Here is a 72,089-nt window from a genome sequence, read left to right on the forward strand (position 1 = left end):
GGGGAAACAGGGTAGTTTAGCAGGGAAGAATATAGGCTCTGGAAGCAGACTGCCGGGGTTGAAATCCTAATACCCATTTCGCTTTGGGAAAGTTGCATAACCTGTCTCTGCCTCTGAGCCCTTTGTCTTCAAAATGGGAGAGAGCATTACTACCTACTTCTTAGGGTCCTTGTGAAGATAACATGAACTAACACTATGGAGTGCCTAGAACAGGTTTCTCCCTAGTAAAAGCTCAATAAATGTAAGGAGAGAAAAGTGGTGAGGAAAGGGATGCTGGAATAAGCCTTAGGGCTAAGCCAAGGCAGTGTGGGGTCAGTGCTGTTTAGCACACCTAACACTATTGGCTCAATCCTGGGAGGTCACCCCAGTGTTTTGCAGAGGTTGTAACCTTATGGCCTGCTGTCTCATCACACTTTCAGATGGGTTTTGTTCAACTGACATAGCATTAAAAAAATAAATTAGCTGCCATCATTTAAAACATGAATTATTTTCACATTAAAATTTGGAAAGTATGAGCAGGCTACCTGGGTGCATGTGTCACCCATCCCATGTAGCAACAATTCACTGGCTCCCGGCAGCTGCTGCTCCCTTTTAGGCAGGGCTGGGCATGTCTAATTAGCCAGTCGTTTATGTCGCCAAACTGGCCCCTGCAGGCTTTTGCATTTTTAATGGTTTTTAAAAGTGTTCTTCGTGTAGGTCCGGGTTTCTCAACCTTATTGTTAGAGGAGGAGGTGAGGAGACAGGGATAAGACCAGATGCATGGGCTTGAAAACTGGATACAGGTGTTAACGTCGAAAACCTTAAACAAAATGGGCTGAGAACTGGCTTGAATGGCTTGTCACCTATCTCCATGTCTTCTGTGAACTTTGGCTAATTACAATATAATTTACATGGTGTTTACAAAGATTTTCCACCTTTGAAATCACCATGACAGTTCTGAGACAACCGTATGAAGTATAAGCATTACAGGGAACCCAATTCCAGAAATTACTACCCAAATTCTTAGTAAAATCCACCCTTTGGCCATAAGCATTCCTCCCTCAATTAGTAAAACTACAGAGATCTAAGACCACTTCCTCCCAGTCCAGCTGCTCTCTTTCAAGCTCATCTGCTCTTCTCTTTCCTGAGAGTGTACCTCCGCCTTCAATAAAATCTGCCACTTGCCTGGTTTACACGATATGTCCTGAAATTCTTTTCTTGAGAAACACCAGAACTTGGGAAAACCTCCACTTGGACGGTAGTAACATTATCACTTTGACATTTTGTGCAAGCTCATCGTGTGTTGCGGGGGTGGTCCTGTGCCTGGTAGGATGCTTCGCCGCATCCCTGGCCTCTCCCCACTGGATACCAATAGCACCTTTCCACTCGTGTCAACAAAAAAGTGTCCCTAGACATTGCTAAATGTTCTCTGGAGGGACAAAATCCTCCCAGGTGAAAACCATCGGTTTAAACCAAAGAGATCTATACCTATTTATAAGCCAGCCATTGGGGCTAAAACAAAGAAATGAAACAAGATTCGTCTGTAAGTATGAAGAAATGTCTGGCATATGATAGGAAACCAGTATTTAATGATTGAATGAAAAATAACCATTCGCATGTTTCAGTCCTACTGTTCACTTGCAAGGTGATTTTGAGCAGATTGTTAAATCTCTCTGATCTTAGTGTTCTCAGCTGGAACATAGGGACAAACTGCTCAGTTAGGTTTGATATTTGAATTACCTGATATAAGCCTGCAGAAGGCCACTTGTAAAGCATAACAATAATAGCAACTTAATAAGAGGTGGAATTAGTGTTAAAAACAAAGGTAAATTATCAGCTAAATTTTCTTAATCAGCCCCCCCACTCCTCCCCCACTCCCCCGCATAGCCAAATAAACATGAGCTCTGTTCTAATATTTGTTGTTGAGTTGCAATGTCTAAAGAGCATTCCATCACCCATAGACTCAGGAAATGCTCATTGGAAAGTGTTTGATGGTCAAATTTGGAAATGAGAAGCAATGAATGATTGCCCCATTGAGAAAGGTACAATGTTGGTTAGAATATTGGTGATGTTAAAAGAAACCTGCTGTTTAACTCTGAGTTTTGTTGAATATTTTTGATTTTGTTCATTGAATACCTGTTAACCGTTACAGTCCTCCAGGTGAGTTGGGAAGCCCTGAATGGAGCAGCCCTGCCTGGCAAGTTTTGTGGGCATGTGCTCTCTTGAGGTCAAGAGTTGTCTGGCTCGCTGTTTATGACTGCAAAAGTAGGGAGTGGTACCTGGTGACATGTCTGTTCCTCTAACGGAGAGGCTGGTCCCGAGCTGCAGTTAATCTGCTTTATAGCCTGGGGGATTGGGATGGGGAAGAATGTGCTCTGGGAGGCAACAAGGAAGAGTCCAAGAAATAAACAGACCAAAAGGCAGGAGAGAGATGAAAGAGAAGGAAAACAGAAAGAGGGTAGAAAGAGGGAAAAAAGAGAGGTGTAAAATACTGAGGCGGCAAATAAAGGAATGAGAAGATACAGCTGTTCTCTGATGATCCCATTCAGACAAATTTCATTCCTACTAATTAAAAAACTAAATGTGGCTTAGGAAGGTAATATTTGACAAGCACTTGTTCTGTGCCTGGTACTTGTGAAGGGTTTCATCTTTCATCCCATTTAATTAAGAGTCCCAAGAATCTCCTGAAGTAATGCTGTTACCCTCATTTTGTAGACAAAGAAATGGAAGTTTGAAGAGCTTACGTCTGATCCAAGAGCCTACTTGCCCATCAAAAATGCATGCTTTCCCTTTACCAATATGGCCTGGGTTCTGAAAAAATGGCTGCTTACCTAGGGGAAGATGAGTCAATTAGGCTTTCTCAGCGGAGGCCATGAGGTGCCAGAGTATTTTGAGTAACCATGATTAAACCAGCAGGTGCTGTGTTATCTTAAATAACACTTGATTTAGAGCCACTGTTGTTCTGGCCACTAAGGCTCTGAGGCCTGTTCAGACTTCCTGGGGTGTAGATTTCCCAAGGCGGACTTCCTGTGGGGGAAATTTCCTATACTAGCTCCCTGTCCCCAAAACTGGATGAGAGCGATGACCCCGTGCTTGCTCATTGGCCTCCTCCGTAAAGTGAATAAAGGGCATGTGCAGCTATCTTCAGCTGCTGCTGCTTCTTCCCTCTGACTGAATCCTGGGCGAGCCTCCTTGGCCTCAGCCTCTGGCACTTCGCTAACCAAAGACATTTCCCAGGCTTCATTGTGCGGGGCTAGAGGACTAAGTGAATGGAAGGTGAACAGAAGTGACGTGTGTCAATTCTGGAGCTCAATTCTTTGAGAAACTAGAGTGAGCTCCCCATGCATCTTTCCCACCCACAAGTGGTAAGCAGAAGACTCTGAAGTCCTGGGGGTTGATAGAGCCACAACATGGAAGAAACCTGGGTCCTCAGGTCACCATGCGGAGAAAAGCCTAGTGCTGAACACAAACATTCTCCTCAGGCTTTTGTGTAAGTACCTTATAAGCTTTTCTTGGGTGAAGTCAGTAATATTTTGGAGTTTGACACAACAATTAGTAATTCTACTAACATATCGCCTCTCCTGGTTCTTCCCAAGGTTGTTACTAAGTCTCCAAACTCTCCCAGCCAGAAGATTCATAGATCAGGAATGTCCCTTGTAGGCCACACCACCCCTCTAGAGTTCTAGACCCCTGGGAATCTTGCCATTTCTTCTGGAGAGTTCCATGCCCTGGGAAACTCAGACATGTCCTGACTAGTCCACACTCCTTATCGAGAGGGCTCCTCCCTACATCGACAAGGGTACCTCCAACCACCTAGGAAAATGGGCCTCATTTTTGTCAAGGCAGGCCATAGTCTGACACCGTCTCGGAGTCTTCAATTTCCTTTTGTTATTTTTTTCCCCCAAAGGACCCGGCCAACTTATTTATCAATTTATCATTTATACAGCAGGAAGGAGTACTTAGTGAATAGCTATTGTGTGCTGAGCACTGATTTTAGGGTCAGGGTTATAGAGGTGAGCCAAGCAAACTCCATCTCTGTCCTTCCAGAGCACACATTCTGGTAATGAGTAGTTCTAGTGATAGGGATCAGGGTGGGCAAGGAGGAGACACCAACCCAGACTTGGGGAATCAATGGTGCTCCCCAGAGAAAGGACATTCTAGCTGAGTTTTTAAAGACAGACAGGTGTTATTCAGGTTAAGTGGGAAAGGGTAGATAAGAACATTTAAGAAAGCAGGCATGGCCTGTGTAAAGGCCTGGCCGTGGGCAAGGATGGGGCCCATCGTGGGGAACTGTCAGTCCGGAGGTACATGGCAGCGTACCTGGAGGTGAGGCTGAGTACACTGTAGTCAGCAGGGGCTGTAGGAGGAGCCTAGACTTCCTCCTGAGGAAGAAAGGGGTTCAGCAGGAGTAGGCCATGTTCAAAGACCTTGTGGAGATACTTTTGCCTCTGTAATTCCTTGGTTCCCGGACCCTCGTTTTGGCCATGATCTTGGGGATATTTTGGTGGTGCATTGGCTTGGTGCAAATCTCCCCAATCTTTAAGTTTCCAAACTTGGAATGGCCTACCATTGCTTTCCCAGTGTGGCTAGGTCTAAGTTTTTCTTTCTTTCCTTTTTTAAAGGCAGAGTCTCAGTCTGTCACCCAGGCTGGAGTGCAGTAGCATGATCACAGATCACTGTGACTTTGAACTTCCAGGCTCAAGCCATCCTCCTGGCTGGGCCTCTTGAGTTGCGTGAACCTCTGTGCCCAGCGGCTCTGTGACTTCTACATTGCACTCTTGCCCCTGGGCTGTCCTCGGCATACCATTCCTCCTCCCCACAATAGGGCTCACCTCCTGTTCCTTGCCTCAGGCTCTAGCCAAAGCTGCTCACAGCAGTGGTGACGCCCTCGGTACTGATACTAACTCTGTGCAATTTTCAGGGTTTATCTCATTTTTTTTATAATAAAATTTATCAAGTATAGAATGAACATCATCCCTATTTTACAGATGCGGAAGCAGAAATTAAGTCACTCACTTTATTCACATTTTTAATTATTGAATAACACACCATATCCATACCAAAACATAGTGGCTTAAAACAGTAACTACACAAGTTATGCTCATGTGTTTGCTCATGATTCTGTGGGTCAACAATTTGGGCTGGGTTCATGGGGACAGACAGGCCTGGCAGGTAGACCGGAGGCTGTTGACAATGGCCTTCCTCTCAAAGTCAACAGTTGATTTTGGTTGTTAGGTGGACCTTTCTCTTGACATGGTCTGTCATCTTTAGGGAGGCTAGCCTGTCCTCTTTCGCACTGTGGTATGACCTTCTTGGAAGGTGAGAATGAAAACTTCAAAGCTTTGTGAATCCCAGACTTGAAAGTTACACCATATCAATTCCTCTGCCTTTCATTAGCTAAATCAAGCCCAAGGACAGCCCATATTCAAAGAGGTGGAGAAAAAGACTTCACCTCTCAATGGGAGGAGTGACAAATTCACATTGCAAAGGGGCATCGATACAGGACGGGAGACGTCGCTGCAGTCATCTTTGCATGCATTCTCGTGCACTGGGCCAAGATTCCATTGTGTAAGTGCTACCCTGCCTCTCCTCCTCTAGGATATGCTTTTCCCACAAACCTTGGTGTAGAACAAAGAATTTGCAGTTAAGAAAATCTGGCTTCAAATTTTGCTTTTATTAGCTGTGTGTCCTTTTCCCAGTTACTTAACCTCTCTGAGCTTCAGTATTCTCGTCTGTAACATGAGGCTATTATAACATTATATGGTGATGGTAAGGATTGCTGATTATATAAGTAAAAGGTTTGACATGGTGTAGGCACTCAAACAGTAGTAGGGATGACGACAGTGGCCATTACTTGCATTGGGAAGGACTCAGCCACATTTCTATCACTGGCTTCCCATGACTCAGGAGACTCCCTGATTCAGCAAATTTTAGGGCACACCCTTCAAGGCACTGGAGGGGGCTCCTGAAGGTATTCATGAGGATCAGGCTGGAGAAACAGAGGGTGGTGAGGCAGAGGATGGGCTCAGCCTCATCTCAGACATGCCAATTCTTCCCTGCTCCCTAGGAAATGCAGCAGAATGTTTTCCCATGTCTCAGGGGAGACCTACAACACAAGCAAGGGTGGGGACTTACTCTTCTTTACAGAGCAAGAGTCTGCGTTTAAGAGGAAGTGACATTGCTGAGAAGGTACAGGCCAGCGCTGCAGAATACCAGGCACACCTGTCACAGGCCCCCACATTGCTCCCATGGGCAGCGAGCGGCACCTCCTTAGACAAGCCACCAAGCTTCCTTTGGGCCTCAGTTTCTTCCCCTTCAGAATGGAAATAATGAAACCTGTGCAGCCTCAGCATGAGTTTATCAGCAGCAGCTACTGTTTACTAAAAACATCTATTGGGCTTGACGTTGAGTGTTTTTATTCACATTATTTTGTCTGATCTCAAGGCATATGAAAAAAGGGAGTGTCAGTCTTCCCATTTTACGGATAAGGCCATGTTCAAAGACCTTGTGGAGATACTTTTGCCTCTGTAATTCCTTATCCAGGGATAAGGATATGGAACCCCTGGAGTTTAAGCATCTTTCCCCAAAGCACAGAGCTAAGGTCTCTGATTATATAGCCCTTGCTTTCACCCAGTAGGTGAAGTGCCTCAGTGATGGGAAGAGAAAAATGGAAAGCTAGAAATGCTAGAAACCTAACGTTGACTTTCTCAACCAAGTCGCCTGGCCTATTTTACCAGTTGAGGACACCTCTGTTCCCCTAAGTTCTTGCTCTTATATCATCAGAGGGCCCCAGGGCTTGTCAGCCAACGAGGCATCCCCTTGTACAGGAACAAGGGCTGAGAGAATCTTGAACTCAGACTTCGTGATTGACCTAACAGGACTTTCAATGTCAGGATTCTGGTCCCACTCTGGCCATCACTTTGGTGTGTGACCTTGGGCAAACCTCTCTGGGCCTCATTCTCTGACATGTGCATGTGGTTAGGAAGGGGTCATGTGAATGAGTTAGATTTCTTGTTCAGCAATATCAGGAAATTGATGCTATATCAAGGTGGAAAATAAGACCTCAAACCCTGACATTGGATAAAGCGGATGCAAATGGGATCTGGCCTACACTGCTTTGGCCCAGCACTGGTATGGCCCCCTTCCATACACACTCACACACCCACCACATCCCCACCAGGTGCCCTATCCAGCATGGAGTGGGGGGAACAGGAAAACTGCCAGCTTCGGAATCAGAGACACCTGTGTGATCTTGAGCATACTTCTTGACCTTTCTGAGATTTCGTTTCCTCATCTGTTAAAGGGGAAAACCCTCTCCACCATGCAAGGGTTTTGTGAATTTTACACAGGAAGGGGTTTGTGCAGTGATAGGCACGTGTAACCACTGGATAAATGGTAGCTATTATATTATTATCTTAATCCACAAGCCCTCACTTCTGCTGGGACTGCCTCTGCCCTGGAGAGGGAAGCTTGACAAATTATGTAGTGTCAGATAATTCATTAGTGAGTCCAATACACTGCTCAGCTCATTGTCTCCTGAGTCTGTTTGCTGAGAGAATGGATGGGAAGATGGCCGTTCTCAGCCCTGCCCCCCTCACCTACTCCAGCAGTCTGTAATGGAGGGATTTCTGGCATTGAGGTGGATTTCCCTTCCTGGGGCCTCTTCTGACTTCCACAATTCAGGCTGTGCACGGGGGCTGTCTGGGTTTCTTCTCTCATTCCACATTTCCCCAGTGCCTCTGTGTGCCAGGTCTTCTGCTGGGTGCAGAAATGAGTAAGATCTCCTTCCTTGATGAGCTCCATGTCTGGATCAAGGTCTATACAAGCTGCAGGTCTAGGGGGAACCAGGGATGAAGACTCAACTGTGAAATCTCAGGGCAGCCTCTATGTGCTGGCAGAAAAACCACACCCCAAGCACGTTTTCAACTAGCAGTTTAAACCACTTGAATTCGAGTCTCGAAAACCAAAAAACCAGTTCTAAGTGTTTTCACCTCTCCCACTGCTTCCTCCTAAATTTCATTAGGGCTGACAATTTGTATATCCACTTACAGCATAATGTGATTTAAATGGCTGACCGTAACTGTTAGAACTGGAGTTTTCCCTGGGCGCGGTGAGCAGAGGAGATGGCTGGGGATGCTTCCCAGGGCCCTCTCTGCAACCGTGTGGGACTTAGAAGGCCTGAATGCAGCTGGTCAGACCTGGTGTCTGCCCTAGGAGACGGGAGGGACAGCCCCCTGGCCCTCTTCCCTCTTCACCCTGCAATCACTTTTGTTCTTGGAGGCTGAGCTATCTCGGAGTTTTCGGCGTGCAATAAAACATGCTCAACCACAAGGCCCATGTTGAGCCAGGACTGCTGGAGGAGGAAGCCAAGCCTGCTGGCTGGACTGTCTACATGGTTAGGAGGAATTGATAGTGTGTGTCCTGCTTCGTGGCTTTCCTTTTTGTTTTGGCGTTGTAACTAAAACAGAGCTGATGCCTAAGAGATGGGATGTTCAGTTTTATTTTATCCCCATCAAAGTTTTACACACATTGTTTGTATGTGTGTGTGAAGCAGTTATTGCACCATGGATTCAATTTGGGTCTGAGTCCTCGCCCTCTCACTTGGTGACCTCAGCATGGCAGTTTTTCCTGTCTCTCTAAGCTGGTGCTTCTTGCCTTGCAGAATTCATTAAAATGTCTAGAAGTTCAACGTCCAGTACAGAAGCCGTTAGCCACCTATGTCTATGTAAGTTGAAATTAATTAAAATAAAATATTCTTCAGTTGAAGCAGCTTCATTTGAAGTGCTTAGAAGCCACAACCTGAAATGACGGTGTAGCTATAAGCTATTCCTTCACCCAGGAAATTTCTACTAGATAGCACCAGCCTAGAATCATGCTTGCATCCACTACATGCTCAATACAAATCTAAGGGAGAAATTGTGGATTTTGCTGTCTTCATCTAGTAAAGCACCGAGGTCAACAGAGGTGCTGTTTGGATGAGGTCAGAAATAGACCTTGCAGAGGGCAGTTGCCCCTAGAATTTGGAAATTGAAACTCTCAGATTAATGGTCTTGATCTTGTGGACCCCTCTTCTTGTATGCAGAATTCCCAAACAAAGGAAAATACTCCACAGAAAGGCAGATGAACCACGAGAACAAAATTGTGAAACCCAGGGCTGGAACACACAGGTGTCCAGGGTCTCAATAGTTCTGGGCTGTATTAACCGAGGTTCTTTTACCTGCAACTACAGAATCCAACTCCAGCTCCAGTAAACAAGATGCAAAGTAGTTAGAGGAATGTTGAGATGTTTCCTAGAACCCAAGGGAAGAATTGAGGTGGCTCTGAGGTGTCAAGTCAGGAAGTCACGATTTTTTATTTGTTGTAGTTTCCAAATTTGACAGAACTTCAGAATTAACTAGAATATTGGTAAAATATAGATTCTAAGGCCCTGGCTTGTTCAGACTCATGTGTTGGAGTGGGTTCTGGGAATCCTTTATCCAGGGTCCTCAGCAGCTACTCAAAAACCCGTGCTCAAGTCTGTGCTGTTGGGGAGCTCGCTCGCTCCCAGGCACTCAGACTGAACACCTGTTTTGGAAGGAGAGGATCTGATTGGCCCAGCTGTTTGCCCATTGTCCAATCAGCATTGTGTGGGGATGGAGAGAGGAGTGGTGTCTAGTGCTTCGAATTTGATTCCTGCAGGTCAATTTCTAGAATTACCAAAGACACAGCAATCCCATTACTGGGTATACTCCTGAGAACTGGAATCAGGATGTGAAAGAGAGGTCTGCACGCTCATGTTCATTACAGTATTATTCACAATAGCTAAGATGTGGAAGCAACCTAAATGTTGATAGAGAGATTAATGGATGAAGAAAAAATGGTATTAGTACAATGGACTATGATGTAGCCATTAAAAAGAAGAAAATCCTTCCATGTGAGATAATATGAATGAAGCTGGAGGATACTATCCCAAGTAAAATATGCCAATCACAGAATGTCAGATGCTGCATGACTCCACTTATAGAAGGATCTACAGTGATAAACTCATAGAAGCAGAGGGTAGAACAGAAGTTACTAGGGGTTGGGGAAAGGCATAACCTGGGTGTTGTTAAGGTATAAAGTTTCAGTCGTGCAAAATGAATAAATTCTAGGGATTAGCTGTACAGCATTGCGTCTATAGATAACAGGACCGTATTGTAAACTTAAAATCTTGCTAAGAGGGTGGTGTTTTTGTTGTTTTTGTTTTGAGACAGATTCTCACTTTCTTGCCCATGGTAGAGTGCAGTGGTGTCACAGCTCACAGCAACCTCCAATTTGGGCTCTAGAGATTCTCTTGCCTCAGCCTCCCAAGTAGCTGGGACTACAGGCACCTGCCACAATGCCTAGCTAATTTTTTTTTTCTGGAGATGGGGGTGGTGGGTAAGGAATCTCTCACTCTTGCTCAGGCTGGTCTTGGACTTGTAAGCACAAGTGATCTACCTGCGTTGGCCTCCCAGAGTGCTGGGATTACAGGCCTGGCCAAGAGGGTAGATTTTATGTGAAGTGGTCTTAGAGAGAGGAGAGAGAGAAAGGAGAGTTTTTATGAGGTATTCAGATATGGAAAGATGTATCTTTTGAGGGTAATGACATTTCCAGTGCTCCATTTTGTGATGTCTAGTGGTGACTTATGATTTGTTATGCAATAATACAGAAAGCTAGAGTTCCTTCTGGGGGGGAATCATTTGAAAGTGTTTAGTGTGCTATTGATGTTGTGACATTTTAATGAAAACATAGTTAATCCTGTGAACAGCAAAGGTTGTAAAATGGAGGGCTCCTTCATCACACCGCATGTCCTGTTGCATAAAGGAAATGAAGGAGTAAAATAAAATCATTCCTGTGTGTGTATGGAAAAAAAGCAGTGCACAAAGCGTTCCCTGCAATTATCTCTTAAGTGGCAGAATTAGTTTTTAATTTTATTAATCTTTTGTTCGGCTGGTTTTTATGACAAACACGAATTCTTTTGTAATAATTAAAGGTTTTTAAAAATACAAAAATAGATCAATGAAGTAATGATAGTAATTTGTTTGTAATTACTATCCTAAAAATTTTGGGAAAGGATCTCTGTTAATTAAGGGCTACCTTTGTGCTTGAGGCTGGGAGAAGTTTTAGCTTCCAAGGGTCCAGGATGGCTCAGCAGTTTGGCACTTTGGTGTCACACATCTCAACCCCCAGGATGTAATAGGGGTGGTTTGCTGGGCCAGATCTTGAGAGACAGAATAAGAACTGTCAGGGGACTTTTCCTGTATACCCAGGACAGTGCCCAACATCTAGTAAGTGTGCAAAAGTGTTGAATGTATGAAAGAATGAAAAAATTGAATGAAGAAAGGATCTGTCTAAAGAATCTAAGTTGATTCATGACTTTTCATGGTGAAGCTTGGGGATGAGGGAATATCAAAGATGATTACTTGGCACAGAGCATTTGGGTCCCTTTAGTTTTCTGAACTGGGACTAGGAGAGCAAGGGACCATTGACATTGGGTAAACAGTTGGGGAATTAAGTGATGGGTTGGGGAACTGTGCCAAAAAGTAGCAGAAGTCAGAATGCCTGGCCAGTAGCTGAAGGAAAGGAAGCCGTGTTGAGCTTGGGAGGTCTTTCTGCTTGAGGAAGGAGGGAAGGATGCTGCATGCTCCTAGCATGGTGATGCATCCTCAACCAGCACGTGAGCTTGCCCCTTGCACAGCACTGCTCTCTTTCTGTGGATGTGCTTTCCCAAAAACTTGAAGGAGCAAATGAATTGATTGCAATGTACACATTAGTTCACTAGACCCCTTTCTGCCCAGTGGAAAATGTTATTATATAGTATAACACATAGCATTCCTCTTTATGCCTATTAATGTTTTAGATTTCAAAATTTGAAATGGCCACCATTGTCTTCTTTTGCTTGGATTTCATCTGTTTTGAATCCTTTTATTTGATTTCTCTGTGCCTTTATGACTTCATCCAGAGTTTTAGTCTGATAATCTATTTCTTTTAATGGGAGAATTTGATCCATTATATTGATAATATTTCTTGTTACATTTTGAGCTATTTGTCCTACTTTTATTTCTTTTGCGTAGTGTCCTTTTTTGTCCATTTGCATTACTTTTTGTTTTCTTTTTTATTCCATGTCCCTTTTTGTTTGTTTTGAAAATTGTGTTTCCTACATCTTTTCTTTAATATGGCTACCGTGAACATTTATACTTAATAAAGTCCAATATTATCTAGTACTTTGATCCTATTCTCCATGTGAGACTCTCAGTTCACTGTGTTATCCTTTTTCTAAATGCATATGCTCTTTTTTGACCCATCTGTTAACTGTTCAATCTCCTAAAACAGACTTTGTCGTTATTATGTTATATGGTCAATTTTTGTTTAGATTTTCCGACATATTTGCCAACGTTTTGTCTCTCAGACCTTCATTATCCTTAGTAACTGAAATGCAGCCTTTAGGCATTCCTTTAGTGAGGTAGTAAGAATGGTTTCAGTTTTTGTTTTATTGAAAATGTTTTCATTTGACTGTCAGTCTTGATCAAAAGTTTTCCTGTGTATAAAACGGACAACTTCTTAATCTATTCCTTTTACCCACCAAATATTACGATCATCAAGCTCTGTGTTAGATGCATAGGAGTAATCACAGGATTAGCTGGATGGTTGGAAAAACAATCAAATCATCCCACAAATAAATGTGAAAGAGACATTGATAGGCAACAAGAAGGACTTGGGGTGCTCGGAGAGTTCATAATAGGAAGCTTGATCCAACTTGGGAAACAGGGAAGATTTCCCCCCAAAAATGGTAGTTGAGCTAGGGATTAAACTGAGGCTTGATAAACACGTAGGAGTTACCATGATAAGAGCAGGGCAGGGCAGAGGGGATTTGGGGGAGAGCATTCTAGGCAGAAGAAACAGTGCGCAAAGGCCGTGTACTAGATGGCATCTTTGTGAACCCGGAAAATGGTTGATGTGGCTAGAGGGCCAAAAATGAAATGTTTTTAGAAAGTCAGTTACAAGGTTACTTGTGAGTCACTGATATTTTTAGCAGATGATAATTTAGGTGACTTCTAACAAGTTTTCCCTCCTGTGGAGAGAATTTCAGAAGAATGTAGCAACGGAAGCAGAGTGTACAAGGCTATTTTATCCTTACAAGAGAGTGGAAGTTCACCTTCCTCTTCAGGCTGCTTCACCTCTGTTTTCTCCCACCAATTGCACTGCAGCCTGGGGTGGTGGTGTTTACTCTGGAGCCAACTTGGGTTCGACTCCAGGCTGCACAGCTACCACTTTGAGTGCTCTGGTTCAATTATGAATTTTCTCCCAGCCTCAGTCTCAGTTTTCCTGTTTATAGAACTAGGAATAACATTATTTCATGGGGTTAATGAATAAATGTGGTATTGCATGTTAAAAGTGGGTTCCTTGGACTTAATAAATATTGGTATTTGCTGCCCTTTTTGCCCCTCTGTTCTGTAATGATGTGCTGTTCAAACCTCTGCTTTATTTATTTTACTAGTCACAAATTAGTGTCACAAACTGCACAATAATATTGTATTTTTTGAAAACAAATATTTAATCTTGGCTGATGTAAATTCAATAGAACATTTCTTTTACTTGTTTTTCTTCCAAACCCAGATTATCAAAGCCCAATTTTATTCCTCATTACGATTTGTGGTAATTGACAAAGAAGTATCACAATATATTATCAAAATATTAGAAAGAGACAATACTTAGTGCTGGTGAACATGTGGTGAGATGAGTGTTTTTAAACATATGCCACTCAGTGGGGGGCAGGGAGATGAGCTATAAAATGACTCATGCAAGCAGTTCCAGCAATCCTCCTTCTAGGATATCATCTTAAGAAAATAATCAGGGAGAGGCAGGTAAATAAAAATTTATGTGGCAGCATATTCGTTGCAGCATTATTTATGGTAGTTTGATATTAGAAACTACCCACATGTCTAACAATAGGAAATGGTTAAATAAGTTATGATACAACCAGATAATAAAATATTATTCTGCCCTTAAAATATGGTTTACAAAGCATTTTTAATGACAAGAGAAAATAATTCTAATACAATATTGAAAGGGCACAGCAGAGTGTCTGTAGCATGAGCTCAGCTAGAGAATCTGAAAGGTCTTTCTTTACACACAGGCCTTAAAAACCTGGGGGAAATGCACAATGTATTAATGGCTTATTGTCTCTGAAATGGCTTATTGTTTCTGGATGGTAGGTTTAACATGTGTTGTTGTTTTTTTTTTCTTCAAGAATATTTTCTTCCTTGTGTGTTACTCCTTTTGTAATCAGGAAAGGAAATGTGTTTTGATGGTTGATTTTTGACGCATGGCCTGGTTCTGTGATGTGTGAAGCCTTCAAGTAGAGCGCACTATTGGTGGTCGGTGTTCAGGGTACTGGGCCCCTGGGGTTGTTTTTCATACACAGACTGTTAGAACCCCTTTTCTGGGTAAAGGAGTCTGAGAGAGGTGGTGAAAAGACTTCCTGCATCAGGCATTAGGGCCTCCTTGCTGAGGCCCTCTGAGGTTCCTAGATCTCCCTGAGGCTGGGCAGCCCATTCCTCACTTTGTGAACTTTTCTACACAAGGAACCAAAGCAAGCCGACCTGCCGTCTTCATCAGCTTGGGCTGCCATAACAAAATACCATATAGACTGGGGGCTTTAAAGAACAGAAAAGTAACTTCTCAAAATTTTGGAGGCTGGAAGTTTGAGATCAGGGTGCCAGCATGGTTTGTTTCTGGTGTGGGATCTTCCTGGCTTCTACACAGTTGCCTTGTCCTCACATGGGGGTGGGGAAGGACTAACAAGCTTTCTGGTGTTTTCCTCTTCTAATCTCAGCCCACTCTCACGACCTCACCTAGCCTTAATTACCTCTTAAAGCCCCCATCTCTAAATACCATCATATAAGGAGTTAGGGCTTCAATTCAATACGAATTTTACAGACACACAAACATTTAGTTCATCACACCCACATCCACTCAGCCCTCTCTGTTTCACTGTCATGGTCACAGCACCCTCTGGGACCATCACTAGAGACTTGGGCGGGGAGATGGAGAACCGCCCAGGCACATCTCTCATGCTCCAGGGGCCGACAGCCACGTGCAGAACTGAACGCTTGTTAATATCAGCAGCTGCCACCGATCGGGCACTTATAGGGTACCTGTAGGCACTGTTTTAAAAGCAATTCCTGTACCAACTCACTCATCTTCACAACTACTCTGAGATAATTACTTCCTCTTACAGATGAAGGAACTGAGGCACAGGGAAATTAAGAGGCTGGCACAAAGTCAGTGACCTTGAAAATGGTAGAACTGGGATTCAAACCTTTGCTCCTCTATGTTCTTGTGACACTAAATAGTAGGGACATATAAAGGCCTCAGCAAGTTCCTCTACCACTGTGAGCCTCTATGAGTTTTTTCTGTAAAATGGGTATGATTCTTACCACATGGGTTTGCAACAAGGATGAAATGTTGCAGGTGGAAGTGCCAGGTGATTAACAAATGACCTTCTTTCTGCCCTAGAGCTAAGTACTTTTGGGGTTGCTAACCGTGAAAGTGTGGGCATGGTAAAGCCGAAGGAAGGGAAGCCTGGCAGGTGGGAGAGGACATCGGAGAAGCCAGAGCCTTGGAGGAAGAGCAGCCAGGGAGATGGCCACCAGCAAAGAAGTTCCTGGGAGTCTCTAGGAGAGCAAGAGCATCCTGTTCCTATGGGCCTGCCTGGTGTCAGTGCCTGACAGGTGTGCAGCTTGGCTGAGGCCGGCTCAGTGGGCTCACCCTGCTGGGCATTAGCAGTAGGCTGAGGTGGGTGTGGCTGGGCAGCAGCCAGCTCCAGACGGAGGGGCAAGTCAGGGCCCATGTTCCCTGCACCCTGGGAGCCAGGCGCTCATTAAAGAGGAGGAGAAGGAACAATTATGTGCAAACTTCTGAAGGAAAAGGCCAGGAAGAGTGGGGGGAAGCCAGGAGTTGTTCTCTATGTGGGGCCCTGGCTTGCCAGGAAGGCGGAAGGGATGAAAGGAGGCTGGAGACCACTTCCAGGGGTCATTTACTGAGGTCAGGGCTGGGGCCAGCGGATCAGCCAGGGTGGCCTGGAAGGCTGGGGAAAGCAGTTAGGGCTGACATGACTTGTAATGGGGAGCCTCAGTGAGCTCTGGAGCAAGGGACGGGCAGGCTTCAAAGAAGAGGAAGTGGGGCTGGGGACTTAACTGGCTGTATCTGAGGGGTGGAGGTGCGGCTTTGTCCAGACCCTGGACTCCAGAGGTGATTGTTCTCTTTATCCAGGATGGCATTGTCAAATAGAAATATATTGCCACTCATATGTAACTTATAAAATTTCCATAGAGCATTAAAAACAGCAAATTAAAAAATATGTGAAATAAAAATATATTTTATTTAATCCAGTATATCAAAACCATAATTTCAACATGTAAGTCATATGAAAATTAAGATATTTCACATTTTCCTTGTACTAAATCTTCAAGATGAAGGGTATATCTATTTCATGCAGCACATCTGAGGAACTTTTCACACTCCAGGAGTCTCAGGAGGCTTGTGGCTATTATATTGAATAGCCCAGGTCTAGACCTAGAGGCAGCTTGTATGAAGTTCACTGCCGTCATGGCCTTTCTTGGTCCCCTTTTTGAATGCCTTGGAGGGTGGACACTGGCTAGAGGGTTGTGCTCTCCCCTGGCTATGAGGACAGGAGCTGGGAAGTGCCCCTTGGCCGGCCTCTTTCCTCTCTGCTCTGTTGAGCTTGTGGGCTGGGCTGGTCTCCACTGCATGCCCAGAGTTGAACATTAACCCTGGGTTTCTCAGGGATATTACGAATGAACGAAGTTGTTTTTTTAAAAAACATTAACTTCTCTCTATTTTGAAGGACTTCCGTCTTCTGGGGAGTGGGGTGACTGAGGAAGTGGCTATTTTAGTTCCTTGTAGCCTCTCATGTCATATTAACCTATGGAAAGAGTGTTTGAAGTGTAAAGTCTAAACTGGATTTGGGAGCTACAGCTGCAAGCTGAGGGGACTTAATTTAAAACACTTTAGCTTGTTGTCACCGGTAACCAGGCATCATGGGTAGGAGCTTCCCCTACTTTCTGTCTTCTGCATCTTCGTGGTTTGGGAGAAACGTGTTGACTTCTAGACTGATTATTTTCCACTCCTAGGGCATCGATGTGGTGTGGAGGTTGTGAAGCAAATTTTGGTGCTGGATAATTCTGGGTTTGAGTTTCAGCTTTATGACCCTGATGAGAATCAGGTTACTTTTTTAGCCTCTCACTTTCCTTATCTGAGAAATGGGAGTGCAGATACTTAAGATTTGAGGATTTATTCAAATGATAAAATGTGCGAATGTGCATAAAGCTCTTTACCTGGTATATGAGGTCTCAGTAGATGGGAAATAATAATTTGTGGGTTTCTGATGCCGTTATTCCCATTATTCATGGAGCAGGGCCTGGGTTGAGCGGGGGGCTTGGGTGGGGAGAGGCAGCCGGAGAACGAAAACATGGATGGTGGGCTGAGCAGAGGTGTCTCCTTGGTAAGGTCTGTCTGAAAGGGGGTCTCTGAGGACTGAAAGTGGGGACCCCCAGATGGATATGGCAAGAGTGGTGGCGGCCAGGGGAGCTTGTCCTGGCTGGCACAGAGCAGCACTCTGGCCATAACCGTGAACTCTGTCAGGGTCATGCTCGTCTCCACAGGCTTCCAGTTCCACCTCCCATGTCCAGAGTTACCTGAACATTTTCCAAACCAATCTGACCCCTTTCTAATATGTTCCAGATGCATTTTGGAGAAATTGGAAAATGCAGAACCAAGTGGGAAGTCAGACATTTTAGCACCATCTTGGGCCTGAAAGTTTTGCCGTGGGCACCCCATTCCAGGGAGGGGTCTCTGTTCCTCCTCCTCCTCTCCTGCTCTCCAAGGAGGAGCCTTCTGCAGCCTCTTCCCAAGGTGGCTGGGGAAGAGGAGGGTGAGGAGGGGTTTGTCTGAGGCATGCAGGTTGGCCCTCACATCCATCAGTAGGACTTTTGTTCACTCATTTTTCCTACTACAATTACATTTGTATCTCCCAAATAACTAGTAATCTATTAAAATGGTTTTGGTTCTGTGGACTTCCTCAAGAAGTCCCAGGGAACCTTCCAGCAGTCCAGGGAACACACTCTGGGAACTTCTCCTTTGTAGGAGGAATACTTGGCACTGTGAGAGCTCAAAATAAGATAACCTGACCCAAGCTTTAAGATAAAAGTGTAGATTAAAAAGAAAAAAGTGTTAGAGAGTGTTTCAGCCTTGGGTAAAGGATATGCAAAGGCCCAGTGGTAAGGGAGGCCATAACACCCACAAGAGCTGAAAGAAGACCTCATGAACCCCTGCCTGAGGTACACTGGGCAGCTACAAGCTCCACACCATCTTTAAATTCCTGTCCCTACAGATTGACTAAGGTGCTGTCACATGGGAGAGTTCCTCTTGGAAGGGGACAGCATACCCCTATTCCCATCCAGCATGACTGTGACACAATGCCAAGGTGGGGGAGTTGGTTTGATACGGGCATAAAAACCATATTTGGACTGTCAAGGCAGGAGGGAGGGTCAAGTTCAGGATTAGAAGATGACTTTACATCCTTCGTATTAACCTGGATGGAAGTGGAAGACATTATTCTTAGTAAAGCATCACAAGAATGGAGAAGCATGAATCCTATGTACTCAATCTTGATATGAGGACAATTAATGACAATTAAGGTTATGGGGGGGGAAGCAGAAAGAGGGATGGAGGGAGGGGGGTGGGGCCTTAGTGTGTGTCACACTTTATGGGGGCAAGACATGATTGCAAGAGGGACTTTACCTAACAATTGTAATCAGTGTAACTGGCTTATTGTACCCTCAATGAATCCCCAACAATAAAAAAAAAAAAAAAAAGAAGATGAGTAAGTAGGATCCAGGCCCAGGGGAAGGTATGTGAATACCACGCTGAAGGATGAGAGGGCTCTGAGACCTGGGAGCAAGAGACCACCTGGGCTCCGACAGGGATGGAAGGGTGCGCTGCAGAGAGCTGAGGGGAATTGGGAAGGATGTTGGTTATTCATGCAGTGAGTGGATCAGGCCCATTGACTTAGCTCTAAACACAGTGTGGTTTGTTGTTAGGTTCACAAGGTGGAGTCTAAGCCATGACTCTGTATCTTGTGGGCAGGACACTTCATCCATGTGGACCAGCTTAGAGAGGCTGCACTGCTTAGAGTTTAAGAACAAGGATTCTGGAGCCTGTCTGCCTGGACTCAGATCTCAGGTCTGCTATGAACTGCCTGTGTGACTTTGGATAAGTTACTTAACCTCTCTGTGCTTTGGTTCCCTCATTCCTATAACAGGAATAGTACTGTTATTTATCACACGTGGTTATAGGGATTCAGTGAGTTATGTGTCTAGGGCTTAATTGTTAAGAAATTCCTTACCCACAGGGGGTGCTCCTCCTATTCTACCCACTTCAGAAAATGCCGTCATAGCATAGCAGCTTAGCCTGGGCAATGACACTGGGGAATTACCTCGTTCAAAGTCTCATGTGATTTGGAAGATGTCCACTGCCTTTGCTGATCTGAACTTCCTGGACAGGTGGCCCTCTGGGCCGTGCTCCTGCATGCCCTGTGATGGTGAGATGGGACCTGTGAGCACGTGTGATGAGAAGAGCCAGGGAAGAACAGTGCCCATGGGGATCATCCTTCGCTCTTGGTGAGGAAAGCACAAGGGAGAAATAAAGACAGAAGAGTACGACTCTGATGTCTGAACCCCTTTCTTCTACTTGAGGGAGGTGTGATGCAAATGTATTTCAACCCCATAGAGAAGACCCTCCGGATGGTGCTTTTCTCTCCTCTTTTCTTTCTCTAAAGTATATGGAAGAGCTGCGAACCTGAGCGTGGCATGACACGCAGGGACACCCTAGTGCCACGTGGCTGTGAGGAAGGGAAGGGCTGCTGGAGGAAGGCAGGTAAGACCGGATGTGGCCACAAGTGCAGCTGCTCTAAGGGGGGCTGCTCCTGGAGCTTCTCTTCAGCTTGAGGAGACAAGCTATCATTTAAGAGGAGAGAGCAGGCCAAGGAGGGCCAGGCTGGCATGGCCCTTCCAATCATACAAAACCTGCGTCTGCAGGTTTTTTTTCTTTTTCCGTTATAATAGCCATCTTTATTTGTAAAAATCCAGATATAAAATGTATTCTTTCAGTCTTTCCGGGTTCTCCTTTTTTACAAAAACAGAAGGGCACGTAAAAACCTTCCCCGCTGTCATTCCCACAGGTGGTGTTTTTCAGGCAGCCCTCCCCCCTCCCCCCGTATGGCTACATGCTTCATTCCAGGGCGTCTCGCTTCCCCCACGTGCGACGGTGCCTTCCTGCCAGGGTAGAGTTCTGGACTCCAAGACTTAAGTACACACAGAGGGGCGGGGTGGATGCAGGGGGCGTGGCGTCGTGCTCCGCGGTGGCGTGCAGGGCGGGAGCTAGTAGTCGGTTTCCTTCTCCACCCAGCTGCCAGGGCATTGCCTGATGATGATCTGCAAAAGTCAGGCTCTCCCCAGGCATAGGCAACACCACAACACCCACCTCAATGTGAGCTCACTTTCCTCACACATTGTGAGAAGTGGTTCATGAATGCATCCAGCCCGGTCTTTCTGTTTTGGGGGGTTGTTGAGACCTCACCTGGGCAGGGCTGGGTTCTGTGTTCTATCAGTCTGGGGTTGACTAATTCCTCCCCCTGAACCGAGTTACCCACCCATCTGTGGGTCTCCCTGTGTGTCCCCACAGCTTTGTTTTGAAGGACAATCTTGAGGATGCCAGCCATGCCCTCCCAGGCCTGTCTTACTGCAACCCTGAAAGCAGGTGCAGACAGGAGTATAGCTCAGCAAAGACGAGTTCAAGGATAGGTTGAGGTCCTATGAGGAGCTGGGCAAGTGGGCTGAGTGACTTATTACAAGTTGTCACTCCTTGTAATGGAGAAGACTGGCCCAGGAGGTTGTAAAGGACAGAAGCATCTGGCATGCAGTGTGAGTTCAGTAAATGTTTACCAGGGCTTCCTGGTTGTGGAGTACTTGCTGTTTTGAAGGCAGTATGCTCAACTCTTTGTGTTTGCCAGCCTCCCTCCCTTATCCTCATGATGGTCTGATGAGGGGCCATTTCTCTCATGAGTTTGTTCCCAGTTTGCAATGTCAGGCCAGTGACCTAAGGTCACATGGTTGGAAGGTCCAAATCCACTTCTGATACCAAAGTCCATGCTCCGACATAGAATCCATTTTACCTCCAGCATTAGATGGTTCAAGTCTTTGCTTTGCTGCTTTCTGACTGGGGGACCTTGGGTAAGCTGGTTTCCTGTATCTGAGCCCCAGTTTTCTCCTCCATTAAAAGAAGAAATAGGCCAGCACATTGGCTCATGCCTATAATCTTAGCACTTTGAGGCAGGAGGATCACTTGAGGCCAGGAGTTTGAAATCAGCCTGGGCAACATAGCAAGGCCTCATCTCTACAAGAGAAGAAAAAAAGAAAAAAAAAAAAAAGAAAGCTGAGTATAGTTGCATGTGTTTATAGCCCAGCTCCTTAAAAGGCTGGGGCAGGAGGATTGCTTGAGCTCAAAAGTTAGGGGCTGCAGTGAGCTATGGCACTTTACTCCACCCTGGATGACAGAGTGAGACCCTAAATGAAATAATGTTAGAAAGAAAAAGAAATAAAGCCTAAGTGATATAGGGAGAGGAATGAGACCATGAGGCTGAATTTTCCTGTCATGACTCTCCTGCTGATGCCTGAAGAAAATTTGATTGGGCCGCTCCAGTGCTCCCCATCTCAGAGGATTCACCTGATGGCGTCTGAGAATCTCGTATTCAACGTCCCACTCTGAGCTGCTGCTGAGGAAGCTGATGTCTGTCTGGAGCTCGAGAGTGCAGCACAGTGCATGAGCGTCAGACCTTACAGAGCACTGAGGGCCCTCTGGATGCTGGCGCTGGAATCACAAGATGTCCTCTCTCTGAAAGCTGCGCCTGACTGCGAGGTCCTTTGAGTCATGAAGAGCCAGGGCACCAGCATTCAGCCTTCCTGGGACTGTCCTTGCTTTGCTCCTTGCTCTGGAAAAATCACTTTCTTAAAACCAGAAGTGTCCAATTTTTTTTTCTCTGCCACACATTGGAAGAATAAATACACAAACGTACAAAAGCAGATTAGCCACAAAAGTCCACATACACTTTTTATGATATTGAACACCACAGACAAGCAAAAAAACGTCCTCACAAAATTAGCATGTGGCTAATTTAGCAGGTTGGACACCTCTGCTCTAAACCTTAGTTTCCCTGTCTGTCAAAATGGGATAGTGAAAGTACCTCTTTTCATAGGATTGCTAAGAGAAGTGAGATCACTTATATAATATGCTTAGCATTGACAGTCCAATTGTATGTGACCTCTGCTCATGCCGCTCTGAGAAATGGTATCGTCTACTGGTATCTGTATCCTAGGCCTAGCATGGCACCTGCCATGCTCATCAAATGCCTTCTGACATAGGGAATAAACTCCTTTGAGCTACAGATGAAGAGCCTAAAGAAAGGGGATGCTCTCTACCACACAGCCAGTGGACAGAAGAACCAGGACATGAACCTCAGCTTCTGGATTTGAGCTAATGGTGTTTCCATGGCAGCACACAAAGTCTTAAATTTTGTCTAGATAGGCACTGGGTGGTTCTTGGTACTTAGGTACTTACCAGACCTTGGAAGCTGGTAAACACTTCTATAAAACTGATTTAGGAAGGTCTTTCAACTTCAAAAATGTAGAGGGGATCCCTGGGGTACAAATTAGATAATTTTACGCTTATATATGTGCAGGATGGAGCTTGCTAGAAAGATGGGAAGCTGGTGCAAGTGTTGCCTGGGAGGTGACATTCCTAATAGTTTTTCAGTGACCCAAATAAGTCAAAATGCTCACAGAAGCCTATAGAACCCTCTGTCTATCCTGGTACTTCTGAGCTCTCCTGGTGAAAGCAGGAGGTAGATTTTCACAGGCCCCAGGTTGTTTCAAGTTGGGCGGGAAACATTTTTCATGAGCCCTACGTAATGAGGTGTGGTGACCTCGTGTAATAAAAACTTATCCCTGCTCCAGGAACCCTGCCTATGCGATGTCTTCTTGCCCAGGGACACAGGCAGTGACTGACATGTGTGAGTTGAGATAATAGGACTCAAAAGATGCTCATAAATGTCAGATGGCCAAACCAATGTGCACCAGGCATGCTTGTGGCTGGAAGGGGGAGGAAACACTCAGAGCATCTGGTTGCTGCTCTTCAGAGATGCCTCGTGGGCTTCGGGCAGGGAAGCAGACAGTTCCTGAGGAGAGTCTCCAGGATGAGTCTGTTTACATGCACAGCCTCAGCAGGTGGGCTCGTTAGATTTCCTGTCTCCATCCCTAGCCTGTCCCCTGAGTTCTAGGCCCCAAGTCCCTATTTGACATCTTTCTTCGAGCATCCTAAAGACAGGTTCTTTATTTCTCCCCCTACTCCCACGCAAACCATGCCTTCCAGTCCTTCCCATGTCTCCAGTGGTGCCACCAGCCTAGATGAAGCTAGAAATCTGGCCCTTACCCTGACCGTTGACTCTTCCCTTCCCCCACATCCAATCTAGCGCTAAGTTTTGTGGATTCTACCTCCATAACACAACTGGACTCTAGTCAGTATCTGCATTGCCACCACTTTGGTCTTAGCCACCTTCATTTCTCTCCTACACTACAGGAAAATCAGGTGCCACCTGCTCCTGGTCCTACTCCTGAAGGTTGTGTTACCAACACTATAGTTGAAGTAATCAGGTCCTACTTGGATCCTGGAGTGCAGCCTTTTGACTGAATCCAAATTTTATAGAATAAATCCTTTTAATAAAGGGATTTCTTCTTTAAAGTTTAGATTCAGTCAAGGGGCCACACTTGGGGATCTAAAAGGCCATGTGTGGCCATCCTGGTGGTCTTGGCAGATAGAAGACACTCTAAATATTGGAGAAATTAAAATATTTCTGAAAACAAGGAACAAAGGAACAGAAACAAAGGAAAGACAATCTTAGAGATGAGACAGCTGAAGACCTGTCAATAGAAAACTCGGGATACCAAGTCCATCCTCCTACCTCCATCCAGGACAATAATTAGTCATCTAAGCTCTGTATTTTCTAGGCCCAGAAAGGATTCCAAGTCAAGCAAGAAGCCATCGGTCCCTACACAGAATCCTCCAAACCCGCAATTCAGTCATGGGTACTTTGTCCTGACAGGAGGAATTAACATTTGAATACATTAACATTTCAATACTTTTATGAAGAAAATGATACTTCGTCTTTAAAAATGAGAATTAGCCTTTCCATCCCAGCTGGCATTTGTATCATCTGTATCCGTTTTAATCCTCCTCTCCACTCTGGGCCACTGGCTCAGAGTAAATATTTCTCTGATTTTTCTAATAGTATTTTTCCTTCCTGCAATAGCTTTGAGACAAAATGGTTCTCTTAATAATACTCTCAGAGGGAAAACATTTGGCTCTGTCCTTCATAATTTCTGATGGAACCTGTTTATTGCCTTGTGGTCATTGCATTGGCGGTCATTTGATGCTGTGGACTGCTGAATGAGGCCCCTTTTGGGCTGTGCCTCTGGACCCAAGTAGAAAAATTTGTGAAGCTTAAGAAAACTCAGGCAGCTGGTTGAATTTGGGGAAAAATATAACTAGATTCTATTGCTTAGCTCCTATCAAAATCCTGGATGAGTTCAAGATTTAAACAAAAGCATATTAATGAAGATTTAAAAAGACACACAATTTAGGAGATACGAATGTCTCAACATATTATTGAGGGCGGCAATGTAAAAAGTCAAAGCTGATTATATGTGTTAAATAATCTTTGGCAAAGCATCCCCCCCCTCAAAAAACTCAAAATCATGAGAAGCACAAGAAAATCATGAGAAACCACAAACCTTACAGAATTATTTGCTGACAATAGGTTAATGTCTTTAATATGTAAAATGCTCAAATCTATGATGAGAAAATAAAAACAGTTGAAAAATATAGAGAGAATACATAGGGGTCTATTTGTAAATGTGTTAATAGGCCTATGAGCAAAAGACATAAGCAGATGACTCACAAAGTACAACTCATCAACAAGCATTTGGAAAAAAGTTCAATCTTACTCGTAAGAAAAAGCACACAAAAAAACTGAGATATCACGTTCTGCCTGTCAAATTGGCAAAGATGAAAAAGAGTGACGATCAGTGTGCCTACGTGTTGTTGATACGCCGTCTCTGTGCACATCCAAAGCCTCAAACTCAAGGCCCCTGACATTGAGGCTCAGTATTTGAAGAGTTCCCTAGATTGCCATCACCATTAGGATAGGGACTTTGTCTGACTTAAGTCATCATATATGTGCACTCCCGGTAGGTGCGTGAATGGATGGATGATTGAATGAATATGGAGAGATACAGACCAAGGATAGTAGAGTACTTTGAGTAGCAAGACGATGCACTTTTTAAAGTTTATCAGTAATGTGTGCCTTCAATATATCAACAGTCTAGGTTGCCAAATGACCAGTAGTTTAATGAATTGCCTGGCAGTTATTTGACAAATTGACATTAATTCAGTCAAGATGTCCCCTTGGGGGTGGGAGGGACAGTGTGTCTGTTCCATCAGGTGTTCATGCCAGGCACGCTACTTACTGGTGCTTCCTGTGTTGAACGGGAGTCTGTGCATATCAAACCCTTTTTGTGTTAAAGCAGTGATTTTCAACCAGTGTGCTTTGGCATACTGGGATGCTGTGAGAGGATCTGGGGTGTGCTGTGAACATTTTTAAAGATTGTTAATTAAGTTATTTTTGAAAGAAGTTCAAAGCAGAGATCATGAGTTAAATTATTTTTGAAAGAAGTTCAAAGCACAGTAAGTATATTCTTTTTAAAATTCTTTTATATTTTTGATCAACGTCAATTTAAGTGTGCTACAGAAGTTAAGCTATAGGTTCAAGTGTGCCGTCAGATAAAAGAGGTTGAAAAACACTATGTTAAAGGTTTAAATATATTTCTGATCACTAGTTACTGGATTTTTAAGATGCTGCTAGACCAGTTGTAAATATGAAGACAATTATAAACACCTTTCATCCAGCCTCCTCTGGTGTCTCCGGATTTTATAGAAAATAACTATCTTCCACTATAGCAGGCCTCCCACCCACATGTAGGTTGGACTTCAGTCCCAAAGTTAATGCCAGCATCAAAAACCTGGGGGAATAACATTCTTGCTTGAGGCAATCTAATTAAACTTCTCCATGTTCACTTGAAGTGGCCCCCATGGACAGATCAAACCTATTTTTAGGTTGCAAGTGTTATAAGAAGAAATATTTAATTAGAATGGGGGATATTTGAAATAGCTTTCTCTCCTAACATTGCTGCCTGCTGGCTTGTTTTCCCTGATGTCATTAATCACCAGTGAATGAATGTTAGAATTCACAGTCGGTTATAGTTCCTGTCAAAATCCGCCTTCTGTGGGCAGTTTGTCGAGTGACTCAAAACAACAAATCTCTCTGGATTGGGGCACTTCCCTTCAAGCCAATGGTGCTGAGAGGTTTAGACAATTAACTTTAGATCGTTTCTTCAGAAAATGGCCCCCAGGCAGGTCATTTCCTACAGGGCCTTGGTGGAAATATGGTCATACTCAGTTTGAGGAAGTAGAGAACGTTCCCCGGTTATGGGACCGTGAAGGGCTTGATGCTGCCTCGAGCCTTACTTGAGGAACAGTGCTGTGTAGTAAGTGATGGAAAGGAGAGAGAGAGAAAAAGCTCAGTCAGGGTTCAAATGTTTTTTATATTTTCCTTTATAATTTTTATGGATCAACAAGTTTAAAATCATCTTTGGAAATTGGAGAACTAGATTTACTTTGCTTTACCTACCAGGTTTGCTATCGAAAGTTCTATATTATACTTGGTTCTAAAAATGACGTAATTAAGTACTTAATACATGCCAAGCACTATTCTAAGTGCTTTGTGTGTTCTGAACTCATATGACCACCACAACAGCCCTTTGAAGGTGATGCCATTATTATCCCTATTGCATAGATAAGGAAACTGAGGCACAAAAAGGGAGTAACTTCTCCAAAACTACTCCCTGGTGGATATTGGAGCCAGGACTGTCACACAGCAAGTCTGGCCTTGGAGTTAGGTGTTCAGCCCTGTCTTCCACTGTACAACCTTACGATTAAGCCAGCGTGTTTTTTCCTCCATTCCTGGTAGATTTTTCCTGTAGAGCATACCTCTTAGAACTGCACCTTCAGCCTTTCTTCCCACCAATCATTTCCCATCTCCCAAACTCAAAAGCTGTTAGAAAGTCATCATTTGTAAGGAGAAAAGGCACTTTTATTCTCTACCTGTGGGATGATAAATCTGTATGATCCTTTTTTTGTCTCATGTTTTTACTTCTAGAAACGTATTCTAAGGAAATTCTCTAAATGTATATTGAGAAATCTGTTTAAAATTAAAAAGGATATTATTTTTCTACTCCTATAATACAACATCCACAACTACCATTAACAAAATGGTGCATTTATAATTTTAAACAATCTAGTGTAGTGTTTTTCAACCATTTTTTATCTCAGGGCACACTTGAACCTATAGCTAAACTTCTGTACACTTAAATGACGTTGATCAAAAAGTAAAAAAAAAAAAAAAAAGAAAGAAAGAACATACTTTGCTTTGAACGTCTTTCAAAAATAATTTAATTAATGATCTTTAAAACTTTTCATGACACACCTAAGATCCTCTCACGCCACACCAGTGGGTCACGGCATAGTGGTTGAAAATCACTGATCTAGTAGAATTCATTTTAAAACATTAGTGGTAGTTACCTGTGGTTGGCAGGTTGTGGCTACTTTTTATTCTATACTTTGTCTTTGGAATGCTTTCCATCTTTTCTACAGTAAAAATGTGTACTTTTATAATCAGAAGAAATATTTAAAGCTATATTTTCTATGGGGTCGCAAGTATTTATAAAAGCAAGGATCAGGGATAACCAAGGGAAGAAAGAAAATGTTGGTAGGAAAAACACCAAAAGGTTAATAATAGTAGTTGTACTTACCTGGAAGAATTGAGATAGTATTTATACTTTTAATTTATATATGTTTTCCAATTTTAAAATAATAAAAACATTACTTAAACAATATAACATTACCATTTTAAATGGAAAAAGTAGAGTCTGGGTGGGGAAGTTTCACAGTTGGCTGTAGCATTTCCACTGGGGGTTCCACTGCGGTCCTCTTGGCTCTTTTCCCCTTTCGCCTGTGGTCCTGGCCATCCTGCTGACCAGCTGAGGGCCGCCATGTCCCCTGTGGCTGGTACATAATAGCCTTTTATGAATTTGCTTAATGACCAACTTAAGTCATTTATAATTTTTGCTTTACTACAATTAAGTAGTTGTGGAGTCAATTGTTAGTATTTAAAAATGTATTATTTTGGGGCAGCGCCTGTGGCTCAAAGAAGTAGGGCACCAGCTCCATATACCAGAGGTGGCGGGTTCAAACCCAGTCCCAGCCAAAAACTGCAAAAAAAATAAAAAAAATAAAAAATAATAATAAATGTATTATTTTTGCTCTGTAATGCATGGTTTTCTTCCAGTGTCAATTACCTCTAACTAACTTGTCTCCTGGGTCAATGTCTATTTCCTGGTGGATTTCAAGTGGGTGTGCACCAGGGTGCTTCAGGGGCGCAGGGAGCAACAGCCATCCCTGTTCAGGGAGAAGCCTTTGAAGGTACGGAGAATCACCAAATGGACTCAGACCTCTAATCATACCTCAAAGTTCCTGGTGGGAGTGGTGGGGGCGACAGTTAAAGCTGAGAATAGCACAAAGCTCAATGGCCACTGGGGGTCAGTCTTATGCATGAGAGGTGCCATGGACCCCACACCCCCCTCTCCCCCAGGATCTTCCCAGCCCACTAACTGGTAACTCAGATTCTGCCACCAGAATCTTATATATATCTTAAGTTTAAGATTTCTGGAAGGGGTAACATTTAAGTAGTATCAAAGATTTACGCTACAATGTGCTTGAAGGTTCGGAAAGCACTTTTGGGTGGGAAAGGGATGGCAAGGCATATTACCTATTCTTTGACAGACTGTACCAGTATGCTAGGAGCTTTACATATGGGGTGACTGTAATTTATCATCCAAACTAGGGTGAAAGGAGGTGCTAATTGAATAGGGTACCAGGTCAACAGGCAAAATCTGGGAGTGTCTCACAGCCACAGGGTTTTATGATCTCTGTAAGAATGGATATATCTCATTTAATGCTTGTAGCAATGATAAGCTAGGTAACTTCCTGGTTCCATACACAAGAAAACTTAGGCTTACATGCCCAGAGTGCCTGGTTTCAAAGTCCCTATTCTGATATACCTTTGAGTCATAGGGTCAGTGGCTTCCTAAAGTTATAGATAGGAAAGGGATATCACTGAAGGGAGAATGGGCGAGGCCTTAAATGAAAGAAAATGAGGAACAATTTAATGGTACCTTATTAAATAATGGTTTTTCAAGGACCAACCCTCGGCACAGCCTGAAAGGGCTCTTTAGCAAGGCTCATTGCTAAAATGGTCCACTGACCCATTGCACTTGGCCTCAAATAGGCCTCCTCACCATTGTCAGACCACATCTTCAGCTGTGAAGTATACCAGTCCCACCTCTATATGTGTGACCTGCTGGGACGGCTTGCGTAACTTTACCCCTCTGCAGTTTCCTCTCTGTCCCATAGATCAGTATGAGAGGGAGTCTCTCACACAGCTCACATACGTTTAGGATTTTTCCCACATTGTCAGGCTTTTAAATTTTCCCTGGACTTTGCTTCATGAACAAGGAGAAGGAGGGGGGAAAATCTTTTTGCACAATGTAGATAGGGTTCCAACACAGACAACCAAGGAGGGTTTAAGGTACCCATGCTTCAAGTCAGGGCCTGGGGTTTCAGCAGATGAATGATGGTCCTTGACATTTATCTCATAAATTAGTATAGGCATTTTATTTTTTTTGAGAGAGAGTCTTACTATGTTGCCCTCAATAGAGTGCTGTGGCATCACAGCTCACAGTAATCTCAAATTCTTGGGCTTAAGTGATTCTCTTGCCTCAGCCTCCCAAGTAGCTGAGACTACAGGTGCCCACCACAATGCCTGGATATTTTTTGGTTGCAGTTGTCATTGTTGTTTAGCAGGCCCTGGCCAGGCTCGAACCTGCCAGCCTCGGTGTATGTGGCCGGCACCCTAACCCACTGAGCTACGGGCACTGAGCCAGTATAGGTGTTTCCTTGAAGGAGGAACACACTTCCCCTCATGCTAGATAAGTAATCACCTCCCTACTTTGCCATACTAGGGCTCCATCTCAAGTCAGTCCTCCCAAAACAGCCATGTTCACCCTGTGGAAATCATTTTACAAGCAGTAAGGCCAATCCTTTCCCATTCCCAATTTTTATGGCTACTCACTTGTCGGAGGGTTTCAAACCACAGCCTCCTTCCCATAAAATGGTCAACAGAGCTGAGTCTGAGCTCTTACCTGGAGTCTTTGGGACATCCTGAAGATATACTTTGGCAAGAAGAGACCATCCTGCCATTCATCACCCAGGGAACCGTTGTTATGACCCCAGAGCACCTGGCTAGACTAAACCAGATGACACTTCCCCAGAAAACCTCTCAAGAAAATCCAGAGCCCTGGTAGACACCTGTGTTCTTTACCAGGGACTCCCTTATTCATGGTCCCCTCTAGGCCTGAGCACCTTCTTTTGCATTTATTTTAAAAATGTACTATCTCACCATCCTGGATTTTCCCCTTGTATCTAGGTCAAACTAGATAGGCAGAGCTCACCCATTTCTGTGATTCCCACCAAAAAAAATCAAAACCCAATTCTAGGTTCTGTGACAATATCAGTGGACGCATCTTTTTGAACTTGTCCTAAATTCCTACATACAAAAAGAGTAGCTGGATAAAAAGGAAAAAAACCAGAAACGAATGATCGACATTACCAAACAACCCCCCCAGCCCCCTCCCCTCCAGGTGAGGTATTCTTACAAATCCCCAAATGGAAAAAGTGAGGATCAATCAAGAGCTGCAAGGTCTACGTGGTACCAGCAGACCTACATTTCTGCACAGCAGAAAGCCACTGGTAGACACAGGGAGGTGGATAGATCTGCCAACAAGATGGCCAAAAATATCCAACAGGTGTTCCCTGGGCAACACGGTGGCCAGTTCAGGAGCAGCAGCTGAAAACTGGGTGCAGGATCTGCCCTCTCTCATCACAGGCGAGTTTGAAGGCCCTGGGGAGGGTGAGAAGGGAACAACAGCCTGGCCTTGGGGAACTCTAGAAACTGATCTGCTAAAAAATATCAGTGGCCTGCTATTGTTAATTCTAGACTTAGTTTTTCCTTTTCTTAGCTTAGACATACAAAATCTTTCATAGTCTCCCCCTAACATAACTTTCCAGTAGAATTTCCAGCCACATTTTCTCAATGTTCTCAAACAGTCTCACATGCATTCCCCAACTTCTTGTTTCTTTAATTTCACCTCAGCCATTGTGGTATAGCTTGGGTTGATTCTGGACAACATTGTTGAGACATGCGGGCTCGGGACACAGTTGATGGCTCTCAGTTGACTTTTGGTAGAAAATTTTTATAAATACAGATTCCTTTTGGAAGAGAAAACTGCTTCTGCCAGACAAAATTCTCTTAGTTCCACAAAAAATAAGAGCACAACTAACATGGCAGTTCTTGTTTCAATACACTAGTCTCCCTAGACTTTTTCTGTTTTAAACTAATGCTTTCATTCTAAAAATTCTTTGTTACCATGAACAAAATTTATCGATTTAGGGGAGGAAAGTCTAGAACGCGTTTGTTTGATAGAGCATTACCTTTTTCCCAGAGAGTGCCAGTTGCATTCAAGGTCCACATCGGGTGCTACGGAGATGTGGAGATGTTTGTGCTAAGGTTCTCGCGCTCCCCAGTGTTGACGATTCCTCAGGGATGAACACACATGCAGGAAACTCAGGGCAGTAAACATGTTGTCAAGAGTCCTCCTGGCTGTGCTCTGTCCTACACCCCCACAGAATGGGAACATCGCTGCCCTTCTTTAGGGAGGGCATGTGTGCAACATTTTTCTTCCACCAAATGTGTGTTGATTTTGGGATGGGAGAAAGATTGTGATATGTAGAATCTTACCATGTTCTCGGTCAGAGAAACAGATGTACCGTATGATTTTGAGTGTGGCACCCAGGATTTGGGTCTAGTTCAAGCACACAGCTCATAAAACCCTAGACAATAAAAAGTGAAGATGTAAAAGATAAAAGGATTTCTTTCAATGCTGTAAAATATTGTTTAAAACCATTTTTAACCATAGCATTCTAACCTTTACATTTCTATTTTTATGCTGGAAGAAAGGACTGTTTTGTATACTAACAAAGCCTCAGGAAATGAACATCTTCTAGTCATTAAAAGCAGGTTCTACAAGTTTAGTAATGACATTGGAATCACTTTGTGATAGCAGGCTTGCCATCATACTTTGGAATGCATTCATTTCCTCATCCGCAGCACCCTGCTAATGCTTTAATTCCTGTGGCAAAACGTAATACTACATCTGAAATCTCAGATAAAAAGTCATTTAAGTTTTTCTGTAACTTAAGGGAGGTTCGCTGTAATCAATTGAAGATAGCAGCAATATATATATATATATATATATATATATATATATATATATATATATATATATTCAATAGGTCTCCACAATAGAGGTGATGAGACTTCAACCTTGATTTTGTAGGTATGAGAAGTGGGACTTAGAGGTGAATGAAAATAACTTGTCCAAGGTGCTACAGTGCCAGAATTTTATTCCAAATGTGTCTGGCCTGAAGAGCCCAAATTCTTAATCACTTTTGATGTATGAGGTTGGACAATTAAATTTGAGAACTCATTCAAGAAAAAGCTCTACATGCCTCATTGCTGAATATCATTATGGTCAGCAGATGGCCAGGAGGAATACTTCAAAGGTGACTAGGGTAAGTTTGTGTACTTAATTATCAGACCTCGTATTGCAGTTTGCCAACTTCAGGTTTTTCTCAAATGCGGAATAAAGCTTTCTTAAAAGCAGAAACTAAAATGTAAAAAATGTTCCTCTTCCAACCCCGAGACTGAGGGGCCACACTGTTCCCTGTGCACAGCCAATGTAGTCACAGGAAGTGGTTAACCCCCCGTACCCCCTTTTAGTTTTCTTATTCCCATAATGAAGGAATGGAGCTAGAGCACTTTTTCCTTCTGACATTGTTCATGTGTCATTTCAACAAATGTTTGTTGAAATTTCTACTATAAGGAAAAAGTACTGGGTGATAGAATCATAATAATGGAATAATAGGATGTGATCCCTGAGTGTAAAAAGCTTACAGTCTTATGGAAAGGAAAAATTCACAAATCATCAGAGTGTAGTCTGTGCTATAAAAGAACGTGCACATGTCTTTTGGTTGTAGTTGTCATGGTTGTTTAGCAGGCCCAAGTCAGGCTTGAACCTGCCAGTCTCAGTGTATGTGACCGGCACCCTAACCCCTGAGCTAGCGGCACTGAGCCAGTATAGGTGTTTCCTTGAAGGAGGAACACACTTCCCCTCATGCCAGGTAAGTAATCACCTCCCTACTTTTGCCAGACCAGATGTAGCTATGTCTTTACACAGACACACAATTATATACACAGATACATATACATACACGTACACAATCACACATGCACATCACGTGTACATACGAGCCTGTGGGAACAGAACAGTGGGATTTAGGAGCTATGTGATTTACTTTATGGGGAGAAGGGACCTGGGTCTTTTTTTTTTTCTTTTCTTTTTTGAGACAGTTTCACTCTGTTGCTCTAAGGTGGAGTGCCATGATGTCATCATAGCTCATAGCAACCTCAATCTCTAACTTATTTATAGCTATCAAACCCTAAATCATTCAATATGACTACTTACAGGTAAAAAAGTGATAATGGAAACTCTATCAGGAAAAAAGTCACCAAACTTACCACCTAAGTTGTTGACATTAAAGAACAGTAGCAGATTGAACTTGAGCATGGGAAACAGTTTGTAAAGGATTTGTCAGTCTACTAGGAGGATTGAGAGAGTTAATGTGATGCTTCCTGTGTAGCTTTTTAGCTCCACCCACCATGAGGGAGGAGGCTATTTATCCACTCCCTGAAGCTGGGCTGGTATTATGGCTTCCATTAACTCCTGCATCCAATGTCCAGGCTAGGCCTTAAGGGGCCTTGTTTGCTTCCATTCACTCTCTTGCACTGCCCCCATACGAATAAGCCCTGTCTAGCTTGCCTGTTGTTGAAACCTAGCCAAGCTCCAGATAGGCAACTGAGGCCATCTTAGACCAGCCAGTCCCCAGCCGACCTGCCAGCTGACTGCAGACTCATGAGCAAGCACAGCCAGGCAAGATCAGCTGAACCTGGCCCACTTCAGTAGAACTAGACAGGTTACCTGAAGAGTTGTGAGCAGAATAAATGGTAGCTAATTTAAGCCAAAAAGCAAAAAAGAGAGGGAGGGAAAAATAAAAGGGAGAGAAAAGAAAGCAAATGTGATAGGAAATGGTAGTGGTGATTTACCAAACATCCAGTACTCAGCGCCAGATAGGTGGTGCTGGAATACCCACTTCAGACACTTATTTCACTTAATTACTCCTTGGTTGCATCATATGGGTTCATAAATGTCTCAAATCCCTCTTCAAAGGAAAGTTTAATTTTAAAGACTTCTGGCTTGCTTTGTCAAGCTGTATGCCAGCAGGATTTTATACAAAGGTTTTGGAATCAGATGAATCTGGGTTTGAATTTCCAAATCTACCTCTTACCATCTGTATGATACAATCTTGGTAATGTATTTAATGCAAACCTCAATGGCAATTTCTGCATCTGAAAAGTGGGTCTTAATAACACCTACATCTCTTCTTGCAGTGAGGATTCAGCAAGCCAACTTACTCCAAATACCTGTTATAGTGATTGCTCACACCGGTGCCCAGCAGTAACGGCCTCTTGTGGATTGCCACTTGTGGATTTTAACCGGGTATAAACTGAGGGGAAGAAGTTTTTTAAAAAAGCTCTCCACTTTTCCCTGGTGTGCATCCTGATGTCCTGTGCATGGCACGGCCACCCTGGGAGCATCCCCAGCAGGTTTAAATTCTTCCTGTACCTCATTTGCGCTTAGTTAAGGGATAGGTCAGTCAAAGTGACACAGGCACCACCGTCAAGTAACTCTCCATTATCAATAAAGACCACAGGATTGCCAATTTGAATAGCTTATTTTCTTCAAATCACTGGCAGCAGGCTGACACCTGTTAGGCTCCAGCTGGATATCATACCCACTGGCTCTGAAGGTTTAATCAGGGTGCAGAGAGAACCACCACCTCTCTGCTCTCCTGAGTGAGCTGCACTGAGCAAAGCCTGTGCTGGATTCTTGGCACATGGTGTGTCGTCTGGCATATAAAAAGTAATTGATAAATATTTGCTGAATGAATAGCTATATCCTCCTCTCTAAGGGAGTGAAAGAGCAAAGTTTTTCTCCCCCCGGTAAATCAAGGTCCCCTCCGCAATTGGAAGGGGAGAATTGGACAGAAGATCACAGTTTGAAGGATAAACACCAGCCTCCCATCAGCAGCTTTATCTGGCCAGGAAGAATGAAAGGGGCTTTGTTACCAAGTGAACCATTCACAACAGGCATGGTTCCCACTGTGAAGCTAGAAGGGGCTTTAGTATCTTTTCAAGTTCTTGTCTAAACTGTCTTTTGAATTTCAAGTCTCAGAGTCTGCTTTCCTTATTGAAAAATCTACTATAAAGAGGTGGGGGAACAAAGAGATTTAAATAAGGTAAGTAGAGAAGTATAGACTATTAGATGGTGATGAATGCTAAGCAAAAATAAAGCAATGAAAAAAGGATTGGGAGTATTGATGGGGAGTGAAGTTTTGCATGAGTGGGTTAGGGAAGGATTTATTAGTAAAGTGAATGTGGAATAAAGATAAGAAGTGAGTAAAAGAATGAGATGGGGTATCTAATGTGGAGAGGCCCAGGCAGAAGGAATGACAGATGCAAAGGCCCTGGGGTAGAAGCATGTTTCCAGGTAATCTGGGGTAGAAGTATTTTTCCAGGTAATCTATGGTGGCTGTTGCAGAGTGATGTGAGAAAGAGCAATAGGAAGACATGCTCTGGAGGCAATGGAATTCAGGTGTTGGGGAACCTGCCGGGCCATGGTAAAAATATGAGTTAAGAGGGTTTTAAGCAGACGGGTGCTGGGATCTGACTGATGTTTTGACAGAATCACTTTGGCTGGCTGCTCTGTTGAGAAAAACTTGAAGGAGGATAAGAATGGAAGTTGAGAGAGCAGTTCAGAGGCCACTAGGTGAGGGATGCTGGTGACTTAAAAAATGGTGAAAAATGGTTATATTTTGAATGTACTTTGAAAGGAGAGCTGATGGTGTTGCTGATAGCTTGGAAGTAAGGAAGGAGAAAGAACCCCCTTTAGAAGGGAGCTCCCTTCTGCTAAGGTCAGGCCTGTTGTACATGAAGAGGTGTACATCATCAGTGGTATTTAAAAGATGCCTACCTATTTTAATTCATCCTGTAATCAACGGATTGACTTAATTTTCCTTTTGAAACCATTTCCAAGTTAAGAACTATTTGTAACTTTCATTGAGTGTGAAGAACCTTCTATCAGCAAGTCACAGATGATCAGCTGGGAAGGAAGATCAAGTAAGCAGCATGTCCCACAGCGTAGGGGAGGTCCCTGGTGCTTAGCCAAGGGATTTCAGATGATACACAGTAATGGACATTATTATATCACATTTTGAGAAAGCATTTGCTTTTTAACCCTATTTTTATCATATATCAAGAAGCAATCACAGCATGGTGGTTTTTTGGTGGTTTATTGTGTCACCAGACATTGAAACATCTGAACAAATCAATAGCTGGGTGGTAAGGAAGCTGTTTTCCTCTTCACTACTTTGGTTTACTAGAGCAACTTGTCCATAAATTACTGAAGTCTATCCAAGACATTTGCTGCTAGAACACAAACTCTCTTGTCAGATGCAGCCAGTCTAGTACCCAAACATCATGCACAACGCCGCAGTGCACTGCACCCACCCTCACTCCCACTGGGGCCTTGGTTATTTGTGCATGATATTTGGAGCATCTGGAGGAACGTGAATAGTACTGGGAAGAGGAGGGAGGAGGAAACAGCATGAGTGCCTGGCTAGGAGGAGGTCAGCTGAAGTTGTACAGGCCAGGCCTGAACATGTCATTAGTGCAAACGCAAGCGTTGCTGATGTTCTTTAATAGGAACATCTGGTGGAACCCCATGATGGAGTCTTCATCAGCCTTAATTGGCCCACAACCATGCTGATGATGCAGGTGTTTGGCGTAGGCAGATGGTCCTGTGCCTTGATGCTGTGCTGGCTTTCCTAGAATGGAGGGCTAGACAACTTCTCTACAATGGCAGCTTTCCCCTAGAACTACTGTCCTTCCCACGTAAGGCATGACACATCAATGTAAATTACACCTACTTGGGTTCTGTCTTTATCAAATAACTGGTAGTAATGTTGAATGAAGCTGGATTCAGTCTGCTCCCAAATTGGCTTGTCTCCCATTCTGGAGCATCACCCAGCCTTGTTGAGACTGGACGGGCTGGCACGATGGGGGCAGCAGTGCTAGCAAACCAGCAGGGTCTGCCAGTTATTTCTGTTTTTAACCAGTAGAAATCAGGTTAAACTTGGGCTCAGAGTTGTAGCAGGCAAAAGGCTCTCACTGGACTTAATAACATGGCTTTGAACACACTAAGTGTATTTATTTTTTGCCCAAAGCATATTTACTTGTTGACTCGTATTTATTTATTGCTTGGACACATATTAATGGAATACACCAAATGATTATAACATTTGATTCAAATAATTCACTGAAAGCATCAGGATGACTGCATGTATTCTCTTGCTTGTTCGATTTTTAAAAACTTATTTGTTGATGCATACCTATTTTCATACAGCAAAATACGTAAGTATATAGTTTGATGACTTTTCACAAAGTAAACATATGTGTGTAACCACTACTCAGCTCAAGACATAAATCATTAAACTTAAAGTATTTCAGATGTCCCCTCCTCTGTAACTAATATCTCCCCGCCTCCCTGCCTCCAACAAAGACTCCCACTGTTCTAACTTCTATCACCTTAAATTTGCTTTGCCAATTTTGAAATTTGTATAAATGAACTCCTTTGGTATGAATTCTTTTTGTAGTTGGCTTCCTGTAGGCTACATTATAGTTGAGAGTTTTAGCTATGTTGTTTATGTAGTACTAATTATTTTTTTTCACTGCCTTATACTATTCCATGGTGTTAATACGTAACTATTTATGATGGGTGGATTCTACTTCTGGTTTTAGCTTGTGAATATATGTGGCTATGAACATTCTTTTACATATGTTTGAGTATATCTATCTGTGCATTTTTGTTAGGTATACAATTTTTCACCATTCTTGTAGGTGTGTAGTTACATCTCATTGTGGTTTAGATTTGCATTTCCCCGATGATTAATGGAACAGAGTATCACCTTTTTTCCTGGTTGTTGGTCATTTAAAATATCCTCCTTTTGAAATATCTGATCAAGATTTTTGCACATTTTCCAACCAAGTTGTCATTTTTTAATTGACTTGTAAGAGTTCTTTATATATTCTATATACCAGTTTTATTATTATTTTTTTTGGTTGATCACATTATAAATACCTTCCTTTATCCTATAGCCTGCTTTGTGGTGTTATTGTGATCCAATTTATCCATGTTTTTCTTTATGGTGGGTTCTTTATATTTCTAGGTTAATTCTGGGCTTTTTATTTTGTTCCATTGGTCCACTATATAACCTGGAACTAATACTAAACTATTCTAATCACAATGCTGAACATCTCTTCATGTACATTATTGGCCATTTGTATGACTTCTTTGGAGAAATGTTTGTTCAAATTTGTTGCCTGCTTTTTATTTTATTTTTTTAATTAAATCATAACTGTGTACATTGATGCATTTATGGGGTACAAGGTACTGAGTTGATATACAATGTGAAATGCTTACATCAAACTGATTAACACAGCCATCACCTCGCTTGTTTTTGTAAGACATTTCTAGTCTATTCTTAATAATTTTGAAATGAACCATTGCATTATGCACATTAGGTGAGGTCCCACCAAATTCCCTCCCCCCTCCTCTTTCCGTCCCTTCTCTTTCCTCCTTATTTCTGGACCATAGTTATATTTTACCATTTGTATAAATGTGTAGGTGATTATATATTGATTTCATAGTAGTATTGAGTAAATTTGATACTTTCCCCCCCATTCTTGAGATACTTTGTGAAGAAGAATATGTTCCAGCTCCATCTAGGCAAACATAAAAGGTGTGAAGTCTCTATCTTTTTTATGGCTGCATAGTATTCCATGGTAGACATATACCACAATGTTGACTGTTTTTCATTGGATCTTTTTATTGTTTAGTTCTAAGAGTCCTTTACATATTCTGTGTACTATATTCTTATCAGTGTATGATTTACATATATTTTTCCCATTCTATGGGCTATCTTTTCATTTCCCTGATAATGTCCTTTGACGCACAAAAGGTTTCATTATTGAAGCCCAATTTACCTGTTTTCCTTTGGTTGCTTAAGCACTTAGTGTCATATTTAAGAAACCATTGTTTAATACATATTCATAAATAATTACACCTGTGTTTCTTTCTAATGGTTTCATTGTTCTAATTTTTACATGGAGATCTTTGACATATTTTGGGTTAATTTTTATATATGATAAGTACAGGTCCAAATACATTCTTGCTCATATGAATCTTTAATTGTCCCAGCACCATTAGTAAAAGACTACTCTTATCCACATTGGACAGTCTTGACACCTTTGCTGAAAATCAATTGATCATAGGTATATAGCTTTATTTCTGGATGCTCAGTTCAGCTTCATTGGTCTATACGCCTATCCCTATGCAAGTTGACACTGTTTTGATTCATGTGGTTTTGTAAATAAGCTCTGAAATCAGAGCAAGTGAGTTCTCCAGTTTTGATCTTTTCTTTCAAGATTGTTTTGGCTATTCAGGTTCCCAAAAGTTGCATTTCATATGAAGGCTAGGATCAGCTTTTCCTTTTCGCAAAAGAGACGGTTGAAGTTTTGCTAAGAATTACATTGAATCTATACATCAATCAGTGGAGTATGATGATCTGAACAATATCAAATCTTCTAATTCATGAACACAGATGTCTTTTCGTTTATTTAGAATTCTTCAATTTCTTTCAAAAATGTTGTACACTTTTTAATGTACACATTTTGTGCTGCTTGGTTAAATTTATTCCTGAGCATTTAATTTTTTTTTTATGGTATTGTAAATGGAATTGTTTTCTTAATTTCCTTTTCCATGTCACACTTCTAAGCTACAGAAATGTAAGATAGCATGCTTATATTATTTCCAATGAGTCTGTGATGTTTTATTATAGCAACAAGAGAAAGCCAATACATTCTGTATGATTTTAATTCTTAAATGTTTGTTTTGATATAGCCCAATAGAAGGTCAATTTTAGTAAATGTTACATCTATAGTTGAAAAAATAAGTTAGATTCTGTTGTTGGGTATATACATACATACACACATATGTAATTGTGTTTGTTATGTTGTTCATATCTTCAATATCTTCATTTGGTTTCTGTCTGCCTATTATATAAATTACTGAAAAAAGTATGTCAACATTTCCCACTCTGATTGTAAATTTGATTGTTACACATTTTATTTCTGTCGGTTTTGTTTTATGTATTTTTGAACTCTATTATTAGGTGTATACATTTGGAATTATTACATCTTCCTAAAGAATTAGTTCCCTCGTTGTTATCAAAAGTCCCTTTCTAACTCTAGTTATACTTTCTACCTTAAAGTCTACTGGGTATATTAGTTAGCTCTATTTAATTTTTTTTTTTTTTGGATCAGTGTCCACATAGTTTATACTTTTTAATCTCTTACTTTCAACTTTTCTGTGTCCTTATGTCTAAGGTGTGTCACTTTTAAGCATCATAGAGCTACTTTCCAAAACTAATTCTGTTGGGCATTTTGTCTTAGAGTCTTTGGCAGTTAAATCTACTATCTAACCATTTTCTTATGTTTTCACAATTTTTCATTTTAATTTTCCTCTCATGTTTTTGATTTGAGGCAGGATCTTCCTCTATTGCCTGGAGTTGTCATAGCTCACAGCAATTTCAAACTCCTGGGTTCAAGCCATCCTTCTGCCTTAGCTAACTGAGTAGCTGGGACTACAGGCACCCTCCACGACACTGGCTAATTTTTATATTTTTAGCAGAGGCAGAGTCTCACTCTTGCTCAGGCTGGTCAAGTGAGCCTCCCACCTCAGCCTCCCAGAGTGCTAGGATTTTAGATGTGAGCCACCACACCCCATCTCGTGTTCTCTTTTGATTTAATTAATGCATCATTCCTTTCTTCCCTCTTCTTGGCTTGTTAGGCAACATTCTTTTTTGCTCTCCTTTTAATGGCTATGCTAGAGATTAAAATGAAAGTATACACATGGGATGTAAATTGCTCCTCTTACTACTCCCTGGACAAAATAAGACCATCAGAATGCTCCACGTATACCCTCCATATTTTTATGTCACCCTTGCACCTACTTTTGCTTATATTTCACATGGCACAAGAAGTGACAATTACTGTCTTGTGCAGCCAACATTTATTTGATTTTACCCAAATATTTCTACTTTCCCCTGTCTTCATTCTATTTATTTCCAGGCTTCCATTTGCCTAATTTTTCTTCTGCTCCAAGACTTCTCTTTAATATTCCTAAAAGTGCATGTTCATTGGATATTAATTCTCTCAGGTTTTGTTTATTTGAAAATGTTTTTATTTCATGTGCATTTTTGAAGGGTGCTTTCCCCGAGCAGGGATTCTAAGTTGGCAATCATTTGCTTTCGGCACATTGACAATGTCATTTCATTGTTCCTTGGATTCCATTATTTTTGTGTAAATGTCAGCTTTCTTCATTACCATTGCTCTCTTAAAGATAGTATGTTTTCTTTCTTTGGCTGATTTTAAGGGTTTTTTTGGTCTTTGTTTTTTAAGCACTTTTTGACTATGATGTGCCTAGCTATGGTTTTCTTGATCCTATTTGAGGTTGTAAAGATTTTTGACTCTTTAACATTGTGCCTTTGCTCAGTTTGGGGGAAAAGTTTCAGATGACATCTATTCAAAGATTGCCTGTGTGCGTGCTCTCTTATTTCTCTTTCAGGATGTCCAAAGGACTAACGAGAAGATGTTTGGGAGATAGCAAAGCAGCTAGTATAGTAGATTTAACTGCTAAATACTCTAAGACAATATGCCCAACTGAACTAGTTTTGAAAAGCAGCTCTATGATGCTTAAAAGGGACACATACATATTAGGACTTTTCTCCAAGTCCCACATCTCTCTCATGCCCTTTTGCACATTATATATATATTTTTCCCTCTAATACTCTGGCTTCTCTTTAGATTATATTCTTTTCTCTCTGCAGGCTTACGCTTCTAGTGACCTATATTCCAGTTTACAAATCCTTTTTCTGCATTGTCTAATCTGCCATACATCCCATCTATTGAGTTCTTATTTTCAATTAGTATATACTCAATTCTAGAGTTTCCATTTTTTGTTTTATAAAGATTCCAGTTCCCATGAAATTCTCCATCTTGTCATCTATTTTATTGACCTTATTAATATGGATATGTTGATGTTTGCCTCTGGTAAGTTTATTTTCTGGATTACATATGGGTTAGAGTTTCTTTTTTTGGTTATTTGGTTATGTCTGTTGGATGCTGGATTTATGTCCTGATAAATTCTGGACAGATGTATGATAAACTGTAGAGCCAATTGGAAGCTCTGGATTATGCTCGCCTTTTTCCAGAGAGTATTACATCTACGTTGGCTTCTGCCAGGTGTTTTGATTACTGGTAGGTCACTTTGTTTCATCTTGGTTTGAGCAGGCTTAAAATTGGGTTTTAGTCTTTGTGAGAGTCAAGCTATTTCTGTTTCACCCTCACTTCTAATGTGCAGCCAATTCATGGTCCCAGTTGGAAGTTTGAGGTCTTAACCAGCTGCCTCCCCTGCCAATGGTGGATCTCAATCCTCAATTTTGGTCATCATGAATCTCCTTTTTTGAGCTTCTGGATCCTATGAGGTTTGCAATTCAGCAAGAGCCTGGAAAAAACAGTGCTGTTAAATGCGAGATTTATCTCAACACGCTCTACTTCTCTCCTGGCTCTTGGCTCTTGGGTTCCTAGCTGCCTTACTATCTCCCCAATGTCTTCCAACAGAGGTTCTTTGTTTTTTATTTTTGTATTTTATACATTTTATCCAGCTTTTTAAGTTGTTCTTGGCACAGGGGCTAGTCTAAAATAAACTAGGCTGCCATGACTAAAAGCAGGAGTCTATTGTACTTATTTTTGTCATTACCTCCTCTTTTAAGACCAGTGATTCTAGCTTTCCTTTCATATTAATGAAAAGGTTTCCTTTCTAAATAAATGTATTTATTATGAGAGATGTACGAGTTCCAGCAAATACAGCAAAGAGTGTAATAAATATCTACTTCCTTCTACTCAGTGTGTAGCCATGTTTAAATAAGGAAGAGCTGACATCAAGGAAAATAGTAAATAGCAGTATAGATGGTGTTTGGAAATGGCGAAAATGGTGACAGTGGGGTTCAAACAACTTGTTTTACATAGAAATAGCAGCTCACAAAAGTGATCCTCTTAGCTCTTTAGCGTTACATAACCCTCCACAGAAGATGCGTGTTAGAGCTGATGGGCGGCGCCTGTGGCTCAGTCGGTGGGGCGCTGGCCCCATATACCAAGGGTGGCAGGTTCAGGCCCACCCCCGGCCAAACTGCAACCGAAGGATGGCCGGGTGTTGTGGTGGGCGCCTGTAGTCCCGGCTGCTCGGGAGGCTGAGGCAGGAGAATCGCTTGAGCCCAGGAGTTGGAATTTGCTGTGAGCTGTGTGAGGCCATGGCACTCTACAGAGGGCCATGGAGTGAGACTCTGTCTCTACAAAACAAACAAAAAAAAAGAGCTGATGTTATGATTCGTATCTGTCGGTTCCCAATTCATTACCTTACCTGCTCTAACATATAACTCTCTTCCTGAGGTCTCATCTCCCTCCCTGACTAGCGCTCATATAGACTTATAATTTCTGTAGTTTATTTTCCATTTTGGCCTGAATTCTTCCGTTTGTATCCTAAGCCTATTTTTATAATTATCTTTTAGTTATTGGGTTGTAAAAAAGTAAAATGTCTAGGCCTAATCCATGAGAGAGAGAGAGTGTGTATGTATGTTTCAAATTCCCATCAGTTTTTACTAGCAGTTTCTATATAATGTTTGAGCCCATGAGATTCAGGATGATTGATCCTTCTAAATGCTTAGCTCCTTTTAAAACTGTATGCAAAAGAATGGCCAGTTCTGTGGAATTTATTGTTACTAAATCTCCTCTCCATTTGCTTAATTGTATTATTTGCCTGGGGGATGCTGTTTAAATGTGGAGCCAAGTCAGCTAAATGAAACATGATCCTGGTGCAAGAAAATAATGATGTGTCTCTTTTGTTAAGCAGCAGCCTCCCCCCTCGTCTCCAGATGCTTGGAACCACGCCCTCCATTTTTTGGAGTCAAGGGAGGGTGGTGCCTCTCTTGGTCTTGGCTGGTAGGGGCACAAGCCAAGAAGCAAGTGAGCCGCCCAATTCACAGGGAACTAGAGCTTGAAGTTGGAGACTGACTTTCTGAGACAAGAGACCCAAGCTATCCCTCTCTTCTTGTATTTAGGGCCATTCTCACCCCCCCGATGAACCGAGCAGCTGAAAACCAAAGCTGTAGGTCAGACATATAGATGAGGAAATTACTAAGGTTGGAGAGACTTTCGACAGAATCATTTGCTTCTTTCTTATCTTAAAAGCTCATGGGGACTCAGCACTTAAAATTTCTAGGTTTTTTTTTTCCAACACGTTATTACATAACCGTCCATAAATGGATACCTCTTGAGTCCTCTGAGGTACAATGAGAGCATGGGATGCAGTGAAGACCATTCTACTACCCTGTTTCCCCGAAAATAAGACATCCTCCGAAAATAAGACCTACTTACAGGAAAGATAAGACGTCCCCTGAAAATAAGACCTAGCGCATCTTTGGGAGCACACCTTAAAATAAGACACTGTCTTATTTTCAGGGAAACAGGGTAACATTTATTGAGGGTCCACTGTGTGCTCGGTATATGTCTAGTTCTAAAACAGCAAGACTTGGGCCCTTGTGTTGATATTCAGTGCAGGATGGGGTAAGGAGAGAGAAATGAGTAAAATGTATGGATGACAGAATGAATGGAAGGTATTCCAGGCAAAATAATAAAACGGGAGAGGGACAGGGAAGGTTGGGTGGGGAAGGGCTGCTGTATTCAGTAGGGTGGTCAGGGAAGGCCTGCTTGAGGAGGTGAAGGGGTTAGGCTTATGCTCTGGGGTTTAGGGAGCTATCAGGAGTGCTTGTGGAGCTGGTGGCCCCAAGTGTCAGTGGGCGTCGGGACTATGGCAGTTTACAGTTTCCCTGGCCCCACTACCAGGGATTCTGACTCATTTGCTGTAGCACAGGGTCTGGTAATCTGCTTTCCTGGAAAGCACCCTATGTGAGGCTTATGTGGGGGCCCAAGACCAGTTTATTTTTTTTAGAAATACTGCTTTAAACATTCTGAATCTTGAAAGCCTAAAAAAGATTTATTCTAAGAAAAAGTGATTTTCCTGGAGACTGCCATCATGTTAATGAATGCAGTTTCTGGCGCATGAAGGATGGAAATGGGCAATTACTGAGCGTCTGCTGTGTGCGTTCCTCATTTGCTAACTACCGACCCTGCTGATCATGTCCTATAAGCACAGTGATGCTCAGAGACGCCAGGGAACTCCCTGCTTTGAAGAGGCTGACTCTATCCTCAGTGCTCATTCCACTTCACTATGAGTTTTGGCCTTGGAGAAGTGGGTATGCAGGTCTGCTCAGCCTTCTGCCCTCTGCCACCTTTACTTATCTGAGCTCTGCCAAGGTTAGCTCCATCCAGAAAGCTAGACTCTCTGTGAACAATTTTCTCTAGAAAAATTTCTGCAATTTTTGCTCAGTGCTGAATGTTTCAAAATGGCTGACTCTCTGAATTCAAGGGAACCTCAGAGATTTTGTAGCTGCCCACGAGCAGGAAAACATATTGTATCTGCCCACTTTCTTTTCCCTTCTCTTTGTATCCATGGGAAGCATCAGTAATTGATGGTGGCATCTTTCTCGAATAACCCAGATGCAACTTTAGGACTATCTTCAATGTTCTAGCTAATAGCTACTGATTTATCAGTGTGGATCACAAAAAAGAAACCTGTTTTCCATCTATTATCTGGATAATGGCTTCTTTAATAGATCAGGAAACCAGGGCTCAGTGGGGTCATAGTTTATTAAAGACACACAGCTAGTTAATAATAGAAGAGCACGATCTCATCCTAGATGATTGCTTTTTACTAGCCATTCTACTTGTTAGGAATCTCACTCCTCAAACTCAGGAATGTAAGACATAGTGCTGTAAACAGCCCTCAACCATATTCAGTTTCTGAATCAGGCTATTTTTGTCTGGTGGTAGCAGCATAGCATCATCTCCCTGGAGAAGATGCTATGTACAATTCTGGAACATAGTGGAGGGCCAAGGCTTTGCTGGTCCCCTACAGTCCTTCTTTGGTCATGTGTCAGTGCTACCAACCATCCTCTGGTCCTCAGTCATCACCTTTCTGCTGGCATCTTAATACCTGTCCCTCATCTCATCAGTTCATTGGTCCTTAGAGATTGCTGCTAAGTCATCTCCTATTGCCATTTGCAAGGTTCTTTCATACCTAACTCTATCCCTTTTAGTCCTTGACCGTGTATCCTTGCTACTACCCAAGGATGTGGGATCTTGCTGCTCTATTTGTGTCTTTCTGGGATGGGAGGTATTCTATAAGGTTGTCTTAGGCTTGGTTAGACCAGCCCACCAAGAAGCCACCTTTCTCTGGAGCCTTGCTTCTCTGGGTCTTCACACAGAACAGGAGACCTAGGACTTATCTCTTCTCTGATCCTACATTTGAGCCATGGTGTCTAAGGTTTCTTCTCATCCTGCTGGTACTCAGCCTGGGATGGGGCAGGAGAACAGGTGATTGGTCTCCATTCTGAAGATGCATAATATCTACATATCTATACATCTACATTCAGGGTCACCCTCCACCCCTGTCATCCACCTGCTAAGGCCTTTAGTCATGTCTCAGATAGGAAGCTTTGCCAGGGTGATCCATCACTTCTTTTCCCACATCTGTTATTATACAGAAGTCCTTTTCTCTTTCATTTCTGCATGCTGGGGAGAACTAAATATTCCATATTTAAGACTTCAAAAGCCAAGAAGATATTCTTATTTCTTTCTCTGTTGACTTACTTGCCAATGAACTCAGGGTGGCCTTACCTGAATAGAGAAAAGGCTAAGAGAATAGTGGATAATGTAGAAAAAAATTAGGCACTATCTCAAACCTAATCCTATTACATCAAGTTGCCTTGAAAGTCTAGATTTCAAAGCTATTTACTTTCACTTTGAGCTTGGTAGACTATTGCCAGTGTACTAAATCTGTCCTCCTGTCTGTTGTTGTTACTGCGAACTAAGAATATATTTTACATTTTAAATGGTTATCAATGGTGAAGTGTTGTGTAATTACCTCTATTTGCCTCTTGACCTATAAAGTCTAACATACTTACTATCCAGCTTTTTAAGAAAAAGTTTACTGATCCTGGTTGAGCACACTGATAGAGGAGATATTTTCTTTCAGCTGTCTGGGGCTATTGGAGGAAGGGATTCCTGGTTTAACTTTGATTATCCACATTGTAACTCTTTAGTGTACAAGGTCACTGATCCCTCTGTCCCTCACCAGCTAATCTCAGTTCCCTGTCAGTTGAAAAGGAGAAAATTTTAGAGAAGTCAATGTGGGAGAATCTTCTTAATAAAAGTCCTCTTCGGCATTATTGTTGCCCTTGGTGATCCCAGGAAGCAAATGTTGCCTCTTTGGGGAGCTGCTTGCAACTAACAGTGACATGTGGAAAATCTATTATGGATATGAAGTTTCCTGCCCATAAGCTTGTATTTTGGCATTGTCCCATAGAATACATTGGGAAACAAATGCAATTCTCACAACTCAGTTATCCCGACAAGAAAATCTGTCACTTGAGTCAGTGAATAATATATGTGGCTATACATTTTTAATAAAATGAGCAAATTGTTTCTGAGTTTTTAGAAGACTTAATTCTTCATTTGCTCGTTCATTTTGAAACCATTACAGCTCTGCATCTTGCTCCATACAAAGACGTGAAATTAACCATCATATTTTCTGCTGTGGTCTGAAAGTTGAACGAGTTAATGTTTCACCCAAATTAGCTTCTTTCCCTTCACATTTGCTCTATCATTAACCTTCTCTATTTGAGCCTGTAATAAAAATTACATCATGATCAAAATTCAAGGAAAGGTTTTGTGTAAGCTGTGCCTAACACATATTTATTACTGGGCTTGAGGAGGGGCAAGAGTCACATTTATTTGGATAATTTGTTCATAGTTTATGCTGCAACTATTTTAGTTCTTGACACACAAATGCACGTTCTCGCATCAACCCATTGCCATGGTGATGGGCACATTGTGCCCCACGAGTTGGGTTTTGCTGACATCTGTAAACTGATATCTTTCAGCAAATCTTTTTTGGTATGGCTAATCTTTGTTATGAACTGGAAAAATTCATCTTCTTAGTTTTGCTTAAGCTGTTGGCATGTGAGTTGAATTGTTTCTACTTTCTTGTTGTAGAATTAGTAATCATGATAATGATGGAAATTATCCTTCATATTTGGTTAAACCTATACCCACATTATCTCTCTTGATCCCTGGATACTCTGGCAAACTAAACATAGACAACGTCTCTATTTAAAAGCAGGAAATTCCAAAGCCTAGAGAGGAGCAATGAATCAGTGACGGCCACACAGCATATGAGTGACTAGTCCTCTTGTCTTCTGCTCGAGTCCTCCCCACCCAGCTCTGCTTTTTTAGATCATGCTGTCCCCTCTTTGTTTACTGGTACACAGCTGAGGGCTCCAGACAACCTCCAGTTGTCACTTGACAGCCTGTGTGTGTTGAAGGTGCCTGAGAGAAGAGTGTTTATAGAGTTTAGAATGGCCTTAAGCATCTTTAGTTCTGAATTTAGAAGCAATTTTACTTTATTTGAGGTTTTAGTTAAACCACTTGAAGCAAAATAGGACTTCTTTGTTCAAAGGAAATAGATTTTTAAAAGTCTTATAAAATAGACCCATAATGCTTTTTGGGACTCAAAACTGGCCTAAAACATTTTAATAAATTAAATGTAAGTGGATTAGAAACAGACAGATTGTCTTTTCAGGAAATATACTCTGGCCCAACCCAGAAGGAGAAACACTTAGAAAAATGTGTTTAGAGTTTCTGTGGGCTTCAGCAATCACACATCTTGGCTCTACTTCTCTTTCTGATAACAGAATGGAGATGAAATCTTGACATATTCCTGATCCCTTTTTATTTGGATATGCTTCTCTGAATATGGCTATGTTTAACCCTTGCCACATTGTATGGTATGGTATTATCCAAGGTGTGGTGGGGCAGCCTTTCAGCGAGGTATGGGGAGGTAAAACTGTCCCCCATGCTTGTTATTTTTGATCTTCTAACCCAGAAGATATATATGTGGTATCAACAACAGGGCAGTGATGGGGAGATTTTGGCGGGTTGTAAGTGCAGTGGCTGAGAGTGTGGGATTTAAAGTCAGATGGATTGGGGTTAATCCCAACCCTCTGCCTCACCTATGTTACATAAGGAAGTGTGTAATCTTTTGCATCCTCAATTTCTTCAGCTGTACAATAATGGTCATAGAGTCTTCTTAGTATTCAATTGAGGCAATCTATGTCAAGTGTGTATTTCACTAGGTGTATAGCACGTAGTAGGTACCTAGTAAATATTTGGTGTCTTCATTATGGTGATGTTGGTTGTTTTTACTTCTTTGCCTACATAGCCCTTTCTTTCATTAATAGCAGTGAATTTTCCTTTGGGGACCTCCCCTTCCCTTACTATCTGCCCCTTAAAATGCCTTTCCCTCAGCAGTGAAGAGAGGTGGCCGCTGGTCCAAGTAGACTAATACATTGGCTCCACGGCATTAGATATCAAGCCAAGACACTCAAGAGCAGCAAGTGGCTGGTGTCTTAAATAGTTTCTGGACATGTATCCCCAAGCTGTCCCAGTGCTGGGCCTTTCTGAAGCATGGTTGGTCAGCTTGTTCGTTAGAGTCTATGATCTGCCAAAATACAAATACTTTGTATTTTCAACATTAAGCAGTGACATTAATACCTAAGGTCTTTATCAACTGCTTATGAATGAACATTCCCAACTAATAAATTTCATCATCATCATTGCATGCCTTCAGTAAAAGAGCTTATTTTTAAAATTACAAATGTGAAACACAATTTGAGGGTCAAAAACCCCAAAGCATCCTAAAAGTAAATAAAAGTCATCCATAATCTTTAACAACTAGAGACATTCCCTCTTATTTTTATAAATGTGCTTCTTGTTTTCTCTGCATATGTGAGATTTATATGTTTTCATAGATTTTTATGAAATTATTTTATGAACATGCATAAGCCTTTACAAATGATGTCAGAGGGAACGATGTATGGGAAAGTCTTTAGGGTCACATTTGGGGTCTATTTGTGGAATTTTTAGGTGGTCCAGAGACAGTATTACTAGAGTGAACAATTAGGTAGGAATTGAATCTTAGACTCATGAAGATGGCTCTGCTGGACGTCATTAAGGTTACTCCCCTGTCACTGTGTGCCTTCTTCAATCCGTGGGTCCTGTGGTTATCTGGTTGACCATCTCTAGTTAGGGGTAACTGAAGGTAGTCCATTCTTTTACTTGCAGAGCATTACCCATCAGATAAATAGCTCCATAGAGGATGGATGGTTGGGGATGAGGTGCTGAGTACACTGGAGTCATAGCATTGGAACCACATCCTCTTTACTGACTACTGGACATGTTTTCCTATATAAGTGAGTCATATTTGACACAGGGGTTAGGTTCTAAAACAAGCATGTATGGCAAAAATTACAAAAAAAGTCATAGTTACCCTCAATATTGGACAAATGACTGTTTCTTTGGCTGAATGCCAGAAGAAATATTTGGCCTGACTCTAGAGGTTAGACTTTATAAAATATACCTTGGAATTCTAGGACCATCCTCACTGTGGTGATCCCCATCCCCTCTCCCTTACACCCTGTTAAGTGTAGAACACGAGAGCAGCCAGATAGGCAGCAAATTTATACCCAGATTTACACCCTGGATCTTGCACTCGCTCCAGGGTGACACGCTGGTGTGCTGGTAGAAACCATGGAATAAATTTGCTTTTTCAACCATTTTTTTAAAGGAACAATGAAAACACAAAGCAAAACACCAGGGTCTGCTGAGAAGCTGGAGCTGGAGTCTCTGAAGCTGAGCATGGATGTGTACACTTCCTCTGGGCTGTGCTTGCAGATGTGGAGATTCTAAATCTAAACTGCAGACTCAGACCTGCTCGACCTCAGGGGCCCTACCCGTGAGCAGGCAAGTGTGCCTGGGTGGTCTACCCTGGTAGGGGCGCACCACCTTTTGCAGAGCTGGCCTCAGAGATGGCTGTTATTCAGCCAATACCAATTCCATCTTGTCCCTCAGTTAATGAGGTTCTTCAGTTCCCACAGTCTCAGAGCATGTCTTTACAGCAAGCATTAAACCTGGTTTTATCAGGCATCCATTTGCATTTATAAAGGAGGCTTCTAATCTTTTATCATTTGGACTATGGGCTTTATATCCCTCCTGCGCTGTACAGCACTTGTGAAAGTGATGGATATCATATTAGTGACATAGCCATTTCCATGAGAGTCATCATTGCGCTGGTTTACGCAGCCTTTGCACAGAAAGATTTGTTCAACTCGCTTAAATCTCTAATTTTCAAAGTGTTTTGAAAGATAACTTCAGCTAACCAATAAAAATGATTGTGTCATCAGTCTTAGTAATTATGAACGACTTATAAGAAAAGCACAGAGATAGAAGGACCATGACTTTGAGGATCCTGCCGTGGCAGCACCTGAGTTGAGGGGCCGGGGTTTTGCCTGCTTGTGCAGCACAGAGATCACAGTGCCTCGCAGCCGTACTGCCAGCACTGGGTCCTGCCTCTGCTGACGCGAATCATGTAATTTCTATAAGCCTTGGATTTCTCATTATAAGATGGGACTGATAAGGGGAAAACCTCCTGAATGGGAAGATGAAATCAAATATCACGTGTAGGACTTACATACAGTGAGCAATTAGTATGCCCCATTTGTTTGTTAAAGTTGGCATTGCTGTGGTGGTGGTTCTTGGTTAAAAGAATCTGTTATGGAAGCTATATAGCTTCTTCAATTTGTTAGGTTAGAAAATAGTTTTTACTAAATCATACTTTGGGTTCAATTTGTTCTCGTCAGTCAATTAAATACTTTTGGACACCTGAGCTAGACCCTGGGAGGGGCTTCATGGGCCCTCAACGTGCTTCCAACACAGCTGAGGATGCACAGTGACTATACATCATGTCTTCTGGCTTGTATGTTGTGGGACAGTGGCTCCAGTGGTCGGTGCTTGGCAGCCCAGAGGAGAAAGCAGCAGCCAGGGCCTGCAGTGGTCAGAGGAGACTTTGCTGAGAGAGGAAACCCTTTCTTGATGGATGTTTAGATTTTAGACCTGTGGGGAGGAGGAATAAAGACATTCCAGAGAAGAAATTCCCCCTACTGGAGGTGGGCCTGGTTATGCTTTGTGTATGAGGAAGAAGTAAATTTAATGACACACGTAACTGTCATGAGAACGTGTGGCTTCAGGCGTGGGTAAATCTACGTACTCTAAAGATGTCACCACAACCTAGTTTCTCTCTTCTCTTTCTCTTGTCCTCTGGTCCCTGACAGAGAGGTCCGTTCTCAGAAAGGATCGCCTCTTCTAGTTGTTTTCAACTAGAAGAAACAACTGTAGAAACCTCATTTTCACCACCCTTTGGTGCTGTCAGTGGCATGGGAGAAAGGCTTTCTGTCCCTTTCCTGACAATGCTGACCAAGTTCTCATTGGGTGTCACTGACTTCGATTGATCTTACGCCCACCCTGTACCAATCTTTGTGGCCGGGGAGGAGTGAGAGCTGATTGGCCTGGTCTCTGACCTGAGTGGAGACAGGGAGCTTCCCCAGTGCAGAACAGAAACTACTGCTGGCTACAGTGGAGTGGGCAAGGCTCCTGTATGGGGGGGTAATGATCTTCACCAGAGTATTTTTTTTTCCTAGTCTAGTTTGTTCTCTTATATTTAGTATTTGATTTACAATGAGCTGAAAATTAGACAAATCTATTGCATGCCTTGGAAATAGTGAATTTAAGTCTCTGTGCCCTTTTACATTAAAAAAGGTACAGCTGAGAATGGTTGTCTCAGTCAAAACGAGTAATACTGGATTGACTTCATGGCAAGTCAGAGTCTCCTTAGTCTCCTAATAGTACTTTGTTTTTTATAATGCATGGAACAGGATATGACTGAACAGGCCATAATTGCTGCTTTAAAGCTTTTTCAAGACTGCAGTTAACTTATTTTCTCTCATTCTCTGGGTTCCTTGAGTCATTTTGGAATTGGCTCTCTGTGTTTTAGTGGCCCTCGGTTTCCTCCAAGCTGAAGAAGTAGATTACGCCTTTTCAGAAGGCAAGGGCTAATGAGAAGGAGAAAATTGCCTTTGAAACCAATATTTTTATAGCAGTGAGAATTCTCCTTATTTTGACTCTTTGGGAAAATTTGATCTAGTTTCTGATTTTGTGGGAAGTTCTTATATCAACCCGATGCGAGACAAATTGGGTTCCTCTCCCACTCTGTCCAGCTCTTTTGTGTAAAGACGGGATAGTAATGATGACAACAATGAATATAGCTGAAGCAGAAGTTAGAACCTCTGCCTCAATCTATTTGGGCTGCTGCAACACAATACTGTGTGTGGAATGGCTTACAAGAAACAGAAATTTACTTCTCATAGTTGTAGAGCCAGGAAATGCAAGGTGTTGGCAGGTTTGGTTATTGGTGAGGGCTGCTGTCTCAGAAATGGCTATCTTTTCGCTGATTTCACATGGTGGAAGGGATAAGGGATCTCTCTCGGGTCTCTTTTATAAGGGTGCTAATCTCATTGATGGGGGTTCCACCCTCATGATCTAATCACTTTTCAAAGGTTTTCCCTCCTAATATCATTGTACTGGGGATTAGATTTTGACAAATGATTTTTAGGAGGATACAACTTTCAGTCTATGGAAATCTATTAAGCACATGTGTTAAGAGTTTTACATTTGTTATTATTTTAAGAAACAGAGTCTTACTCTGTCACCCAGGCTGGAGTCCAGTGGTATGATCATAGTTCATTCTAACCTTGAATTCCTGGACTCAAAGGAATCCTGAGTAGATAGAACTACAGGCATGTGCTATCATGCCTGGCTAATTTTGAAATTTTTTGTAGAAATGGAGTCTTACCATGCCCATGCAGGTCTCAAGTTTCTGATCTCAAGGGATCCTCCTGCCTTGGCCTCCCAACATGCTGGGATTACAGACATGAACCGCCAGCCCCAGCCCATTACATTATTTAATTTAATCTTCATATCAGCCTTATTAGGTTCACTCTGTTATCACAGTTTTACAGATGAGAAAATGAGACTTGGAGAAGCTGAATTATTTCCTAAAGGTGACATAGCTGTGAAAGGATGTAGCCAAGTTTATCCAAATTCAGGCCAGCCTTCTAAATATACCTATTAACCGGAGACTGCATTTGCCATTTCTATAAAATGCCATCGATTGTGACTCTTTTGATGAACAACAATTACACTTGCCAAAATCACATCAATAGTATTTCATCACGTGTTTCTGGACTATGTTTCTGGACTAAGTATCCTGACACACAGGATTTGTATTTGGGCCAAAGATGGCCACTTAGTCTTATTTAAATGCTGGTCAAGTTTACCATTTCTCCCCTGCCCAGTCCCTATCTGCATTTACCTTATGCTACCACGAGGTGCCGCTGTTGGAGATGGGTCCTGCATGGTCTGACTAAGATTCTCCCATGACTGTGATGCTTTGGCTGGTCCACTTCCTGGCACAAATGGCAGTGGTGTCCTTGTGAGATGTGGCATCACTCACATGCTGAGCTAAACCCATTTCCCTCCAGGAGCCCCTCAGGCAATCCCTAGCTCCAATTACCTAGGCTTACTCATGCATATCCCTTCTTAGGCACACATGTTTACTACTGTAGTCAAACAATATTTTATCTATCTTTCTGCATTTGGGGATGGATAGCTACAGCACAATTTTATGGTAGCCGACGTGCTAGGGTATAAAAAGGAGATAGGCATCAATGGGTGGTGGATAAATTATCCCTCAAATATAATAATCTCTTAGGGAGGCTATAGACATAGGGTAAAGAGTATGGGCTTTAGATTCCTGCCAATTTGGTCTAAATGTTGCCTTTACCACTCATAGCATGCATGATTTGGGACAAATATTTTCATTTCTGAGCCCCAGATTTCCTCAGTTTTAAATATTAACCTTTTTATAAGTTGGTAATAGTGTTCAACTAAGATAATTTGTGTAAGGCCTTATTAAGTGATCAAGTAAGTGAAACTATTAGTAATTAATTCTTCTGTGCTCCAGGCTAGAATTTTACACAGTTTTGTTGTAACACTCGTTGTACAAATTAAAATTTGTTCCAAAGAGGTTGATGTATTAGAAAATAATTTGAGCATAACACAAATTTCATGTTTGGGTATGCTCAATTTTGTATAGGAGAAACACTAGGTGAACACAGAAATGGCACCTCGCTTAAGGGGGATGTGTAGGAATACACAAAATGGATGTTCAAGTACAAACATCCAACCTCAATTTAGCATGTGGGTTGTGAGGCACACCACTTGAAGTTGATGTTGGGACATTCTGTCTGGCTTTGGTAACTCTCCACCACTTCACAGTAGCTCACAAGTTGCAGCCCTCTGACACCCTCTTCCACAAACAAACTTGAGATCTTTTTCAAGGTAAAGTGCTACATTTATTGTAGGTATATATTTCTCGACTACTTACCATATGTACAAATGTGCTACCATTCTCATGAGGTTTCTTTTTTTGGTGTTTTACTGTGTCACTAAGGACGATTTTCAGTGCGTGCCCCAATACTGTTAAGTCCTGTGGCTTCTAGTGCATGGTTTGGCAAAGTGCAGTGATTTTTAGGTGCATATAGGTAGTTTTACAGCAGATGGTTCTTGCCATTTATCTGTAAAGCACTGCACCTGCTCTCAAAATAAGAGGGGAAACTTTCACTGCTAAGGTTTGATTCCGATCACTGATGTCCTGGTCCCCAGAGGTAACAGCTAACCTGCAGAATGGGTGTGCTCTGCTGAGCATGGCCATGGCTCTCGCCCTCTGGATTCCTTGATTTCTCAGAACAACTCACTGGAAGCCATGATTGGCATAGTCTAGTATGCACTGACCTCCCTTCTCAGGAAATTGCCGTAAGGAAAGCTTGCCAGCACTTCTGTTTCTCTCTTTTCATCTTCCTTTCATGCTTAATTCCCTGAAGATGAGTATCTGATACCATCTTTTTGCTTGAATTGGCAGCTGCTTCTGGTAATAATGATGCCTCAAATTGGCATAGTTTTTAAAGATTTTTTTCAATGTGCTTTTATAGTTAATTAGTTTATTATTTAGACTGTCCGGGAATGTTGGTAAGATTGTCTTCTTTTCATCATGGTGTGTCTAGTATGGAGGATCACATAAATATGTATGGCCATTTTCCATTTCATGCCATGGCTGACATTACTAATAATCCTAAAATTCTTTTCTTACTGAGCTTGAATTTTTTTTTTGAGATAGTACTCCATGTAGCTCCTACCAATGGATTGGCAATAAGAAATTATGCTTACTTAATGTCTGAGATCTAGGCTTTTGAGCTCTTTAGGGCAGACTATATCTCTGGCCTCTGTCACAGTGGGCTTGTTTTGAATGTTTACTGAGGTGGATTGAATGAGGAAATAGGGCAGGCAAGTTAGGCAATGTTCTCGTGAGAAGAGTGTCTATACTGTACAGTATTAGGCAGTGGGATATTAAGTCTATGCCTTTAGCTGTTTCACCGTTGGGCAGCTAGTTCCTTTATGAGGAAGTCATCCCCCAGGGTAAGTGCCAACATTCCCATCAGAGAGCCCTTGGGCTCTATTTATTTTTTTATCCATACCATAGGCTCTGGGCAGGGGGGTTCCTAGACAATGCTAGAGATGTGCTTTCCTTCCTGAAATGTGTAGCTTGTCCATTAGAATGATGTGTGTTAGGAATGGCTCTCTCTGGTAACACTAGTGTCGTCAATATATGTACATTGGTTAAGCTGCATTAGGGACAACTCTGCATTTTTTAATTAAACCTGTAGCCTGTTTATTTGGAGCTGGACCCTGAAGTGCGACCTTAAATGAGGGTGTGCTCAGTCTCTGTTCAGATTTCAGTTTATCGAACGCTGACTATACAGGTGCTTCTGGACTATGGACACATCTGCTTTCATGTGAGCTGTGGTCAGTGTACCCGGGAAGTCATAGAGCGGAGATTTCATCAACTTTATAGCACAGGCTGCATGAACTTCTTTGTGCATCCTTGTTAATTAATGCTTTTTAAAAAAAGACCTCCCAGTGGGACAGGTTTAGGCAGAAAGTTGTTTTTAGCAGAAAAGTTGTCAAGCAGGGCTAAACCTTAGTCACATTTAACCAATGGTATTTGATTGCCAAAATCTAACACTTAAGCTTGATGAGATTAGATCAGTTAACTTCAAGATCACAAAAGTAGATCAAATCTGCAACCACCACTCACATCAGTACTTTTTTCTTAGAACTGAAGAGTTTTTTTCTATGGGGCCATAATGTATAGTTGTATAGGTGGTACACTGCAAAAGGGTTTCACTTGCTGAGACACCATTTTTATCACAAATATGGTGTATTTATTAAGTCTGTTTTCTGGCAGATAGCTGTGTCCTTAAAAAGGTGCCATATTATGACAACTTTCTGACAAGTAGAAGTATCTCAAGAGAAGAGAGCCCTTCTAATTCTCATTAGTTGGAGGACCAGTGTTGGATTCCTTTAGCATTTCATTTAGTCTTTCACTAAGGTGAAGCAGGAGAACTCATATCTCCAGGATGTGCCTGGTACCTAATGGGAACTCTGTAATTTATTGGGTAAATAAGCAGTTAAAAGAGGTAGAAGTTTTGTGTTTCTAAACAATACGGAATGGCTGTTCTTTATAAGCAAAGAACTGAGATAAAGGAATATAAAGCTCTCGAGAGCTGGAGTACTTGGCTGTGCAGTCAGGAAAATAAGCAATAAAAGCAGAGGAAAAAACATGAAGTGCCTTACTATGCTTGGCCCAAAAGGATTGTCTGACCACCCAGACTTTGCTGGATAAGGAGTGTCCCTTCCACCAAGTCACACATAAATGTTCCCTCTGCCATGTTTCCGTCTCAGCATTTCTTACACTCTGAAATGATCGTGTTCATTTGTCGCCATACCACAATGTGCACTCCATGACAGCGTGTATAGATACCCAGTAGTGGATTGCTGGATCAAATGATAGTTCTAATTTTAGTACGTTGAGGAATCTCCATTTTGTTTTCTATTGTAGAGGCTGTACTGAGTTGTAGTCTTGCCAAACGTTCCCTTCTGTCTGCATCCACACCAGCATCTATTGCTTTGGACTTCCTAGTAATAGCCATTCTGACAGGGATTAGGTGATAAATCATTGTGGTCCTTTGTCTTTTATTCCTAGTCAATGTAGCTCCATCAATTTTGTTTATCTTTTCAAAGAACCAACTTTTTGTTTCATTAATCCTTTTTATTATTTTTTGTTTTCTATTTCATGTAGTTCTGCTCTGAGCTTTGTTATTTCTTTTCTTCTTCTGACTTTGGGTTTGGTTTGATCTTTCTATCCTAGTTCTTTGAGATGTAATATTAAGTTATTAATTTTTGATGTTTCTGGTGTGGGCAGTTAAGTTGTACATTTTCCCCTTAGGACTGCTTTTGCTGAATCCCATAGATTTTGCTAGCTTGTGTCTCTTTTGTCATTCAGTTTGAAGAATCTTTTTTTTCAGCATCAGGTTGTTTAATTTCCATGAAATTTGAGTGTTTCTCTTGGTATTGAATGCTAGTTTTATTCCACTGTTGTCTAAGAAGATATATGGTATGACTTTTATTTTTTCAAATTCGTTGAAATGTGTTTTGTGGATTAATATATGGTCAGTCTTGGAAAACGTTCCATGTGCTGATGAGAGGAATGTATATTTAGTAGTTTGGGGGTGGAATTTTCTGTAAATGCCTGTTAGTTCCATTTGTTCTAGGGTCTCATTTAAAGTCCAGCATTTATTTTCTATTTTGATGACCTGTCCTGCTCTGATAATAGGGTATTAAAGACTCTAGCAATTACAATTCTACTATTTATCTCTCTGCTTACCAGTGGTTCTCAACCTGTGGGTCATGGCCCCTTTGTAACAATGAAAATCGTGGCATTAGGAAGGTTGAGGACCACTGGCTTAGACCTAGTAGAACTTTCTCTATGAATTTGGGAGTTCCCGTAGTAGGTGCTTATATATTTAAGATCGTCATGTCCTCCTGTTGAATTGCTCCCTTTCCCATTATATAATGACCATATTTGACTTTCTTTGCCATTATTCATTTAAAGTCAACTTTATTTGATATAATAATGGCCATACCTGCTCTCTTGGTTTCTGTTTATGTGGAATATTTTTTCCATCCTTTACCCTTTAGCCTATGTGTGTACTATAAGTGAACTGTATTTCCTGAAGTCAGATTATGCTTGGTTGGTGTTTTCCGTCCATTCAGCAAACTATGTCTTTTGAGTGAAGCATTCATTCAGATCATTAATACTGAGTGCAGAATTGATATTGGGATGCTGTTCTGTTCATCATGTTGGGTAGTACCTTACTGCTTTGTTTTCCCTCTTGTGTTATCTTTTAATAAAAGTTGTGCACTTGAGTTTTGGGGTGATTTTACCCTGGTGGGTATTTATTGTGCTGATCCATGTGTAATGGAGTTCTGAATATTTCTTGTAGGGTAAGTCTGGTCTTGAAAAATTCTCTGTGTTTTCTTAGCCTAGAAAGACTTTATTTCTCTGTCAATTATGAAACTAGTTTTGTATGATATAAAATTCTTGGATGGCAGTTGTTCTATTTAAGAAGACTGAAGATGGGACCTCAGTTTCTTCTGGCTGATAACCTCTCCACTGAGAAGTCTGCAGGTGGGTTTGGCTTTGTAAGTTAGTTGTTGCTTTCATAATGCTGCTTGTAGAATTTTCTCCTTTATTTTGACTTTGGCCAGTTCAATTATTATGTTTGTTGGCATTGTCTAGTTTGCTATGGGTCTTCCTGGTATTCAATGACCATCTTGTGTCTGGATGTCTGAATCCTTGCCAATATCAAGGTAATGTTCCTCAATAATTCCCTCATATATTTTCCATGTTATTTTCCCTTTTCTTTCTCTAAGTGATTCTGAGTCCTTTTTATTCTTTTCTCTACCTCTTTGAATGGTCAGGTTAGTTCTAGAAGAGACTTGTCTTCAAGCCTGAGATTCTGTTTTCTATTTGGTTTAGTCTGTTGTTGAAGCTTTCTGCTGTGTTTTGACAGTCCCTGAATGACTCTTTCATATCTTTAAATCCTATTATATCCTTTCTTGAGTTGTCAAGCTCTTCAGTGACTTTTTCATTGATTTCTTGAAATTATTTTTATTTTTTTTTGTTGGTTTTCAAATTTCTGTTCAATTCCATTCATCTTATTTGCCATCCACATTCTGAGATCCATTTCTGTCATTTCAATAATTTCCTTTGGTTTGGGTCCCCTAATGTAGTTCTATTATCCCTTGGGGGTGTCAAACTGTTTTGTTTTTTTATGTTGCCAGGGTTCTTTTGTTGGTTTCTTATCATCTGACTCCTTCTCTCAGATCTTGGTTAATAGGTTTGCAGGGCACCTGTTCTCCTTTACTGGGAACTCTCCTGTTCAGTTAGGAGAAAGGGAGGACCCTGGATAGAGCTTTTGTGGCCTACTCTGGAATGTTGGCCTGCCAGGGGAGAGGTAGGTACACCGAGAGCCTGTTTTGACTCACTCCTTTATGATGGCTTCAGTTTAAGCTGGTATTGGATTATCTTTGTGTGGGGTGGTTGGTTGTTCTCCAACTCATTGTTAGAGGTTTGATTTGGGGTCTAGATGAGACCCTCTCCATGAAGCCTGGCATTGTAGGGGATTGCTTTGCCTGGGGTCACCCGCAGGAGTTACAGTGGCAGCTGGGTGAAGCTATATAGGCAGTGATTATAGGTGACTGGACTCTGGGCATTTTCTTGAACGAGGTCCATGTATAAAGAGTAATTGAGGCTGGGGGCCCTGGTTGAGCATTGGACCTTGGGGCAGTTCTGCTGGCTCAACAGTAATGATGAAGGGAAGGGTGTGGTCTTGGGGCCCAGGCACAACTCTGAATCTCACAGGATTGATGGGTGCCCTGGAGCCTCAGGGAAGAGGCTTAGGGTCCAAGCACAGTGAAGGCTTGGATCTGAGGATCATAGGGGAAGAGCTGCACAGATAGGGGGCTCTTCCCTCAGCATGGAGGACAGCTCCTAGAACAGTTCCCAGCTACCTTTATGAAATAAATGAATGCATGTTGAAGATCAGTTAAACATATGTATTCATAGACTCAGGGGTTGAAAGGAGACTTTAGAATGTCCCACCTATGCTCCAGTTTTACAGATGGTGAATTGAGGGTTCAGTGGGATGTGGCTAAGCATCCTTGGTGCTCTTTTGTTTTGATTATTTGTGAACTAGATTGGTTGCATGCCAGGACCAGTACTTAATCTTTATTCCAATGACCCATTGCTTGTACATAATAACCTAGCACCCAGCTTTGTTCTCAGAAACTCTCACCATGTTCTCTACTAGGAAAACATATGAATAGGAACAACAAAAGATAAATTTAACAGGAACCAATTATTTGGTAGGTACAAGATATAGGAAATGGAGGCCATGAAAGATGAACTTTATCTCAAGCATTTAGTGCCCATGAGGTTTCCTTACTGCAGTATCTTTCTGCAGGTGGAGACTTAGTCACACAGAATTTCTGTGTTGAAGCACCTCAGAGGAGTATAAACTGGGATCTAAGCAGGGATGTTCTGAGTTCCATACCTCTTTGATAGCTTTATGTCATGACAGCCCATGATAGTGCCTCCACAGAGCAAATGGCAGAGCGAACACCTGTACAGGTATGAATGAATCTCTTGCACTTAAAAGCTGCATTTCCCTAGAAGATAAAAGAAAGGTAGTGTCAGTCAGCTGTGAGCTTCACAGTTATCTGTAGGGACTTCATGGAATTTAAGTCCTGCTGGGAAGCAGCCTGGGACAAGCATCTACGGCATACTTTCTTTTTTTTTTTTTTTTTTTTTTTTTTTTAATTTTTTTATTAAATCATAAGTGTATACAATGATATGATTATGGGGCATCATACACTCACTTCATAAACCATTTGACACATTTTTATCCCAGTGGTTAACATAGCCTTTCCGGCGTTATCTCAGTTACTGTGCCAAAACATTTATATTCTACATTTACCAAGTTTCGCAAATACCCCTGTAATATGCACCACAGGTGTGATCCCACCGATTCCCCTCCCTCTACCCACCCCCCCCTTTCCCACTTCCCCCTATTGTTAAGTTGTAGCTGGGTTATAGCTTTCATGTGAGAGTCCCAAATTAGTTTCATAGTAGGGCTGTGTACATTGGATATTTTTTCTTCCATTCTTGGGATACTTTACTAAGAAGAATATGTTCCAGCTCCATCCATGTAAACATGAAAGAGGTAAAGTCTCCATCTTTCTTTAAGGCTGCATAGTATTCCATGGTATACATATACCACAATTTATTAATCCATTCGTGGATCGATGGGCACTTGGGCTTTTTCCATGACTTAGCAATTATGAATTGGGCTGCAATAAACATTCTGGTACAAATATCTTTGTTATGTTGTGATTTTTGGTCTTCTGGGTATATGCCCAGCAGAGGAATTACAGGATTGAATGGCAGATCTATTTTTAGATCTCTGAGTGTTCTCCATATATCCCTCCAAAAGGAATGTATTAATTTGCATTCCCACCAGCAGTGCAGAAGTGTTCCCTTTTCTCCGCATCCACGCCAACATCTCTGGTCTTGAGATTTTGTGATATAGGCTAGTCTCATTGGAGTTAGATGATATCTCAAAGTAGTTTTGATTTGCATTTCTCTGATGATTAAAGATGATGAGCATTTTTTCATATGTCTGAAGGCCGTGCGCCTGTCTTCTTCAGAGAAGTTTCTCTTCAAATCCCTTGCCCAGCCTGCGATGGGATCCCTTGTTTTTTTCTTGCTGATGCGTTTGAGTTCTCTGTGGATTCTGGTTATTAAACCTTTGTCAGAGTTATACCCTGCAAATATCTTCTCCCATTCTGAGGGCTGTCTGCTTGCTCTGCTTACTGTGTTCTTAGCTGTGCAGAAGCTTTTTAGTTTGATCGAGTCCCAGTAGTGTATTTTTGAAGCTGCTTCAATTGCCCGGGGGGTTTTCCTCATGAAATACTTTTCAAAAGGGAGGTGGTCCTTGACACTTGGAATTGTAAACTGGTTTTAAAACAGATGATTGCCTAGGTAGTTTGTTTGCACTTAGAAAAGAAAACAGTGACCAATAAGAACCATGAAGAGCAATGTTAATTTTCATGAACAGCATGAAGAGCAAATGTTAATTTTCATTTATTCCTCCTTGCAAAGGTATTACTAGAGGTTAAAAAAAAAAAAATCACAAGCAATGGGATGACCTCAATGCCAACAAAAAGAAAGTATGCCGACGCGGCATACTTTCTTTTTGTTGGCATTGAGGTCATCCCATTGCTTGTGATTTTTTTTTTTTAACCTCTAGTAATACCTTTGCAAGGAGGAATAAATGAAAATTAACATTTGCTCTTCATGCTGTTCATGAAAATTAACATTGCTCTTCATGGTTCTTATTGGTCACTGTTTTCTTTTCTAAGTGCAAACAAACTACCTAGGCAATCATCTGTTTTAAAACCAGTTTACAATTCCAAGTGTCAAGGACCACCTCCCTTTTGAAAAGTGACTAGGAGTTTTTGTTCTTTTTTCTTCTGACATATCTTCCACTATACTCAGATTTATGTGCACTGAGCTCATGGCTACACATGCAAATTATTCCCAAACCCAGGAATCACTTAATCTAAGCCTGAATATCAAATTAAGTGTGAGAAAAGAATTTGAGAATTTTTACAAAGTGTTATACAAATCTCTACGGTATCATGATGGAATTGTAGACTGTATTTTCTTTTATGTTACCTCTCAACTTTTTTGGGCCAACTTCTTTATCTCCTGTTCTGGGACCAGGAAGCTGGGCTCTATACATGATCCCCTAGGTGAGCTCATCCAGTCTCATGTCTATATATACCATTTACATGCCAGTGACTCCCCAATCCATATCTTCAGTTATGACCTCTCTTGGAGAGAATAAAATTGAATTTCATCCATTTACCTGTTCAGCATGACTACCTGAATGTATAGGTGTCTCAGATTTCATACGTACTAAACAGTACTCATGTTTCTTTGTTCCTCATCACCACCACTTGTTTCCCCTGACTTTCCTCTATCTCCGTAAATAGCACTTCTATCTACCTAATTGCCCAAATTTTAAATTTTAATCTAGTGGCCCTACTTTTACAGTGTAGCTCCCCGCTTCTCCATTGCTACCTTTATGGTCCAAGTCACCATCATCTCTTGCCAAGTTCATGTCAGTACTCTCACTGTTACCCTAAATTGCTATTCCCACTTCTTTTCTCCTTCCAGTTATATTTCTCTTCTTTTCCTTTCTTTCCTTTCCCTTTGGTTACTCTCCTCCCACCCCATTATCGCAAAGTCCAAAGGCACCAGTTTATTTTCCGGTTAGCAGCTTGAGTGATCTTTCAAACATGAAAGTAAGATCCTATACTTTTCTGCTTTAAACTCTCTATGTTTCCCACTGTGGTATTTTACCAGGGCCTGTGTGTTCTGGCTCCCACCTTCCTCTCAGCTCACCTTCTATCACATACTTTTCTTTTTAAATAATTACCCCCTAGCCATCCTGTCTCCTTTCTGGACCTAAAGACGACAGGCTCATTTTCATGTCACTTTTGTACCAGCTGTTCTACCTTCTAGTTCTGTGCATGACTAGCTTTCCTGTACCCATTTATACCTCTCTGCTCCAGGGTCATGAAATGTCCCTTGTTTGATCACTATCTTCACCAGCCCTTTGTCCTGCTTGACTTTTTTCCATAGCACTAAGCATGTTGTGTTTCCATGTTTAATTTCTGTCTACCCAGCTGAAATACACATTAGTCCCAGCAAGCAAGACCTTGCCTGTCTTGCTCACCAGTGTATCTCAGTTCCTGGCACGTGGTTTATGTTCAATACATATTTGCTAAATGCATTAGTGAAGAGATCTGAACTCAATTTACCCATCTTCATTGTCTTTTTGAAGAAAACAATGGTTTTATATTTTTTAGTTTAAAGTTATTGTGTTGACAAAGAACAAAGAAATCGGGCTGGGTAAATTTTTCATTTCTTGGGAAATATTAGATTGTCCTTCTAGAACCTGGAGCTATCTCTTTTTCATCTTGCTCTGGAACAAGCTTAAAGCATTCCTTCCATTGTTTTTAGCATTTCCCTACAAGACTCAGATTTCTGGGGGCATAATTTTTCTTTTATAGTTCTCCTGGTTCCTGGCCCACTCTAATTAGTATGATCTTTAACAATATGAGTTCATCAGATAATTCAGATGTTTTAAAAATCAAATACAAGACAGTTTATAATCAAGTCTTCAACTTTTTTGAATCAACATTGAATTTCATTGAAAGGATTCAATTATAATCGTCACTTACCAGCAAGCATTACTACTTGGTTAGATTTTTGTAGCTGAGCTGGCTGTCACTTTGAATATACATGTATAATTATCATTATTTGACTCACACACACAGTGCATAATGTGGTTATGTGAAATACAAAATTACTAACGCAGAGCCTAATAGAAATATTTTCATAATAATATTTTAATAATCGTCATATTGTTACAGTGTCTGGCACATATCAGGGATCATGGGTATGCTGAAATATTGACGTGGGAATCTCAGATTTTTACTAATGTTTTAAGAAATTAAACATTAGATTTATAATCTAATCATCCGAGCTCCTCCTTTCTTCTCCAGAAATAATGGATATCCTTAAGCTAATGCAGACTCTGAATATATTTTATTCCAAATGTATTTTGTGGGTTTCTTTTTTTTTTTTTTTTTGCAGTTTTTGGCCAGGGCTGGGTTTGAACCCACCACCTCCGGCATATGGGGCCAGAGCCCTACTCCTTTGAGCCACAGGGGCCGCCCTCCAAATGTATTTTGTATATAATGTTTAATATATAAAAACAATTATTATTATTATTATTATTTGTTGTTGTTTGTTTGTTTTTTTCGAGACAGAGTCTCACTCTGTTGCCCCAGGCTAGAGTGCTGTGGCTGCATAGCTCATAGCAAACTCAAACTCTTGGGCTCAAGTAATGGTCTTGCCTCAGCCTCCCAAGTAGCAAGGATGACAGATGACCTGGTGGGTGCCTGTATTCCCAGCTACTCAGGAGGCTGAGGCAAGAGAATTGCTTAAGCCCAAGAGTTTGAGGCTGCTGTGAACCATGATGCCACGGCACTCTACCGAAGGCAACAAAGTGAGACTGTCTCAAAAAAAGTATGTTAATTTATCTTTTTATCGATAGGGTCTTTCTATGCTGCCCAGGCTAGAGTGCAATGTTGCAATCATAGCTCACTGCATCTTGAATTCTTGAGCTCAAGAGATCTTTCTGCCTCAGCCTCTTTAGTAGTTGGGATTACAGGTGTATGCTACATGTGACTAATAAATACAAATATTTAAATATATCATGTTATAAATATTCTTCTATAATCTGTAGTTTTTCACTCAATATCTTTAAAAAATATACTCATGTTTATATATGTGGCGTTAGTATATTTACTCTAATATTCTAATTTTCCACTAAGGGACAATTTAAGTTGTTTCTATTTATTTTTATTTTTATTTTAGTTTTTGTCATGGAAACCAGAATAAAGTAAAAAATATCTTTAACCATGGGCCAGAATTTCTTGATGGCAAATACCTAAAAGTAGAAGGAAGGGCTGTGTCATAGGCCAATTCATCTTTAAATTTAGTATATGCTGCCAGATTCCCTTTCAAAATATTTGCCCCATGTCATAACATGTAAGTGTTCCCATTTATCCACGTTATTCTCTACATTTGGTATTTTTAGATATTGAAGCATTTGTAGAATTAGAAATGGTATACTGCAATTTTAATTTGCATTTTCTGGTAATGAATGAGTTTGAAAGCAAATTTTCCATTTCTTTGCCATTCAGGTATTTTCTTCTGTGAAGTCCTTTGTTGTTTATTTTTCTCTAAGGTTATTTGCACTTTTCATTATTTATATAAACTCTTCACATCTTCCAAATATTCAATCTTTGTTGTCACGTGAACTACACGTATCTTCTGCTAGATTATGGATTTTAAAGCATCTCTTGGCAGCTCTGTTGCCATGTTCTTTAGCCTATCTAATAACTGTTAGCCTAAAGGCTGCAGTGTACAAAAAAATCCCTTGACAGTGTCCAAGGGATTTTCCAATAATTTTTGTAAAAATACCAGCTAGATTTCCAGCTCCCACCTAGAGGGTACAAGGAGAAATATTTTGGTCTTCTTCAGCTGAAAATGCTTTTATTACATGTGTGTTATAAGTTCAACAGAACTGATTACTGTATTCCAGGGTATTATTTTGCATGCAGATATTGTTATTGCTTTCTAGAGTTACACTTTTAATGCATAAACATAAATAAAGGACTTTAAAACTTTTAAATAGATACGGAATTATGGTATCACCCTTGTATAACATGGATCTTTATTTTTTCCTCAAAAATTTAGGCAAAATAAGAACACATTATACGTGGCAAAATACGGTCTCTCACCGTGGTACGTTTGTCACAACTAAGAAATCAGCATTGGCGCAACATTACTATTAACTAAACTCCAGGCTTTATTCAGATGTCACCAAGTTTCCCCACTAATGTCCTTGTTTGGTTCCAGGATCTGATCCAAGACACAACATTACATTTAGTCATCAAGTTTCCTTAGCTGCCTCTGGTTTACAGCAATTTCTCAGAATTTCTTTGCTTTTATAATCTCAACCATTTTGAGGAGTATGGGCCAGGTATTTTACAGAATAAATCCCTACCTTTAAGATTTGTTTGATAGTTTTATCATGATTGGATTTGGGGTTACGGGAGAAAAAAAGCGCTGAGGTAGAATGTCATTCTCATGACACTCACCACTCCCTTTTTGAATTTGTCAGTTTTTGAGCTGACCGGGGCTTGGGATATAGTTTCAAGTATTTTGTTTTTATCTTTGAATTCAACTCCAGCAAAACTGTTGGGTTTGATTTTCTTGCCTCTTCTGTTTTGAAGCTGCTTGGCAAAGCTTAAGAGTATAGAAGAGGGGGTAAGAAGTATTGGGATAAATGACTTGTTTTTGCATTTGGATTCAGTTCTGTCTGTCCACATTTTCATCTAAGAGTTGGCTAATTTCCCCTTCTCATTTGCACAAATTATTTCTGTCTATGCTTGAAGCCATTCCTAAACAGAAGTAAAAGTCATGTACAAGGGCAGACAATTAAGGTTCCCAAACTCATCCTAGCAAAAGTGCCACATACCCCATTGCTGAATATCACTATGGTCACTAGAGGCCAAAGGGGAGTACTTGGTATGCAGCATTTTTTCTCGGATGGGTTGGTGAACTTAATTGTCAGTCCTTACATGCATGACGACAGCTCTGATGGCCATTCCAGAAAAAGAGTTCTAAAATTGCTTTGAAGGTGGACTAGGTGCTGGCATTGGTGCATAGCTTCCCACAGGGAGTGCCTCAAAGGTGACCCTATTGCCACTCCTCAATGTGGTGTGTAGAACTTTTCTAGGATGAATTGGCAAACTTAATTGTCTGACTTTGTATATTTGGGTATTTTCTTTACCTTGTTAACGCCTTATGTTTTTTTTTCTCATTCTTTTCTGTTGAATTATTTGATCTCCTAAGGATTTTTCTTTTATTTCTCCTCTGATGTACAATTTATATATTTCTTTCGCATATTTTAAAGGATCAACAGCTTATTTTTAACAGAATTGCTTAACTTAAAATTAAAATATATGTAATGTTTTATTCTCATTATCCTGCTTTAATTATATATTATTATAATCTCATGATTTTTCTTGCCCTTTTATCCCACAAAATTAATAATAATTATTATCATCATTTATACACTCAGTTATTTTGAGTTTCCCAATTTTCTCAGTATTGCTTCTCTTATCTCACTTATGATGTTTAGAGTCTTCTCTCAGTGGTCCATTCTTCGATAGTTCTTTCAGCAAGGGTCCTTGGTAAATTTTTGCAGATTTTGAATGAAACTATTTTTTATTTTACCATTTATTTTACTATTATTTTTGAATGACAGTGTAGCTGAGAAGAAAATTCTAAGTTTACTAATGGCTTTTGCTATTTTTAGTATATTATTCAATTTTCTTCTGAAATATACTTACTGTTGTTTTGGGGAAGTTTGCTGCCAGTTAAAATGCCACCCATTGGTTCATAACATGGCCTTTGTCTACTTCTAAGATTTTCTCATTGTCTCTGTGTCCTATAGTTTTGATGTGTGTACAATATCCTTATGACCTCAATATTCATTAAAATATTCAGGAGTTTGATAAACCTCTGCTATAACATTACTCTTCTTTTAAATAATTTCCATGGAATTTTCTCTGATTTTTCAGACTAATTTTAGAACAATTTTGTCAAGTCCAAAAATAATGAGATAGTGTTTAATTTTTAGGCTAGTTTTAAAGCAAATGAATTAAATTTATGTCTTTATATTCAAGTGTTTCATGATAAATCTCTCAAACAGTATAAATCTCAAAAAACAGTATATGTTTTTTGTCTTTACATTATACAAATAATATAGAGTTTTATTTAGATAGGTCTTAAATGTTACTCGTAATTATATTGCATAGTTTTATAGTATAATTATATAATTATATAGTTTTATCAATATTTAGGTAGGTTCTGAATATGTTATATTTTTAATTTCTGGGTATTTCATGTTTTTCTTTTCTTTTCTATTAAATCATAGCTGTGTACATTAATGTGATCATGGGGCACCATATACTGGTTTAATATACCATTTGACACATTTTCATCACACTGGTTAACATAGCCTTCCTGGCATTTTCTTAGTTATTATGCTAAGATATTTATATTCTACATTTACTAAGTTTCACATGTACCCTTGTAAGATGCACCGCAGGTGTAATCCCACCAATCACCCTCCCTCTGCCCATCCTACCCTCTACCCCTTCCCCATATTCTTAGGTTATAACTGGGTTATAGCTTTCATATAAAAGCCATAAATTAGTTTCATAGTAAGGCTGAGTACATTGGATACTTTTTCTTCCATTCTTGAGATACTTTACTAAGAAGAATATGTTCCAGCTTCATCCATGTAAATATGAAAGAGGTAAAGTCTCCATCTTTCTTTAAGGCTGCATAATATTCCATGGTGTACATATATCACAATTTATTAATCCATTCGTGGATCAATGGGCACTTGGGCTTTTTCCATGAGTTAGCAATTATAAAAACATACCATGCTCATGGCTGGGAAGAATCAACATTGTTAAAATGTCCATACTACCCAAAGCAATATACAATTTTAATGCAATCCCTATTAAAAGCTCCATTGTCATACTTTAAAGATCTTGAAAAAGTAATACTTCGTTTTATATGGAATCAGAAAAAACCTCGAATAGCCAAGATATTACTCAGAAATAAAAACAAAGCAGGAGGAATCACGCTACCAGACCTCAGACTATACTATAAATTGATAGTGATCAAAACAGCATGGTACTGGCACAAAAACAGAGAAGTAGATGTCTGGAACAGAATAGAGAACCAAGAGATAAATCCAGCTACTTACCGTTATCTGATCTTTGACAAGTCAATTAAAAACATTCAGTGGGGAAAAGATTCCCTAGTTAACAAATGGTGCTGAGTGAACTGGCTGGCAACCTGTAGAAGACTGAAACTGGACCCACACTTTTCACCATTAACTAAGATGGACTCTCACTGGATTAAAGATTTAAACTTAAGACATGAAACTATAAAAACACTAGAAGAGAGTACAGGGAAAACTCTTGAAGAAATTGGTCTGGGAGAATATTTTATGAGGAGAACCCCCCGGGCAATTGAAACAGCTTCAAAAATACACTACTGGGACCTGATCAAACTAAAAACCTTCTGCACGGCCAAGAACATAGTAAGTAAAGCAGGTATCTCATGTTTTTCAATTATTTTTTTAAATCTGGTATTTTCTTGTATATTTTAAATAGGATACTACATAAAATTTTATTTATTTTTGTATACTTATTTTGATCCAGAGTAACTCACTCAATTATCTTCCTGGTCTATTTGTCATTTAAAAAATATTTTATTTATTTATTTATTTACAGTTTTTGGTCAGGGCTGGGTTTGAACCCACCACCTCTGGCATATGGGGCCAGCGCCCTTCCCCTTTGAACCACAGGCACCGCCTATAAAATATTTTATTTTTTTAAAAAAACTTTCTCATTCTCTTGGATTGTCAAGGCTAAATAAAAACATACAAAATAGCTATGTTTTTCCTAATATTTATAATTTAATGTCATCTAATTTGATTGGCTATATTGTAAAGGATGTGAAATACTAGTAATGATATCATTTTCCTGTTCTTAATTTCTTTGGGAATTATAGCAT

General features: G+C 41.2%; 1 pseudogene; it reads right to left on the bottom strand.

Moving 5' to 3' along the window:
* Positions 1-37,210: 37,210 nt before the first annotated feature.
* Positions 37,211-37,593, bottom strand: LOC128591335 (nuclear transport factor 2-like; annotated as a pseudogene).
* Between the last annotated feature and the right edge of the window lie 34,496 nt (positions 37,594-72,089).

Source organism: Nycticebus coucang, chromosome 8 (assembly GCF_027406575.1).
Source record: "Nycticebus coucang isolate mNycCou1 chromosome 8, mNycCou1.pri, whole genome shotgun sequence".
NCBI lineage: Eukaryota > Metazoa > Chordata > Mammalia > Primates > Lorisidae > Nycticebus > Nycticebus coucang.